This window comes from Lissotriton vulgaris, chromosome 6, assembly GCF_964263255.1.
Source record: "Lissotriton vulgaris chromosome 6, aLisVul1.2, whole genome shotgun sequence".
Classification (NCBI taxonomy): domain Eukaryota; kingdom Metazoa; phylum Chordata; class Amphibia; order Caudata; family Salamandridae; genus Lissotriton; species Lissotriton vulgaris.
Window position 1 is genome coordinate 17,518,234 of NC_141694.1, and position 69,975 is coordinate 17,588,208.

The window sequence follows — 69,975 nt, forward strand, 5'->3', positions numbered from 1 at the left end:
GGGGGTGCTGAAGAGAGAGAAGAGTGCTGGAGGGAGAGGAGAGTGCTGGATGGAGAGAAGAGTGCTGGAGGGAGAGGAGAGTGTTAGAGGGAGACAGGGGTGCTGGAGAGAGAGAAGAGTGCTGGAGGGAGAGGAGAGTGCTGGAGGGAGAGGAGAGTGTTAGAGGGAGACAGGGGTGCTGGAGAGAGAGGAGAGTGCTGGAGGGAGAGGAGAGTGCTGGAGGGAGAGGAGAGTGCTGGAGGGAGAGAAGAGTGTTAGAGGGAGACAGGGGTGCTGGAGGGAGAGAAGAGTGTTAGAGGGAGACAGGGGTGCTGGAGAGAGAGGAGAGTGCTGGAGGGAGAGGAGAGTGCTGGAGGGAGAGGCGAGTGCTGGAGGGAGACAAGAGTGTTAGAGGGAGACAGGGGTGCTGGAGGGAGAGAAGAGTGTTAGAGGGAGGCAGGGGTGCTGGAGGGAGAGAAGAGTGCTGGAGGGAGAGGAGAGTGCTGGAGGGAGAGGAGAGTGTTAGAGGGAGACAGGGGTGCTGGAGGGAGAGAAGAGTGCTGGAGGGAGAGGGGAGTGCTGGAGTGAGAGAAGAGTGTTAGAGGGAGACAGGGGTGCTGGAGGGAGAGAAGAGTGCTGGAGGGAGAGGAGAGTGCTGGAGGGAGAGGAGAGTGCTGGAGGGAGAGGAGAGTGCTGGAGGGAGGGAAGAGTGTTAGAGGGAGACAGGGGTGCTGGAGGGAGAGGAGAGTGCTGGAGAGAGAGAAGAGTGCTGGAGGGAGAGGAGAGTGCTGAAGGGAGAGGGGTACTGGAGGGAGAGAAGAGTGCTAGAGGGAGAGGGGTACTGGAGGGAGAGAAGAGTGCTGGAGGGAGAGAAGATTGTTAGAGGGAGACAGGGGTGCTGGAGGGAGAGAAGAGTGCTGGAGGGAGAGGAGAGTGCTGGAGTGAGAGAAGAGTGTTAGAGGGAGACAGGGGTGCTGGAGGGAGAGGAGAGTGCTGGAGGGAGAGGAGAGTGCTGGAGGGAGAGAAGAGTGTTAGAGGGAGAACGGGGTGCTGGAGGGAGAGAAGAGTGCTGGAGGGAGAGGAGAGTGCTGGAGGGAGAGGAGAGTGTTAGAGGGAGACAGGGGTGCTGGAGGGAGAGGAGAGTGCTGGAGTGAGAGAAGAGTGTTAGAGGGAGACAGGGGTGCTGGAGGGAGAGGAGAGTGCTGGAGGGAGAGGAGAGTGCTTGCTGGAGAGAAGAGTGCTGGAGGGAGAGAAGAGTGCTGGAGGGAGAGAACAGTGCTGGAGGGAGAGAACAGTGCTGGAGGGAGTGAAGAGTGTTAGAAGGAGAAAAGAGTGCTGGGGGAGAGAAGGGTGCTGGAGGGAGAGAAGAGAGCTGGAGGGAGAGAAGAGAGCTGGAGGGAGAGAAGAGAGCTGGAGGGAGAGAAGATTGCTGGAGGGAGAGGAGAGTGTTAGAGGGAGAGAGGGGTGCTGGAGGGAGAGAAGAGTGTTAGAGGGAGACAGGGGTGCTGGAGGGGGAGAAGAGTGTTAGAGGGAGACAGGGGTGCTGGAGGGAGAGAAGAGTGCTGGAGGGAGGGGAGAGTGTTAGAGGGAGACAGGGGTGCTGGAGAGAGAGAAGAGTGCTGGAGGGAGAGGAGAGTGCTGGAGGGAGAGGAGAGTGTTAGAGGGAGACAGGGGTGCTGGAGAGAGAGGAGAGTGCTGGAGGGAGAGGAGAGTGCTGGAGGGAGAGGAGAGTGCTGGAGGGAGAGAAGAGTGTTAGAGGGAGACAGGGGTGCTGGAGGGAGAGAAGAGTGTTAGAGGGAGACAGGGGTGCTGGAGGGAGAGAAGAGTGCTGGAGGGAGAGGAGAGTGCTGGAGGGAGAGGAGAGTGTTAGAGGGAGACGGGGGTGCTGAAGAGAGAGAAGAGTGCTGGAGGGAGAGGAGAGTGCTGGATGGAGAGAAGAGTGCTGGAGGGAGAGGAGAGTGTTAGAGGGAGACAGGGGTGCTGGAGAGAGAGAAGAGTGCTGGAGGGAGAGGAGAGTGCTGGAGGGAGAGGAGAGTGTTAGAGGGAGACAGGGGTGCTGGAGGGGGAGAAGAGTGTTAGAGGGAGACAGGGGTGCTGGAGGGAGAGAAGAGTGCTGGAGGGAGAGGAGAATGCTGGAGTGAGAGAACAGTGCTGGAGGGAGTAAAGAGTGTTAGAGTAAGAAAAGAGTGCTGGAGGAAGAGAAGAGTGTTAGAGGGAGACAGGGGTGCTGGAGGGAGAGAAGAGTGTTAGAGGGAGACAGGGGTGCTGGAGGGAGAGAAGAGTGCTGGAGGGAGAGGAGAGTGCTGGAGGGAGAGGAGAGTGTTAGAGGGAGACAGGGGTGCTGGAGGGAGAGAAGAGTGTTAGAGGGAGACAGGGGTGCTGGAAGGAGAGAAGAGTGTTAGAGGGAGAAAGGGGTGCTGGAGGGAGAGAAGAGTGCTGGAGGGAGAGGAGAGTGCTGGAGGGAGATGAGAGTGCTGGATGGAGAGAAGAGTGCTGGAGGGAGGGGAGAGTGTTAGAGGGAGACAGGGGTGCTGGAGAGAGAGAAGAGTGCTGGAGGGAGAGGAGAGTGCTCGCTGGAGAGAAGAGTGCTGGAGGGAGAGGAGAGTGTTAGAGGGAGACAGGGGTGCTGGAGAGAGAGAAGAGTGCCTGAGGGAGAGGAGAGTGCTGGAGGGAGAGGGGAGTGTTAGAGGGAGACAGGGGTGCTGGAGAGAGAGAAGAGTGCCTGAGGGAGAGGAGAGTGCTGGAGGGAGAGGAGAGTGTTAGAGGGAGACAGGGGTGCTGGAGGGAGAGGAGAGTGTTAGAGGGAGACAGGGGTGCTGGAGAGAGAGGAGAGTGCTGGAGGGAGAGGAGAGTGCTGGAGGGAGAGAAGAGTGTTAGAGGGAGACAGGGGTGCTGGAGGGAGAGAAGAGTGTTAGAGGGAGACAGGGGTGCTGGAGGGAGAGAAGAGTGTTAGAGGGAGACAGGGGTGCTGGAGAGAGAGGAGAGTGCTGGAGGGAGAGGAGAGTGCTGGAGGGAGAGAAGAGTGTTAGAGGGAGACAGGGGTGCTGGAGGGAGAGAAGAGTGTTAGAGGGAGACAGGGGTGCTGGAGGGAGAGAAGAGTGCTGGAGGGAGAGGAGAGTGCTGCAGGGAGAGGAGAGTGTTAGAGGGAGACGGGGGTGCTGAAGAGAGAGAAGAGTGCTGGAGGGAGAGGAGAGTGCTGGATGGAGAGAAGAGTGCTGGAGGGAGAGGAGAGTGTTAGAGGGAGACAGGGGTGCTGGAGAGAGAGAAGAGTGCTGGAGGGAGAGGAGAGTGCTGGAGGGAGAGTAGAGTGTTAGAGGGAGACAGGGGTGCTGGAGAGAGAGGAGAGTGCTGGAGGGAGAGGAGAGTGCTGGAGGGAGAGGAGAGTGCTGGAGGGAGAGAAGAGTGTTAGAGGGAGACAGGGGTGCTGGAGGGAGAGAAGAGTGTTAGAGGGAGACAGGGGTGCTGGAGAGAGAGGAGAGTGCTGGAGGGAGAGGAGAGTGCTGGAGGGAGAGGAGAGTGCTGGAGGGAGAGAAGAGTGTTAGAGGGAGACAGGGGTGCTGGAGGGAGAGAAGAGTGTTAGAGGGAGACAGGGGTGCTGGAGGGAGAGAAGAGTGCTGGAGGGAGAGGAGAGTGCTGGAGGGAGAGGAGAGTGTTAGAGGGAGACAGGGGTGCTGGAGAGAGAGAAGAGTGCTGGAGGGAGAGGAGAGTGCTGGATGGAGAGAAGAGTGCTGGAGGGAGAGGAGAGTGTTAGAGGGAGACAGGGGTGCTGGAGGGAGAGAAGAGTGCTGGAGGGAGAGGAGAGTGCTGGAGTGAGAGAAGAGTGTTAGAGGAAGACAGGGGTGCTGGAGGGAGAGAAGAGTGCTGGAGGGAGAGGAGAGTGCTGGAGGGAGAGGAGAGTGCTGGAGGGAGGGAAGAGTGTTAGAGGGAGACAGGGGTGCTGGAGGGAGAGGAGAGTGCTGGAGGGAGAGAAGAGTGCTGGAGGGAGAGGAGAGTGCTGAAGGGAGAGGGGTACTGGAGGGAGAGAAGAGTGCTAGAGGGAGAGGGGTACTGGAGGGAGAGAAGAGTGCTGGAGGGAGAGAAGATTGTTAGAGGGAGACAGGGGTGCTGGAGGGAGAGAAGAGTGCTGGAGGGAGAGGAGAGTGCTGGAGTGAGAGAAGAGTGTTAGAGGGAGACAGGGGTGCTGGAGGGAGAGGAGAGTGCTGGAGGGAGAGGAGAGTGCTGGAGGGAGAGAAGAGTGTTAGAGGGAGAACGGGGTGCTGGAGGGAGAGAAGGGTGCTGGAGGGAGGGGAGAGTGCTGGAGTGAGAGAAGAGTGTTAGAGGGAGACAGGGGTGCTGGAGGGAGAGGAGAGTGCTGGATGGAGAGAAGAGTGCTGGAGGGAGAGGAGAGTGTTAGAGGGAGACAGGGGTGCTGGAGAGAGAGAAGAGTGCTGGAGGGAGAGGAGAGTGCTTGCTGGAGAGAAGAGTGCTGGAGGGAGAGAAGAGTTTTAGAGGGAGAGGGGGTGCTGGAGGGGGAGAAGAGTGCTGGAGGGAGAGAAGAGTGCTGGAGGGAGAGAACAGTGCTGGAGGGAGAGAACAGTGCTGGAGGGAGTGAAGAGTGTTAGAGGGAGAAAAGAGTGCTGGGGGAGAGAAGGGTGCTGGAGGGAGAGAAGAGAGCTGGAGGGAGAGAAGAGAGCTGGAGGGAGAGAAGAGAGCTGGAGGGAGAGAAGATTGCTGGAGGGAGAGGAGAGTGTTAGAGGGAGAGAGGGGTGCTGGAGGGAGAGAAGAGTGCTTGAGGGAGAGAAGAGTGCTTGAGGGAGAGAAGAGTGCAGGATGGAGAGGAGAGTGCTGGAGGGAGAGAAGAGTGCTGGAGTGAGAGGAGAGTGTTGGAGGGAGAGAAGAGTGCTGAAGGGAGAGAAGAGTGTTAGAGGGAGACAGGGGTGCTGGAGGGGGAGAAGAGTGTTAGAGGGAGAAAGGGGTGCTGGAGGGAGAGAAGAGTGCTGGAGGGAGGGGAGAGTGTTAGAGGGAGACAGGGGTGCTGGAGAGAGAGAAGAGTGCTGGAGGGAGAGGAGAGTGCTCGCTGGAGAGAAGAGTGCTGGAGGGAGAGGAGAGTGTTAGAGGGAGACAGGGGTGCTGGAGAGAGAGAAGAGTGCTGGAGGGAGAGGAGAGTGCTGGAGGGAGAGGAGAGTGTTAGAGGGAGACAGGGGTGCTGGAGAGAGGAGAGTGCTGGAGGGAGAGGAGAGTGCTGGAGGGAGAGGAGAGTGCTGGAGGGAGAGAAGAGTGTTAGAGGGAGACAGGGGTGCTGGAGGGAGGGAAGAGTGTTAGAGGGAGACAGGGGTGCTGGAGAGAGAGGAGAGTGCTGGAGGGAGAGGGGAGTGCTGGAGGGAGAGGAGAGTGCTGGAGGGAGAGAAGAGTGTTAGAGGGAGACAGGGGTGCTGGAGGGAGAGAAGAGTGTTAGAGGGAGACAGGGGTGCTGGAGGGAGAGAAGAGTGCTGGAGGGAGAGGAGAGTGCTGGAGGGAGAGGAGAGTGTTAGAGGGAGACGGGGGTGCTGAAGAGAGAGAAGAGTGCTGGAGGGAGAGGAGAGTGCTGGATGGAGAGAAGAGTGCTGGAGGGAGAGGAGAGTGTTAGAAGGAGACAGGGGTGCTGGAGAGAGAGAAGAGTGCTGGAGGGAGAGGAGAGTGCTGGAGGGAGAGGAGAGTGTTAGAGGGAGACAGGGGTGCTGGAGAGAGAGGAGAGTGCTGGAGGGAGAGGAGAGTGCTGGAGGGAGAGGAGAGTGCTGGAGGGAGAGAAGAGTGTTAGAGGGAGACAGGGGTGCTGGAGGGAGAGAAGAGTGTTAGAGGGAGACAGGGGTGCTGGAGAGAGAGGAGAGTGCTGGAGGGAGAGGAGAGTGCTGGAGGGAGAGGAGAGTGCTGGAGGGAGAGAAGAGTGTTAGAGGGAGACAGGGGTGCTGGAGGGAGAGAAGAGTGTTAGAGGGAGACAGGGGTGCTGGAGGGAGAGAAGAGTGCTGGAGGGAGAGGAGAGTGCTGGAGGGAGAGGAGAGTGTTAGAGGGAGACAGGGGTGATGGAGAGAGAGAAGAGTGCTGGAGGGAGAGGAGAGTGCTGGATGGAGAGAAGAGTGCTGGAGGGAGAGGAGAGTGTTAGAGGGAGACAGGGGTGCTGGAGGGAGAGACGAGTGCTGGAGGGAGAGGAGAGTGCTGGAGTGAGAGAAGAGTGTTAGAGGGAGACAGGGGTGCTGGAGGGAGAGAAGAGTGCTGGAGGGAGAGGAGAGTGCTGGAGGGAGAGGAGAGTGCTGGAGGGAGGGAAGAGTGTTAGAGGGAGACAGGGGTGCTGGAGGGAGAGGAGAGTGCTGGAGGGAGAGAAGAGTGCTGGAGGGAGAGGAGAGTGCTGAAGGGAGAGGGGTACTGGAGGGAGAGAAGAGTGCTGGAGGGAGAGGGGTACTGGAGGGAGAGAAGAGTGCTGGAGGGAGAGAAGAGTGTTAGAGGGAGACAGGGGTGCTGGAGGGAGAGAAGAGTGCTGGAGTGAGAGGAGAGTGCTGGAAAGAGAGAAGAGTGTTAGAGGGAGACAGGGGTGCTGGAGGGAGAGGAGAGTGCTGGAGGGAGAGGAGAGTGCTGGAGGGAGAGAAGAGTGTTAGAGGGAGAACGGGGTGCTGGAGGGAGAGAAGAGTGCTGGAGGGAGAGGAGAGTGCTGGAGTGAGAGAAGAGTGTTAGAGGGAGACAGGGGTGCTGGAGGGAGAGGAGAGTGCTGGATGGAGAGAAGAGTGCTGGAGGGAGAGGAGAGTGTTAGAGGGAGACAGGGGTGCTGGAGAGAGAGAAGATTGCTTGCTGGAGAGAAGAGTGCTGGAGGGAGAGAAGAGTTTTAGAGGGAGAGGGGGTGCTGGAGGGGGAGAAGAGTGCTGGAGGGAGAGAACAGTGCTGGAGGGAGAGAACAGTGCTGGAGGAAGAGAACAGTGCTGGAGGGAGTGAAGAGTGTTAGAGGGAGAAAAGAGTGCTGGGGGTGAGGTTCCGTGACAATTGTAAGTGGTGTTTTCGACTCGCACGAATATGGTCGAGTCTGGTATCTATGAACCGCAAATGACAAGTTTAGTAAGTGTGCGCAGTTTCGCTGTGCTAACTTAAACCGTTCGTTTGTTATGTGGGTTTTTCATCTGTACCCACGGGTTCCATCTTAGATACAGCATCCATTTTGTCTCTTGCCCTCAAGTAGCCAGCGAACGGACGCTGTCCGCTTCGTGACCCTGGGACTCCCACGATATTTGCGGAAGATGCATGTTCTTTGTAAGTGTCTTTATGATGAGGGGGATGATACTGTAAGGCAGATGGCCCCGCTCGAGGCTCATCTTGCCGTGCCGGTTTATTGTCTCAGCCGTGCATCTCATTAGGCACGTCCCTTTGATGCCCGTATCTCGTGTTTCCCGATACCTCCCCTTTTACACCCTTTCCGATCTCCCCACTGTCTCCATCTTCCTCTGCACCTGTTTTTGTTCCTATTTCGATCTGTTTTACTGCCGATTGGAATGCACTAATGTTGGGAAGATGGGTTTTTACAGTTGGGAACCGCCAAATGTTTCCGCACTTATGTTCCGGACCTTGTGTGTATCCAAGTGACCAAAGCGACCCCTCTGGGGGATAATTGTGGGAACCGGGTTGTAAACCTTTGTGTATCATGTTGTCTTATGGGTAAATTCTGTATAAAAGGAGCGATCCACAGAACCAATTTGAAGCAGTCTCCCCAAGTTGCACGTGTTGTACTTGTCGTGACTTCTGTGTTCCCTGCAGTAAATAAACCTTGAATCTTTGACGCCGAAGGAAGTGTCCCGTGTCTCTGTCATTCGTACGCCGGAGCAGGTTACCCACGAAGGTTTCAGGTGTTGTGCCCTGGCACCGCTGGGTCTTAAAGAACCCAGTCCTTCAGTTGGCGCCCAATGTAGGGCTGCATCAGTGGTACCGGTCCAAGCCCGACGATCGTGAGGAACTTCGTGTGAAATCTCCGAGGGAAGGTGCACTCCGCTTCATCGATCCTGTTGTCGAAATAAGTGGCCCGAAGACTTTTCCCGCGAAGATTCCCGCCTCCTGACGGCTGCGACAGACTGCTGCCCTGACTGTAGACCTGTTTTGGCGCCTGGCGTAGACCTTGGTATAGCGAGACGATTGACGGGCCTTCCTGGTGACGCCATCGATCTTTGAGTTAAGTATTTGTGGGTCGCTCCCAGAGTTCTTGGTTGTTGACACTTTAGTGAGTGTTTTTGTTGTTGACGCTGTGTGAGTGTTTTTGTCGGTGACACTTTGCTAGCGTGCTTTGTTGTGTTATTTGACGACTGCAGCCGCCAAAAACCGAGGGTTTTTGCTCTTTGCTGGGACTTGGTAAATCCCGTAACCCTTGAAGTTTGTGAAACTCGGCTAGTGTGCAAGATGCCTGGTCGTAGTACTTTGTTTAGTTGTTTCAGACCTTGCGGTGCGGATTCCCGACTGGAGGACTCGTGTCCGATACCTCCGGTTGGAACTCCGACTTATGAACTGTACAGTAAACATGGGCTAGGCCCGATTACCTTTAATGATTATTGGATTCGCTACACAAAGAAGGATGGTGTCCTTAGTTGGCCACCTCATGGTAGCTTTGAGACCCCGATTTTAGATAACCTAGAGGCTAAATTGTTCGAGAAAAAGTCAAGGCCGGCCATGTTTGATGCCTTTCGGTTGTGGCGTAAAGAAGCCCGACAGAAAGAAATCAGACAGACTAAACGAAATCAGAGAGATGGTGTAGCTACTCTTGTAAAGAAAGCAGAGCAGTTTCAGCATGATAAGGAGGTTAAGGAAAAGGAAGTGTTTGATAGATTACAGCGTATGACTATAGATAAATGCTATCCTACTTTGCCTACGGAATCGGAAAAGAAGGAAGAAGCAGTTGAGGATCCTTTAATGTCCTATCTTATGAAATCGCCACCTCCGTATGTGCAGGGTGTCGCAGCTCCTGTGATTCCCCCTGTACCTGTTCCTGCACCTATTCTTCCTTTGCCTGTTCCTCAACCTGCACCCATTCTTCCGACTGTTCCTGCTCCTTTGCCTGTTGCTATCCCTACTGCTCCTCCGCTTCCACATACTCCTGCTCCCGCTACTGCTCCTGCTCTGTTAACTCCTGCTGTTGCTTCTGTTTCTACTCCTTCACTTGTTAGTCCTGTGTCCTATACTTCTCCCTCTACTCGTAGTCGTAATTCTCCTCTTGCGGCTAGTTTCTTCCATTCGCTCGGACCTGTTCTTGGGTCCGCTGGTTCTGATGGTCCTCAGAGACGTAGTCAGCTTCCTGGTAACAGGGAACGCGCTTCGCTATACAATATGGCGATGGGTTGGATGACGCATCCACTTAGAAATCCACCGCGTATTGTACTCAACACGTTCTGTCAATTCAATATACCTACACAAAGATTTGTGTTCGAGGAAATGTGTAAGGTTCTTCGTGATCAGATATCGGCCGACGCACCTGACGAGGTGCTGACCGCTTTGTCTGATCTACAGCTTCAGTTCTCGACTGGACTGATAGTGGATACCAATGTCCGACGTGCTGTTGAACGGTTGCTATCTTTTCGTCCCACTCCAATACCTCAAGCCTTGTTTGTTGAGGATATTGAAAGACAGCCAGATGAGTCTGGTCAGTTTCCTATGCGGGAAGTTCCACCAGTATGGATGCCTGGTAACCCTGGGGCAAACCCCCCGATTTTGCCCTTCTTCCAGAGAGTATGGATACATCTCCCCTGGAAACGCTCAGAAGTGTTGCAGGTGAAGCAATCCTTGCCTGACCCTCGCAAAAATCCTGCAGGGTATTATAAAGAATTATCGCAGCTCGTAGACGCTACGGTAATGAATCTTGCCGATATTGACATGCTGTTTGGCAATGTCGTACCGCAACCGGTATGGGCTAAGATTCGTCAGGAAAACCATCCGAATGAATTAGGTGGTGCTTGGGCTGCCATAGTAGCGGCGGATGCCCGACAGACTGGTGGTGCTAAACCCGACCAACTGATTACTGATCTTCCTCAAAGAATAATAACGTTAATGAAAACTCTTATGCCAGCTATGAGAGTAAATTGGGACAAATTGTCAGCTTGTAAACAGAAAAAGGACGAGAGTGTCTCCGACTTCTTTACGAGGTTCGAGGAGGCATTCATTGATCATAGTGGTCAGGATATGGGCACTGAGGGTGGTCAAAGGTTGTTCGTGGATAAATTTGTTTCGAACTTATTGCCCGATTTGAGCAATAAATTGAAGAATTCAGAAAGTGCGTGAGCCGTTTCTACCTCGGCTCAAATATTGGCTACGGCACAATATTATGAGAATAGAGAGAAAGAAGAAAACGACCGTGCTGATAAAAAGACGAAAGAGCTTAAAACTAAGGTGTTGCTTCAGCAAGCGTATCCTCCACGTTCGAATCAGAATGCTTCGCAACAAAATAGATCGCAGCCGCAATCGAACCGATCACAATCTCGTAATGACTCTTCTTCCCAAAGATCCTCGTTAGGGTACAATCAATGTGCTTATTGTAGACAGGAGGGACATATCAAATTCAATTGTCCTGTTCTAAACGAACGTAATAGTGGTAATTCATCTAGAGGAGGTCGTGGTGGTTCACAGCAGGCAGCACGTGGTAGAGGTCGTGGTGCTCAGAACGATCGTTCAGATAACTCATCAAATTCCGATAATTGTTTTGATCAACATGGATCGTCGCAAGGACGATCTGCGCAGTACAATGTAGACGACTATTACGTCGATCAGGGAACTGACGACGGTAATTACTAGGACAGCCATAGACAAGGAGAGGGAGTAGTATCAGTTCCGGTTGATCAGAGAGGGCCTTACGTCGCAGTTGCTACATCGGGCGTCGTTGAGCCTTTTCTGTTGGACACTGGTGCAGCGAAAAGTTCCATAAAGCATTCGAAACTCCCTGGCGCACCTTTGTCTGGCTTAACAAATGTTTCCGTTGGATTCTCTGGCGCCCCCGTTAGCAATCCAGTTTCGCGACCTTTGCCCCTTACAATTGGGCCTCGTGAGCTAGAAGCTCCGTTGATTTTGACCACCGGTTGTGGTGAAAATCTTTTGGGCCTGGATTTGCTTAAACGTTTGTATGCAACTTTGTATTGTTCCCCTGCGGGTGTAAAGCTTACGCTGGGAGAGAGGGTTGTCTCTCCCATGTACTTGTCTCTCGATAAGCTTCCACCGGAATTGAGTTCTCTTCCTGGATCTTTGTGGGCAACAGGTCCCAATGATGTGGGCCTGCTTGACATCTCCCCTTATGTTGTTCAGTTGAAATCCAATGTGCGATTGCCACGTATTCCCCAGTATCGTATCTCTCTTGATGGTGAACGAGCATTGTTAGCGATCATCTATGATTTGATCGGGAAAGACGTTATTGAGGAAACACAGGGAAACGTGTGCAACAGCCCTGTACTGCCCATTCTAAAACGTACTGATCCTTCGAAACCACCTGTTTATCGTTTTGTTATCGATTTACGGGAGGTAAATAAAATTGTGATTCCTCAATTCCCCGTTGTGCCTGACATCACGGCACTACTGACTCTGATTCCAGCTTCTGCATCATGGTTTTCGGTGATTGATTTGAAGAATGCGTTCTTCAGCATCCCGATTGCAGAGGAGAGCAGAGACCTTTTTGGTTTCTCTCTTGGTGGACGCAGCTTCCGGTTTAAACGCGCTCCTCAGGGCTACTGTGAAAGTCCATCGATTTACAGTCAAGCCTTGAAGGGTCAACTGGATGCGTTTAGGTTGCCGGCTGGTGCGGCCTTAATCCAATACGTCGATGACCTATTGGTGGCTGCAGATACTCAGAACATTTGCAAAATCGCTACGGTGTCGCTGCTGCAGCATCTCTGCGAGTTAAATCACAAGGTGTCACCTTCTAAACTCCAATATTGTTGTCAAGAAGTAACCTATCTAGGTCACTTATTGTCAAAGGAGGGAAGACGGTTGACCCCAGAGAGAATTGCAGCAATTGCGCGAATGGCTGTGCCAACAACCCAAAGAGATGTGCGTGCCTTTCTAGGTATCACGTCATACTGCAGGCAATGGATTCCAAATTTTTCATTGCTAGCGAAACCATTGGTGGCTCTTACGTGCAAGGATGTTTCAACTCCTTTACCATGGACGGAAGAATGTCAGAAAAGTTTTTCTGAATTACGTGACTCATTGTGTTCGGCTCCTGTGTTAGGTACTCCTGACTATAGCAAGCCGTTTACATTATATGTTCACGAGAGGGAAGGTTGTGCGTTGAGTGTCTTAACGCAACCTTTTGGTGGTAAGCAACGTCCATGTGCATATTTTTCCTCGACCTTGGACCCGGTAGCTAGAGCATTGCCGAGTTGTCTGAGAGCAATAGCGGCAGCTGCGGTCTCCATCCGACAATCAGCAGGATTGGTCATGGATAATATGCTTACGGTGATGGTTCCGCATGCAGTCGACACTCTTTTGAATCGTACGAAAACTCAGCACTTGACGAGTGCGAGGTTGTCTGGGTACGAATTGACGCTGTTGGCAAGGCACATTCAAATAAAACGTTGTAATGTTCTGAACCCGGCAACTTTGTTACCAATTAGCTCAGAGTCAGATGAAATAACAGAACACGACTGTTATTTGAGGACAGAGGAGGAAACAAAAGGTCGAGTGGACCTTAAAAACACCCCATTGGAAGACCCAGATGGAACACTGTATGTGGATGGGTCATGTTTCAAGTTGCCGAATGGCGATGTGACTACTGCTTATGCTGTTGTAACATTGAATACTGTTGTTGAGACTGCGAGATTAAATCAGAATTCTGCCCAAGCTGCAGAGCTGATCGCTCTTACTAGAGCGTGTGTGTTAGCGAAAGGGAAACGTGTGAATGTGTTTACCGACAGCCAATATGCCTTTGGCGTCGCACATAGTTTTGGACGGTTGTGGAGAGAGAGAGGTTTTCTAACATCGCATGGTACGAAGATTCAGCATGGTCAGCTTGTGAATGATCTTTTGGATGCACTTACGTTGCCTAAGCAAGTGGCGATTGTTAAATGTAGTGCGCATCGTAAGGTGACGGATGATGTTGGTCGTGGTAATGCTTTTGCGGATGAGACTGCTAAGGAGACTGCGCGAAACCTTAGCACTCGAATGTATGTGACAAGTTCGGTTAGGTGGCCTACAGAATCGAGTATGTGTGAGGACACTATCGAGAGTGTGAAAGCAATTCAGAATGAGGCCACCGAGACTGAAAAGATGAAGTGGAAAGAAAGTACGGGAAAGTTGTATGCGAATGGTTGTTGGATTGACTTATCGGATCAGAAAAGATGAATGTTGCCTGATGCGTATGTGCTAGCCGTTGTGACTATGGCGCATGCGTTAGCACATATTAGTGCGAAAGGTATTTGTAAATTGTTGTCTCCTGTGTGGAAGAATGATGGTATTACGAAATGTGCTGAACGCTTGGTTAAGAATTGTATGGTGTGTATGTTGTACAATCCTGGCAAGGGAACCCCAACTCCTCCTGGCAGTTTTGCTCCCCCTTCATGTCCCTTTGAGGTGATCCAATTGGACTTCATCCACATGGAGAGATGCAATAACCTGAAATACGTTTTAGTTGTGGTTTGCGCATTCTCCCGATGGATCGAGGCCTACCCTCTCAAAGACAATACTGCTTTGTCCACTGCGAAAATCCTACTGAAGGAATATTTTCCTCGGTACGGAATGCCTAGAGTTGTGTGGTCAGATAACGGAAGTGAGTTTGTGGGGAGTGTGATGAAGAGTGTGTGTAAGGGCCTTGGAATTAATCAGAAATTCCATAGCGCCAATCATCCCCAGTCAGCTGGTTTGGTTGAAGGGTACAATGGCACCCTTAAACTAAAACTAGCAAAGATTCAGGCTACGACTGGTCTCTCGTGGCCTGACGCTTTACCCTTAGCATTACTGTCAACAAGGGCAACTGTACACTCCCGAGTAGGGCTCAGTCCCTATGAAATAGTGTTCGGTCGTCCTGCCAATGTTTGGGGGGTCCCTAGACCGGGTGCTTTTTGTGATCTTGAGTATCCAATGTTGATCGATTATCTTCATGACTTGACTGCTAAACTGAGGTTAATTCACCAACAGGTTCACGAAGCATTGCCGACGCAGACGGAGGGTCCAGGCCACCAGCTCCAGCCCGGAGATTGGGTGGTAACGCGAAACTTTTCGCGCAAGAACAATTTGGATCCCAGGTTCACTGGACCCTACCAGGTCCTCCTTGCCACGAGAACTGCAGTTCGTCTTGAGGGGCGGAAGAATTGGGTGCATGCCACCCATACCAAGAAAGTCCCTATCCCGTTGCCAGCAGACTCGTGGGTGAGGAGAGGCATTGCATCAACTGAAACCGAAGGATTGCCGGCGTGTGTACCTTTCAGTGACGCACAACCTGTCGGAGAATCCTCAGTGCAGCAAAAGGACACTGTTGAACATTTGTCATCAAAAGACTCAAGACCAGAACATTCAGCTGATCAACAGGGCGCTGTCCCTTCGACGGATCCTTTGTTTGACGAACAGACACGTCCTGGGAAAACCCGATACTTTTGCGATCCAGCACTAAAGACTAATAAAAGATCCCGTTCTGTCCCTTGACAAGTGCATTATCCCGTTTTCCACGATCAGTTTGAACACTCATATCATTGTGATTATTTTTGTATATATTCATTGAGTTTCGTTCCTTATACTTTTTGCTTCCACAGCTGAGAAACATTGTTTTCGTATATATATATATTTGTGAGATAAAGACCGTAGGGCCGCGCGCGTACTTCCTTCTGGTTAGTAGGTCTTGACACTAGGTTAAAGACTGTCGGTTCCTGGGAACTCCTAGGGATTGACTACTGCTACACAGAACGAAGTGCGTCAAGAAACGTTGCGGACGGTCGTAGGGAATGGCATTTTCGAAGCTGACGGACTTGGAAGGAGCTCAAGCACAAAGATTCAAGCTGCAGCGACTCAGTCGTACCAAATGTTTTATGTTCCAAATATTCGTATTGTTTGTGACTGTTTCTGCATTATTGGCGGGTGGGGTGTATTACACGATGTTTTACTTCTTACCTTCTGCTACACCTACTCCTACCCCTGACCCTAAACTCACCTCCACTGTTTCTCCTCATTCTTTTCATATCTTACCTGAACACGAGCAGGCTAGACGTGCAGAATTCCGCAATAATTCCTTTATTCAGCTCCTTCATCAGCATCAGTTAGTGGTTAACACTACTAATTGTTGGGTGTGCGGGTTGATGCCACATACTACGGATAAGGGAATTCCATATCTGGTGTTACCGTATAGTTCCCAAGGGTCTGCTCGAGCATTTCAAACAATGTTTCGAAGCGCACTTGGTTTCCACCCCATTCGAGAACCACGTTCCCCCTACTCTGGTCCTACTTCGTACCAGAAACCTTTGTCTATAGCAATAGAGGATTTAGATAGCGATATCTATGATCCCTCGCTTATTCCTGAAGAAGAGGTACAAGCCTATAGGGTCCTAAGTAGAGGCGAATATAGTGTGTTCACTAGTGAAAAAAAGCTTAAAAGCTCGCCTCCGATATGGGTCGTACCCCACATTGGTAATTTTTGTTTAATAGGCCGTGGTCGTAGATCGAAAGCCCGACTTGGAGAGAGTGCTTGCACTGAAAATTACATTCTGCCGATGGTCTCGTCCCCTGTGTTCCTGGCTGCCAAGGGTACATACTTCATCTGTCATGATCGTGCGTATGCATGGTTGCCCTCTGACTTCATGGGCTCATGTTTTATCGCAAACTTGTTGCCTCCGACGTTTACTGTAGATGCAGATTATCACAAGACTAGAGTTGTGAGAGGCGTAATTAGCGAAGAGGATACTGCCGGTCAAGAGGCAGGAGACTTTTTCAAGGGTTTCCTCCCGTTTTGGGGACCTATGGTTAATAGTAGGAACCTGAGACAGTTGACTCGAGTGGTAGAATCGACAGCTAATATTACTGCCAGTGCCCTTGGTAATATCACCACAGAACTTCAGGCGGATAGACTTATGACGTTACAAAACCGTATGGTTTTAGACGTGATCTTAGCGGATCGAGGTGGGGTATGTAGGGTGATCCATTCGAGCTGCTGTATTTTCATTCCTGATAACGCTCCGACTGTCTATCAAGCCATCTCGAGGTTGCATAAGATCTCCGAATCCATACACGTGGATGTAGGGGATTGGACGCTACTTGGATGGTTTTGGGGCCTGATGTCGACTTGGGGTTGGAAGATTCTGATGATCATCGGAGTCGTTGTGGCGTTCCTGTTCACGTGTTGCCTTTGTGTGCAGTGCGGTCCTGCCTTATGTGGCCTCTGTGCTACAACGTGTATGAGACAGCCACCTGTTACCAAGGGGACTCGGTTGGACAGAGCTATGCTACAGCAACATCTAGATGGTCTGATGAATATCGAGTATGATTCCGACTAGTGCTTGCCTACATGAGGGCAAAAGGAGCGTCTGAGGTTCCGTGACAATTGTAAGTGGTGTTTTCGACTCGCACGAATATGGTCGAGTCTGGTATCTATGAACCGCAAATGACAAGTTTAGTAAGTGTGCGCAGTTTCGCTGTGCTAACTTAAACCGTTCGTTTGTTATGTGGGTTTTTCATCTGTACCCACGGGTTCCATCTTAGATACGGCATCCATTTTGTCTCTTGCCCTCAAGTAGCCAGCGAACGGACGCTGTCCGCTTCGTGACCCTGGGACTCCCACGATATTTGCGGAAGATGCATGTTCTTTGTAAGTGTCTTTATGATGAGGGGGATGATACTGTAAGGCAGATGGCCCCGCTCGAGGCTCATCTTGCCGTGCCGGTTTATTGTCTCAGCCGTGCATCTCATTAGGCATGTCCCTTTGATGCCCGTATCTCGTGTTTCCCGATACCTCCCCTTTTACACCCTTTCCGATCTCCCCACTGTCTCCATCTTCCTCTGCACCTGTTTTTGTTCCTATTTCGATCTGTTTTACTGCCGATTGGAATGCACTAATGTTGGGAAGATGGGTTTTTACAGTTGGGAACCGCCAAATGTTTCCGCACTTATGTTCCGGACCTTGTGTGTATCCAAGTGACCAAAGCGACCCCTCTGGGGGATAATTGTGGGAACCGGGTTGTAAACCTTTGTGTATCATGTTGTCTTATGGGTAAATTCTGTATAAAAGGAGCGATCCACAGAACCAATTTGAAGCAGTCTCCCCAAGTTGCACGTGTTGTACTTGTCGTGACTTCTGTGTTCCCTGCAGTAAATAAACCTTGAATCTTTGACGCCGAAGGAAGTGTCCCGTGTCTCTGTCATTCGTACGCCGGAGCAGGTTACCCACGAAGGTTTCAGGTGTTGTGCCCTGGCACCGCTGGGTCTTAAAGAACCCAGTCCTTCAGGGGAGAGAAGGGTGCTGGAGGGAGAGAAGAGAGCTGGAGGGAGAGAAGAGAGCTGGAGGGAGAGAAGAGAGCTGGAGGGAGAGAAGATTGCTGGAGGGAGAGGAGAGTGTTAGAGGGAGAGAGGGGTGCTGGAGGGAGAGAAGAGTGCTTGAGGGAGAGAAGATTGCTGGAGGGAGAGGAGAGTGTTAGAGGGAGAGAGGGGTGCTGGAGGGAGAGAAGAGTGCTTGAGGGAGAGAAGAGTGCAGGATGGAGAGGAGAGTGCTGAAGGGAGAGAAGAGTGTTAGAGGGAGACAGGGGTGCTGGAGGGGGAGAAGAGTGTTAGAGGGAGACAGGGGTGCTGGAGGGAGAGAAGAGTGCTGGAGGGAGAGGAGAATGCTGGAGTGAGAGAACAGTGCTGGAGGGAGAGAAGAGTGTTAGAGGAAGAAAAGAGTGCTGGAGGAAGAGAAGAGTGCTGGATGGAGAGGAGAGTGCTGGAGGGAGAGGAGAGTGTTAGAGGGAGACAGGGGTGCTGGAGGGAGAGAAGAGTGTTAGAGGGAGACAGGGGTGCTGGAGGGAGAGAAGAGTGTTAGAGGGAGACAGGGGTGCTGGAGGGAGAGAAGAGTGCTGGAGGGAGAGGAGAGTGCTGGAGGGAGAGGAGAGTGTTAGAGGGAGACAGGGGTGCTGGAGGGAGAGAAGAGTGTTAGAGGGAGACAGGGGTGCTGGAGGGAGAGAAGAGTGCTGGAGGGAGAGGAGAGTGCTGGAGGGAGAGGAGAGTGTTAGAGGGAGATAGGGGTGCTGGAGAGAGAGAAGAGTGCTGGAGGGAGAGGAGAGTGCTGGATGGAGAGAAGAGTGCTGGAGGGAGAGGAGAGTGTTAGAGGGAGACAGGGGTGCTGGAGGGAGAGAAGAGTGCTGGAGGGAGAGGAGAGTGTTAGAGGGAGACAGGGGTGCTGGAGAGAGAGAAGAGTGCTGGAGGGAGAGGAGAGTGCTCGCTGGAGAGAAGAGTGCTGGAGGGAGATGAGAGTGCTGGATGGAGAGAAGAGTGCTGGAGGGAGGGGAGAGTGTTAGAGGGAGACAGGGGTGCTGGAGAGAGAGAAGAGTGCTGGAGGGAGAGGAGAGTGCTCGCTGGAGAGAAGAGTGCTGGAGGGAGAGAAGAGTGTTAGAGGGAGACAGGGGTGCTGGAGGGAGAGAAGAGTGCTGGAGGGAGAGGAGAGTGCTGGAGGGAGAGGAGAGTGCTGGAGGGAGAGGTGAGTGCTGGGGGGAGAGGAGAGTGCTGGATGGAGAGAAGAGTGTTAGAGGGAGACAGGGGTGCTGGAGGGAGAGGAGAGTGCTGGAGGGAGAGGAGAGTGCTGGAGGGAGAGGAGAGTGCTGGAGGGAGAGGGGTACTGGAGGGAGAGAAGAGTGCTGGAGGGAGAGAAGAGTGTTAGAGGGAGACAGGGGTGCTGGAGGGAGAGAAGAGTGCTGGAGGGAGAGGAGAGTGCTGGAGTGAGAGAAGAGTGTTAGAGGGAGACAGGGGTGCTGGAGGGAGATAAGAGTGCTGGAGGGAGAGGAGAGTGCTGGAGGGAGAGGTGAGTGCTGGGGGGAGAGGAGAGTGCTGGATGGAGAGAAGAGTGTTAGAGGGAGACAGGGGTGCTGGAGGGAGAGGAGAGTGCTGGAGGGAGAGGAGAGTGCTGGAGGGAGAGGAGAGTGCTGGAGGGAGAGGGGTACTGGAGGGAGAGAAGAGTGCTGGAGGGAGAGGGGTACTGGAGGGAGAGAAGAGTGCTGGAGGGAGAGAAGAGTGTTAGAGGGAGAAAGGGGTGCTGGAGGGAGAGAAGAGTGCTGGAGGGAGAGGAGAGTGCTGGAGGGAGAGGAGAGTGTTAGAGGGAGACGGGGGTGCTGAAGAGAGAGAAGAGTGCTGGAGGGAGAGGAGAGTGCTGGATGGAGAGAAGAGTGCTGGAGGGAGAGGAGAGTGTTAGAGGGAGACAGGGGTGCTGGAGAGAGAGAAGAGTGCTGGAGGGAGAGGAGAGTGCTGGAGGGAGAGGAGAGTGTTAGAGGGAGACAGGGGTGCTGGAGAGAGAGGAGAGTGCTGGAGGGAGAGGAGAGTGCTGGAGGGAGAGGAGAGTGTTAGAGGGAGACAGGGGTGCTGGAGGGAGAGAAGAGTGTTAGAGGGAGACAGGGGTGCTGGAGGGAGAGAAGAGTGCTGGAGGGAGAGGAGAGTGCTGGAGGGAGAGGAGAGTGTTAGAGGGAGACAGGGGTGCTGGAGGGAGAGAAGAGTGTTAGAGGGAGACAGGGGTGCTGGAGGGAGAGAAGAGTGCTGGAGGGAGAGGAGAGTGCTGGAGGGAGAGGAGAGTGTTAGAGGGAGACAGGGGTGCTGGAGAGAGAGAAGAGTGCTGGAGGGAGAGAAGAGTGTTAGAGGGAGACAGGGGTGCTGGAGTGAGGGAAGAGTGCTGGAGGGAGAGGGGAGTGCTGGAGGGAGAGGAGAGTGTTGAAGGGAGAGAAGAGTGCTGGAGGGAGAGAAGAGTGTAAGAGGGAGACAGGGGTGCTGGAGGGGGAGAAGAGAGCTGGAGGGAGAGAAGAGAGCTGGAGGGAGAGAAGATTGCTGGAGGGAGAGGAGAGTGTTAGAGGGATAGAGGGGTGCTGGAGGGAGAGAAGAGTGCTTGAGGGAGAGAAGAGTGCAGGATGGAGAGGAGAGTGCTGAAGGGAGAGAAGAGTATTAGAGAGAGAGAGGGGTGCTGGAGGGAGAGAAGAGTGCTGGAGGGAGAGGAGAATGCTGGAGTAAGAGGAGAGTGTTGGAGGGAGAGAAGAGTGCTGGAGGGAGAGAAGAGTGTTAGAGGGAGAGAAGAGAGCTGGAGGGAGAGAAGATTGCTGGAGGGAGAGGAGAGTGTTAGAGGGAGAGAGGGGTGCTGGAGGGAGAGAAGAGTGCTTGAGGGAGAGAAGAGTGCAGGATGGAGAGGAGAGTGCTAAAGGGAGAGAAGAGTGTTAGAGAGAGAGAGGGGTGCTGGAGGGAGAGAAGAGTGTTAGAGAGAGAGAGGGGTGCTGGAGGGACAGAAGAGTGCTGGAGGGAGAGAAGAATGTTAGAGAGAGAGAGGGGTGCTGGAGGGAGAGAAGAGTGCTGGAGGGAGAGGAGAATGCTGGAGTAAGAGGAGAGTGTTGGAGGGAGAGAAGAGTGCTGGAGGGAGAGAAGAGTGTTAGAGGGAGACAGGGGTGCTGGAGGGAGAGAAGAGTGCTGGAGGGAGAGGAGAATGCTCGAGTAAGAGGAGAGTGTTGGAGGGAGAGAAGAGTGTTAGAGGGAGACAGGGGTGCTGGAGGGGGAGAAGAGAGCTGGAGGGAGAGAAGAGAGCTGGAGGGAGAGAAGAGAGCTGGAGGGAGAGAAGATTGCTGGAGGGAGAGGAGAGTGCAGGATCGAGAGGAGAGTGCTGAAGGGAGAGAAGAGTGTTAGAGAGAGAGAGGGGTGCTGGAGGGAGAGAAGAGTGTTAGAGGGAGACAGGGGTGCTGGAGGGAGAGAAGAGTGTTAGAGGGAGACAGGGGTGCTGGAGGGAGAGAAGAGTGTTAGAGGGAGACAGGGGTGCTGGAGGGAGAGAAGAGTGTTAGAGGGAGACAGGGGTGCTGGAGGGAGAGAAGAGTGCTGGAGGGAGAGGAGAGTGCTGGAGGGAGAGGAGAGTGTTAGAGGGAGACAGGGGTGCTGGAGGGAGAGAAGAGTGTTAGAGGGAGACAGGGGTGCTGGAAGGAGAGAAGAGTGTTAGAGGGAGAAAGGGGTGCTGGAGGGAGATGAGAGTGCTGGATGGAGAGAAGAGTGCTGGAGGGAGGGGAGAGTGTTAGAGGGAGACAGGGGTGCTGGAGAGAGAGACGAGTGCTGGAGGGAGAGGAGAGTGCTCGCTGGAGAGAAGAGTGCTGGAGGGAGAGGAGAGTGTTAGAGGGAGACAGGGGTGCTGGAGAGAGAGAAGAGTGCTGGAGGGAGAGGAGAGTGCTGGAGGGAGAGGAGAGTGCTGGAGGGAGAGGGGAGTGCTGGAGGGAGAGAAGAGTGTTAGAGGGAGACAGGGGTGCTGGAGGGAGAGAAGAGTGTTAGAGGGAGACAGGGGTGCTGGAGAGAGAGGAGAGTGCTGGAGGGAGAGGAGAGTGCTGGAGGGAGAGGAGAGTGCTGGAGGGAGAGAAGAGTGTTAGAGGGAGACAGGGGTGCTGGAGGGAGAGAAGAGTGTTAGAGGGAGACAGGGGTGCTGGAGGGAGAGAAGAGTGCTGGAGGGAGAGGAGAGTGCTGGATGGGGAGAAGAGTGCTGGAGGAAGAGGAGAGTGTTAGAGGGAGACAGGGGTGCTGGAGAGAGAGAAGAGTGCTGGAGGGAGAGGAGAGTGCTGGAGGGAGAGGAGAGTTTTAGAGGGAGACAGGGGTGCTGGAGAGAGAGGAGAGTGCTGGAGGGAGAGGAGAGTGCTGGATGGGGAGAAGAGTGCTGGAGGAAGAAGAGAGTGTTAGAGGGAGACAGGGGTGCTGGAGAGAGAGAAGAGTGCTGGAGGGAGAGGAGAGTGCTGGAGGGAGAGGAGAGTTTTAGAGGGAGACAGGGGTGCTGGAGAGAGAGGAGAGTGCTGGAGGGAGAGGAGGGTGCTGGAGGGAGAGGAGAGTGCTGGAGGGAGAGAAGAGTGTTAGAGGGAGACAGGGGTGCTGGAGGGAGAGAAGAGTGTTAGAGGGAGACAGGGGTGCTGGAGAGAGAGGAGAGTGCTGGAGGGAGAGGAGAGTGCTGGAGGGAGAGGCGAGTGCTGGAGGGAGAGAAGAGTGTTAGAGGGAGACAGGGGTGCTGGAGGGAGAGAAGAGTGTTAGAGGGAGACAGGGGTGCTGGAGGGAGAGAAGAGTGCTGGAGGGAGAGGAGAGTGCTGGAGGGAGAGGAGAGTGTTAGAGGGAGACAGGGGTGCTGGAGAGAGAGAAGAGTGCTGGAGGGAGAGGAGAGTGCTGGCTGGAGAGAAGAGTGCTGGAGGGAGAGGAGAGTGTTAGAGGGAGACAGGGGTGCTGGAGGGAGAGAAGAGTGCTGGAGGGAGAGGGGAGTGCTGGAGTGGGAGAAGAGTGTTAGAGGGAGACAGGGGTGCTGGAGGGAGAGAAGAGTGCTGGAGGGAGAGGAGAGTGCTGGAGGGAGAGGAGAGTGCTGGAGGGAGAGGAGAGTGCTGGAGGGAGGGAAGAGTGTTAGAGGGAGACAGGGGTGCTGGAGGGAGAGGAGAGTGCTGGAGGGAGAGAAGAGTGCTGGAGGGAGAGGAGAGTGCTGAAGGGAGAGGGGTACTGGAGGGAGAGAAGAGTGCTAGAGGGAGAGGGGTACTGGAGGGAGAGAAGAGTGCTGGAGGGAGAGAAGATTGTTAGAGGGAGACAGGGGTGCTGGAGGGAGAGAAGAGTGCTGGAGGGAGAGGAGAGTGCTGGAGTGAGAGAAGAGTGTTAGAGGGAGACAGGGGTGCTGGAGGGAGAGGAGAGTGCTGGAGGGAGAGGAGAGTGCTGGAGGGAGAGAAGAGTGTTAGAGGGAGAACGGGGTGCTGGAGGGAGAGAAGAGAGCTGGAGGGAGAGGAGAGTGCTGGAGTGAGAGAAGAGTGTTAGAGGGAGACAGCGGTGCTGGAGGGAGAGGAGAGTGCTGGATGGAGAGAAGAGTGCTGGAGGGAGAGGAGAGTGTTAGAGGGAGACAGGGGTGCTGGAGAGAGAGAAGAGTGCTGGAGGGAGAGGAGAGTGCTTGCTGGAGAGAAGAGTGCTGGAGGGAGAGAAGAGTTTTAGAGGGAGAGGGGGTGCTGGAGGGGGAGAAGAGTGCTGGAGGGAGAGAAGAGTGCTGGAGGGAGAGAACAGTGTTGGAGGGAGAGAACAGTGCTGGAGGGAGTGAAGAGTGTTAGAGGGAGACAGGGGTGCTGGAGGGAGAGAAGAGTGCTGGAGGGAGAGGAGAGTGCTGGAGGGAGAGGAGAGTGTTAGAGGGAGACAGGGGTGCTGGAGAGAGAGAAGAGTGCTGGAGGGAGAGGAGAGTGCTGGATGGAGAGAAGAGTGCTGGAGGGAGAGGAGAGTGTTAGAGGGAGACAGGGGTGCTGGAGGGAGAGAAGAGTGCTGGAGGGAGAGGGGAGTGCTGGAGTGGGAGAAGAGTGTTAGAGGGAGACAGGGGTGCTGGAGGGAGAGAAGAGTGCTGGAGGGAGAGGAGAGTGCTGGAGGGAGAGGAGAGTGCTGGAGGGAGAGGAGAGTGCTGGAGGGAGGGAAGAGTGTTAGAGGGAGACAGGGGTGCTGGAGGGAGAGGAGAGTGCTGGAGGGAGAGAAGAGTGCTGAAGGGAGAGGGGTACTGGAGGGAGAGAAGAGTGCTAGAGGGAGAGGGGTACTGGAGGGAGAGAAGAGTGCTGGAGGGAGAGAAGATTGTTAGAGGGAGACAGGGGTGCTGGAGGGAGAGAAGAGTGCTGGAGTGAGAGAAGAGTGTTAGAGGGAGACAGGGGTGCTGGAGGGAGAGGAGAGTGCTGGAGGGAGAGGAGAGTGCTGGAGGGAGAGAAGAGTGTTAGAGGGAGAACGGGGTGCTGGAGGGAGAGAAGAGTGCTGGAGGGAGAGGAGAGTGCTGGAGGGAGAGGAGAGTGTTAGAGGGAGACAGGGGTGCTGGAGAGAGAGAAGAGTGCTGGAGGGAGAGGAGAGTGCTGGAGTGAGAGAAGAGTGTTAGAGGGAGACAGGGGTGCTGGAGGGAGAGGAGAGTGCTGGATGGAGAGAAGAGTGCTGGAGGGAGAGGAGAGTGTTAGAGGGAGACAGGGGTGCTGGAGAGAGAGAAGAGTGCTGGAGGGAGAGGAGAGTGCTTGCTGGAGAGAAGAGTGCTGGAGGGAGAGAACAGTGCTGGAGGGAGAGAACAGTGCTGGAGGGAGTGAAGAGTTTTAGAGGGAGAGGGGGTGCTGGAGGGGGAGAAGAGTGCTGGAGGGAGAGAACAGTGCTGGAGGGAGAGAACAGTGCTGGAGGGAGAGAACAGTGCTGGAGGGAGTGAAGAGTGTTAGAGGGAGAAAAGAGTGCTGGGGGAGAGAAGGGTGCTGGAGGGAGAGAAGAGAGCTGGAGGGAGAGAAGAGAGCTGGAGGGAGAGAAGAGAGCTGGAGGGAGAGAAGATTGCTGGAGGGAGAGGAGAGTGTTAGAGGGAGAGAGGGGTGCTGGAGGGAGAGAAGAGTGCTTGAGGGAGAGAAGAGTGCAGGATGGAGAGGAGAGTGCTGGAGGGAGAGAAGAGTGCTGGAGTGAGAGGAGAGTGTTGGAGGGAGAGAAGAGTGCTGGAGGGAGAGAAGAGTGTTCGAGGGAGACAGGGGTGCTGGAGGGGGAGAAGAGTGTTAGAGGGAGACAGGGGTGCTGGAGGGAGAGAAGAGTGCTGGAGGGAGGGGAGAGTGTTAGAGGGAGACAGGGGTGCTGGAGAGAGAGAAGAGTGCTGGAGGGAGAGGAGAGTGCTCGCTGGAGAGAAGAGTGCTGGAGGGAGAGGAGAGTGTTAGAGGGAGACAGGGGTGCTGGAGAGAGAGAAGAGTGCTGGAGGGAGAGGAGAGTGCTCGCTGGAGAGAAGAGTGCTGGAGGGAGAGGAGAGTGTTAGAGGGAGACAGGGGTGCTGGAGAGAGAGAAGAGTGCCTGAGGGAGAGGAGAGTGCTGGAGGGAGAGGAGAGTGTTAGAGGGAGACAGTGGTGCTGGAGAGAGAGGAGAGTGCTGGAGGGAGAGGAGAGTGCTGGAGGGAGAGGAGAGTGCTGGAGGGAGAGAAGAGTGTTAGAGGGAGACAGGGGTGCTGGAGGGAGAGAAGAGTGTTAGAGGGAGACAGGGGTGCTGGAGAGAGAGGAGAGTGCTGGAGGGAGAGGAGAGTGCTGGAGGGAGAGGAGAGTGCTGGAGGGAGAGAAGAGTGCTGGAGGGAGAGGAGAGTGTTAGAGGGAGACAGGGGTGCTGGAGAGAGAGAATAGTGCTGGAGGGAGAGGAGAGTGCTGGAGGGAGAGGAGAGTGTTAGAGGGAGACAGGGGTGCTGGAGAGAGAGGAGAGTGCTGGAGGGAGAGGAGAGTGCTGGAGGGAGAGGAGAGTGCTGGAGGGAGAGAAGAGTGTTAGAGGGAGACAGGGGTGCTGGAGGGAGAGAAGAGTGTTAGAGGGAGACAGGGGTGCTGGAGGGAGAGAAGAGTGCTGGAGGGAGAGGAGAGTGCTGGAGGGAGAGGAGAGTGTTAGAGGGAGACAGGGGTGCTGGAGGGGGAGAAGAGTGTTAAAGGGAGACAGGGGTGCTGGAGGGAGAGAAGAGTGCTGGAGGGAGAGGAGAATGCTGGAGTGAGAGAACAGTGCTGGAGGGAGTGAAGAGTGTTAGAGGAAGAAAAGAGTGCTGGAGGAAGAGAAGAGTGTTAGAGGGAGACAGGGGTGCTGGAGGGAGAGAAGAGTGTTAGAGGGAGACAGGGGTGCTGGAGGGAGAGAAGAGTGCTGAAGGGAGAGGAGAGTGCTGGAGGGAGAGGAGAGTGTTAGAGGGAGACAGGGGTGCTGGAGGGAGAGAAGAGTGTTAGAGGGAGACAGGGGTGCTGGAGGGAGAGAAGAGAGCTGAAGGGAGAGGAGAGTGCTGGAGGGAGAGGAGAGTGTTAGAGGGAGACAGGGGTGCTGGAGGGAGAGAAGAGTGTTAGAGGGAGACAGGGGTGCTGGAAGGAGAGAAGAGTGCTGGAGGGAGATGAGAGTGCTGGATGGAGAGAAGAGTGCTGGAGGGAGGGGAGAGTGTTAGAGGGAGACAGGGGTGCTGGAGAGAGAGAAGAGTGCTGGAGGGAGAGGAGAGTGCTCGCTGGATAGAAGAGTGCTGGAGGGAGAGGAGAGTGTTAGAGGGAGACAGGGGTGCTGGAGAGAGAGAAGAGTGCCTGAGGGAGAGGAGAGTGCTGGAGGGAGAGGAGAGTGTTAGAGGGAGACAGGGGTGCTGGAGAGAGAGGAGAGTGCTGGAGGGAGAGGAGAGTGCTGGAGGGAGAGGAGAGTGCTGGAGGGAGAGAAGAGTGTTAGAGGGAGACATGGGTGCTGGAGGGAGAGAAGAGTGTTAGAGGGAGACAGGGGTGCTGGAGAGAGAGGAGAGTGCTGGAGGGAGAGGAGAGTGCTGGAGGGAGAGGAGAGTGCTGGAGGGAGAGAAGAGTGTTAGAGGGAGACAGGGGTGCTGGAGAGAGAGAAGAGTGCTGGAGAGAGAGGAGAGTGTTAGAGGGAGACAGGGGTGCTGGAGGGAGAGAAGAGTGTTAGAGGGAGACAGGGGTGCTGGAGAGAGAGGAGAGTGCTGGAGGGAGAGGAGAGTGCTGGAGGGAGAGGAGGGTGCTGGAGGGAGAGAAGAGTGTTAGAGGGAGACAGGGGTGCTGGAGGGAGAGGAGAGTGCTGGAGGGAGAGGAGAGTGCTGGAGGGAGAGGAGGGTGCTGGAGGGAGAGGAGAGTGCTGGAGGGAGAGGAGAGTGTTAGAGGGAGACAGGGGTGCTGGAGAGAGAGAAGAGTGCTGGAGGGAGAGGAGAGTGCTGGATGGAGAGAAGAGTGCTGGAGGGAGAGGAGAGTGTTAGAGGGAGACAGGGGTGCTGGAGGGAGAGAAGAGTGCTGGAGGGAGAGGAGAGTGCTGGAGTGAGAGAAGAGTGTTAGAGGAAGACAGGGGTGCTGGAGGGAGAGAAGAGTGCTGGAGGGAGAGGAGAGTGCTGGAGGGAGAGGAGAGTGCTGGAGGGAGAGGAGAGTGCTGGAAGGAGGGAAGAGTGTTAGAGGGAGACAGGGGTGCTGGAGGGAGAGGAGAGTGCTGGAGGGAGAGAAGAGTGCTGGAGGGAGAGGAGAGTGCTGAAGGGAGAGGGGTACTGGAGGGAGAGAAGAGTGCTAGAGGGAGAGGGGTACTGGAGGGAGAGAAGAGTGCTGGAGGGAGACAAGATTGTTAGAGGGAGACAGGGGTGCTGGAGGGAGAGGAGAGTGCTGGAGGGAGAGGAGAGTGCTGGAGGGAGAGAAGAGTGTTAGAGGGAGAACGGGGTGCTGGAGGGAGAGAAGAGTGCTGGAGGGAGAGGAGAGTGCTGGAGGGAGAGGAGAGTGTTAGAGGGAGACAGGGGTGCTGGAGAGAGAGAAGAGTGCTGGAGGGAGAGGAGAGTGCTGGAGTGAGAGAAGAGTGTTAGAGGGAGACAGGGGTGCTGGATGGAGAGAAGAGTGCTGGAGGGAGAGGAGAGTGTTAGAGGGAGACAGGGGTGCTGGAGAGAGAGAAGAGTGCTGGAGGGAGAGGAGAGTGCTTGCTGGAGAGAAGAGTGCTGGAGGGAGAGAAGAGTTTTAGAGGGAGAGGGGGTGCTGGAGGGGGAGAAGAGTGCTGGAGGGAGAGAAGAGTGCTGGAGGGAGAGAACAGTGCTGGAGGGAGAGAACAGTGCTGGAGGGAGTGAAGAGTGTTAGAGGGAGAAAAGAGTGCTGGGGGAGAGAAGGGTGCTGGAGGGAGAGAAGAGAGCTGGAGGGAGAGAAGAGAGCTGGAGGGAGAGAAGGGAGCTGGAGGGAGAGAAGATTGCTGGAGGGAGAGGAGAGTGTTAGAGGGAGACAGGGGTGCTGGAGGGAGAGAAGAGTGCTGGAGGGAGAGGAGAGTGCTGGAGTGAGAGAAGAGTGTTAGAGGGAGACAGGGGTGCTGGAGGGAGAGGAGAGTGCTGGAGGGAGAGGAGAGTGCTGGAGGGAGAGATGAGTGTTAGAGGGAGAACGGGGTGCTGGAGGGAGAGAAGAGTGCTGGAGGGAGAGGAGAGTGCTGGAGGGAGAGGAGAGTGTTAGAGGGAGACAGGGGTGCTGGAGAGAGAGAAGAGTGCTGGAGGGAGAGGAGAGTGCTGGAGTGAGAGAAGAGTGTTAGAGGGAGACAGGGGTGCTGGAGGGAGAGGAGAGTGCTGGATGGAGAGAAGAGTGCTGGAGGGAGAGGAGAGTGTTAGAGGGAGACAGGGGTGCTGGAGAGAGAGAAGAGTGCTGGAGGGAGAGGAGAGTGCTTGCTGGAGAGAAGAGTGCTGGAGGGAGAGAAGAGTTTTAGAGGGAGAGGGGGTGCTGGAGGGGGAGAAGAGTGCTGGAGGGAGAGAAGAGTGCTGGAGGGAGAGAACAGTGCTGGAGGGAGAGAACAGTGCTGGAGGGAGTGAAGAGTGTTAGAGGGAGAAAAGAGTGCTGGGGGGGAGAAGGGTGCTGGAGGGAGAGAAGAGAGCTGGAGGGAGAGAAGAGAGCTGGAGGGAGAGAAGAGAGCTGGAGGGAGAGAAGATTGCTGGAGGGAGAGGAGAGTGTTAGAGGGAGAAAAGAGTGCTGGGGGAGAGAAGGGTACTGGAGGGAGAGAAGAATGCTTGAGGGAGAGAAGAGTGCAGGATGGAGAGGAGAGTGCTGGAGGGAGAGAAGAGTGCTGGAGTGAGAGGAGAGTGTTGGAGGGAGAGAAGAGTGTTAGAGGGAGACAGGGGTGCTGGAGGGGGAGAAGAGTGTTAGAGGGAGACAGGGGTGCTGGAGGGAGAGAAGAGTGCTGGAGGGAGGGGAGAGTGTTAGAGGGAGACAGGGGTGCTGGAGAGAGAGAAGAGTGCTGGAGGGAGAGGAGAGTGCTCGCTGGAGAGAAGAGTGCTGGAGGGAGAGGAGAGTGTTAGAGGGAGACAGGGGTGCTGGAGAGAGAGAAGAGTGCTGGAGGGAGAGGAGAGTGCTGGAGGGAGAGGAGAGTGTTAGAGGGAGACAGGGGTGCTGGAGAGAGAGGAGAGTGCTGGAGGGAGAGGAGAGTGCTGGAGGGAGAGGAGAGTGCTGGAGGGAGAGAAGAGTGTTAGAGGGAGACAGGGGTGCTGGAGGGAGAGAAGAGTGTTAGAGGGAGACAGGGGTGCTGGAGAGAGAGGAGAGTGCTGGAGGGAGAGGAGAGTGCTGGAGGGAGAGGAGAGTGCTGGAGGGAGAGAAGAGTGTTAGAGGGAGACAGGGGTGCTGGAGGGAGAGAAGAGTGTTAGAGGGAGACAGGGGTGCTGGAGGGAGAGAAGAGTGCTGGAGGGAGAGGAGAGTGCTGGAGGGAGAGAAGAGTGTTAGAGGGAGACAGGGGTGCTGGAGGGAGAGAAGAGTGTTAGAGGGAGACAGGGGTGCTGGAGGGAGAGAAGAGTGCTGGAGGGAGAGGAGAGTGCTGGAGGGAGAGGAGAGTGTTAGAGGGAGACAGGGGTGCTGGAGAGAGAGAAGAGTGCTGGAGGGAGAGGAGAGTGCTGGATGGAGAGAAGAGTGCTGGAGGGAGAGGAGAGTGTTAGAGGGAGACAGGGGTGCTGGAGGGAGAGAAGAGTGCTGGAGGGAGAGGAGAGTGCTGGAGTGAGAGAAGAGTGTTAGAGGGAGACAGGGGTGCTGGAGGGAGAGAAGAGTGCTGGAGGGAGAGGAGGGTGCTGGAGGGAGAGGAGAGTGCTGGAGGGAGAGGAGAGTGCTGGAGGGAGGGAAGAGTGTTAGAGGGAGACAGGGGTGCTGGAGGGAGAGGAGAGTGCTGGAGGGAGAGAAGAGTGCTGGAGGGAGAGGAGAGTGCTGAAGGGAGAGGGGTACTGGAGGGAGAGAAGAGTGCTGGAGGGAGAGGGGTACTGGAGGGAGAGAAGAGTGCTGGAGGGAGAGAAGAGTGTTAGAGGGAGACAGGGGTGCTGGAGGGAGAGAAGAGTGCTGGAGGGAGAGGAGAGTGCTGGAAAGAGAGAACAGTGTTAGAGGGAGACAGGGGTGCTGGAGGGAGAGGAGAGTGCTGGAGGGAGAGGAGAGTGCTGGAGGGAGAGAAGAGTGTTAGAGGGAGAACGGGGTGCTGGAGGGAGAGAAGAGTGCTGGAGGGAGAGGAGAGTGCTGGAGTGAGAGAAGAGTGTTAGAGGGAGACAGGGGTGCTGGAGGGAGAGGAGAGTGCTGGATGGAGAGAAGAGTGCTGGAGGGAGAGGAGAGTGTTAGAGGGAGACAGGGGTGCTGGAGAGAGAGAAGAGTGCTTGCTGGAGAGAAGAGTGCTGGAGGGAGAGAAGAGTTTTAGAGGGAGAGGGGGTGCTGGAGGGGGAGAAGAGTGCTGGAGGGAGAGAACAGTGCTGGAGGGAGAGAACAGTGCTGGAGGAAGAGAACAGTGCTGGAGGGAGTGAAGAGTGTTAGAGGGAGAAAAGAGTGCTGGGGGAGAGAAGGGTGCTGGAGGGAGAGAAGAGAGCTGGAGGGAGAGAAGAGAGCTGGAGGGAGAGAAGAGAGCTGGAGGGAGAGAAGATTGCTGGAGGGAGAGGAGAGTGTTAGAGGGAGAGAGGGGTGCTGGAGGGAGAGAAGATTGCTGGAGGGAGAGGAGAGTGTTAGAGGGAGAGAGGGGTGCTGGAGGGAGAGAAGAGTGCTTGAGGGAGAGAAGAGTGCAGGATGGAGAGGAGAGTGCTGAAGGGAGAGAAGAGTGTTAGAGGGAGACAGGGGTGCTGGAGGGGGAGAAGAGTGTTAGAGGGAGACAGGGGTGCTGGAGGGAGAGAAGAGTGCTGGAGGGAGAGGAGAATGCTGGAGTGAGAGAACAGTGCTGGAGGGAGAGAAGAGTGTTAGAGGAAGAAAAGAGTGCTGGAGGAAGAGAAGAGTGCTGGATGGAGAGGAGAGTGCTGGAGGGAGAGGAGAGTGTTAGAGGGAGACAGGGGTGCTGGAGGGAGAGAAGAGTGTTAGAGGGAGACAGGGGTGCTGGAGGGAGAGAAGAGTGTTAGAGGGAGACAGGGGTGCTGGAGGGAGAGAAGAGTGCTGGAGGGAGAGGAGAGTGCTGGAGGGAGAGGAGAGTGCTGGAGGGAGAGGAGAGTGCTGGAGGGAGAGGAGAGTGTTAGAGGGAGACAGGGGTGCTGGAGGGAGAGAAGAGTGTTAGAGGGAGACAGGGGTGCTGGAGGGAGAGAAGAGTGCTGGAGGGAGAGGAGAGTGCTGGAGGGAGAGGAGGGTGTTAGAGGGAGACAGGGGTGCTGGAGAGAGAGAAGAGTGCTGGAGGGAGAGGAGAGTGCTGGATGGAGAGAAGAGTGCTGGAGGGAGAGGAGAGTGTTAGAGGGAGACAGGGGTGCTGGAGGGAGAGAAGAGTGCTGGAGGGAGAGGAGAGTGTTAGAGGGAGACAGGGGTGCTGGAGAGAGAGAAGAGTGCTGGAGGGAGAGGAGAGTGCTCGCTGGAGAGAAGAGTGCTGGAGGGAGATGAGAGTGCTGGATGGAGAGAAGAGTGCTGGAGGGAGGGGAGAGTGTTAGAGGGAGACAGGGGTGCTGGAGAGAGAGAAGAGTGCTGGAGGGAGAGGAGAGTGCTCGCTGGAGAGAAGAGTGCTGGAGGGAGAGAAGAGTGCTGGAGGGAGAGAAGAGTGCTGGAGGGAGAGAAGAGTGTTAGAGGGAGACAGGGGTGCTGGAGGGAGAGAAGAGTGCTGGAGGGAGAGGAGAGTGCTGGAGTGAGAGAACAAAGCTGGAGGGATAGAAGAGTGTTAGAGGGAGAAAAGAGTGCTGGAGGGAGAGAAGAGTGTTAGAGGGAGACAGGGGTGCTGGAGGGAGAGAAGACTGCTGGAGGGAGAGGAGAGTGCTGGAGTGAGAGAAGAGTGTTTGAGGGAGACAGGGGTGCTGGAGGGAGAGAAGAGTGCTGGAGGGAGAGGAGAGTGCTGGAGGGAGAGGTGAGTGCTGGGGGGAGAGGAGAGTGCTGGATGGAGAGAAGAGTGTTAGAGGGAGACAGGGGTGCTGGAGGGAGAGGAGAGTGCTGGAGGGAGAGGAGAGTGCTGGAGGGAGAGGAGAGTGCTGGAGGGAGAGGGGTACTGGAGGGAGAGAAGAGTGCTGGAGGGAGAGGGGTACTGGAGGGAGAGAAGAGTGCTGGAGGGAGAGAAGAGTGCTAGAGGGAGACAGGGGTGCTGGAGGGAGAGAAGAGTGCTGGAGGGAGAGGAGAGTGCTGGAGGGAGAGGAGAGTGTTAGAGGGAGACGGGGGTGCTGAAGAGAGAGAAGAGTGCTGGAGGGAGAGGAGATGTTAGACGGACCGGGAGGGTCGGCCGAGGATAGGGGGAGAGGTCTCCGGGGAGAACCGTCTCCAGCGATCGTACAGACAAGTAACTTCCCCCCCACAGACGTACACCACACAAGGATAAGGTTCAACGATACTTTATAAGCAATTCTTTAAGTACGGTAAAATGGTACAGGGAGGTCTGGACTCAGGGGTCCCCTCGGTTCTGGTCTCTGGATGGGGAAAGGGGTAGCGGGACAGTCTTGTTACCAATTGGTTAGATGAAATAGCTCTCAATCCTCGAGCTCGGCGTTCTAGATGATCGGGCCGCGGCGGAGCCAGCAGGTCCCGAGATGGTTGAAGGCGACGGTCCGCGGCGAAGCCAGCTGGTCCCGATGAAGGTGGTAGTTACAAACGGTCCGCGGCCACGCCAGCAGGTCCCGACGACGATGAAGGTTTCAGAAGGTTGCGGCAGCGCCAGCAGGCAGGACGATAGTTCGCAAGGTAGGGCTACGGCAGCGCCAGTAGTCCGTCAAGGATGAGTTCTTCACTGCGTCTCTCGACTCCAGGATACAACTGCCTTCCTGCTCTGGAGCTGCCCCAGTTATAGGTCTGGCGCCCTTTGATGTCCGGACCCTCGCACTTGGAGGTCGGGAGGTCCGGGATGAGGGAGTCCAGACACCCAGCAGGGGGGTGGAGCCAGCGCCTGGGGGAGCTGGGGTTGATCGGCCCTTGGCGGGGGAGAGCCATCGACACCTCTTTCTCCCATTGACCTGCCAAGTAGTCCGCTCACCTCCTGGGTGGATGGTGGTGCCGGGATGTCGGGGCCTGGCCAGGCCCAGGGTTAGGGTCGATCGGAGGCACGCGGCCTCGTGGTGCTGTGTCCAAGATGGCGCCCAGGTCGGGCGAGCAGGCCGGTAGGGGATCGGGCCCATGAGGTCGAGATATTCAGAGGCAAGGGTCCCAGAGGGGACGGAAAACGGGTAGTGGTGGCGTGTAACACTTGAGGAGCCGGGCTCGGGCCTGGTCATGCGGGGAGGGAGCGAGCCCTTCATGTGGCCTGTCCAACATGCGTCCCCGCCAGCTGAAGGCGGGGAGAGTCACCCATCCTCTTGGGGACTCTCCTCGTCGAGGCGGAAAAAGCGTGACAGGCCATCTGCGTTGGCGTGGTCTTGCCCAGGTCGATGTTCCACAGTGAAGTCCATCCCCTGCAGGGAGATGGACCAACGTAGTAGTTTCGGGTTCTCCCCCCGCATCTGCATTAGCCACTGCAGGGGCCGATGATCGGTCTGTACCCGGAAGTGGGTGCCGAAGAGGTAGGGCCGGAGCTTTTTGAGGGCCCATACCACGGCGAAGGCCTCCCTCTCGATGGTGCTCCAGCGTTGTTCTCGGGCCAGGAGTCGCCTGCTGATGAAAGCCACTGGCTGGTCAAGTCCTTCGGTGTTCAACTGGGAAAGGACTGCCCCAATGCCATGGTCGGAGGCATCCGTCTGGACGATAAATTCCCGACTGTAGTCGGGGGCCTGGAGCACCGGGGCGGAGCACATGGCGGCCTTCAGCTTCTCGAAGGCCGCTTGACAGTCTGGGGTCCAGTTGACCTTCTTTGGGTGGTTTTTGGATGTGAGTTCCGTGAGGGGCCCCACAATACTGCCATAGTCTCTCACGAACCGCCGGTAATAGCCTGTGAGTCCCAAAAAGGCGCGTACCTCGGTCTGGGTGATGGGGGGCTGCCAAGACTGGATGGCAGCGATCTTGAGTTGCAGAGGGGCCACCAGACCGCTTCCCACCTGGTGTCCGAGATAGGTCACGGACCCCTGGCCAATTTGGCATTTGCTGGCCTTGATCGTGAGGCCAGCTCGTTGAAGGGCCTGTAGTACCTCTCGGAGGTGGTGGAGGTGGTCGGACCAGTGGTGGCTGTATACAGCGATATCGTCCAGGTAGGCGGCGCTGAATTCTTCAAGCCCCGCCAGAACCTGATTAACTAGCCGCTGAAACGTTGCTGGGGCATTCTTCATGCCGAATGGCATGACCTTGAAGTGATAGTGTCCATCAGGAGTGGAAAATGCAGATTGTTCTTGGGCCCGGGGTGCGAGGCCGATCTGCCAGTAGCCCGCCGTCAGGTCGAAGATACTGAGGTAGCGGGCAGCTCCCATGCGGTCAATTAGTTCATCTGCCCGGGGAATGGGATGTGCGTCTGTTCTGGTGACCGCATTCAAGCCCCGGTAGTCGACGCAGAACCGGAGTTCTGGTGTGGCGCCGGGGGCGGCTGCTTTGGGGACCAGTACTACTGGGCTGGCCCAGGGGCTGTCGGAGGGCTCGATGACCCCGAGCGTGAGCATCCTGGCCACCTCCTCTTGGATGCAGGCCCGTACCCGATCTGGTACGCGGTAGGCCCGGTGGCGGATAGGGGGACTGTCCCCAGTGTCCACGTCGTGTACGCACCAGGGGGTGACCCCTGGGGTGAGGGAGAACAGGCTGGCGAACTGCAGCAGGAGGTCTCGGCATCCCTGGTGTTGTTCCAGGGTGAGGGCCTCCGAGAGCCGGACCCCGTCCACGGAGCCGTCCTTCTCCCGAGTCCGTAGGAGGTCAGGGAGGGGTTGGGAGTCCTCCTCGGCTCCATTGTCTGTTGCCATCAGGAGGCTGAGTTCTGAACGCACAAAATGGGGTTTCAGTCTATTAGCGTGGAGAACCCGGAGAGGGTTCCGTGAAGATTCCATATCGATGAGATAGGTGACAGGGCCCTTGCGCTCGATTACTTTGAAGGGCCCCGTCCATTTGTCTTGCAGGGCGCATGGTTCGGTGGGGGACATTACCCATACTTGTTGGCCGGGTTCAAATTCAATGGAGGAGGCATTTTGGTCGTACCACCTTTTCATGTCCTCCTGACTGGCCTCCAAGTTTGCTTTTGCCATCTCTCTGAATCGTCGGGTCTGGTTGCGGAGGGTTAGGAGGTACTTGAAGACATCTGGAGGGTTCTTTAGAGGGGACATTTCCCAGCCTTCTTTGACTAGGCTGAGCGGCCCTCGTTCCGGGTGTCCATACAAGAGTTCAAACGGGCTGAAGCCGAGGGACTTCTGGGGGACTTCTCGGTAGGCAAAGAGAAGGCACGGTAGTAGCACATCCCACTGGCGACGGAGGGGCTCTTCCAACCCCCCAATCATCCCTTTGAGCATGCGGTTGAACCGCTCAACGAGTCCGTTTCCTTGAGGGTGATAGGGGGTCGTGAATCGGTAGGTGACCCCACACTGTTGCCAGAGGGACTTCATGTATTTTGAAATAAAGTTTGTGCCCCGGTCACTGACGACTTCTCGGGGGAAGCCCACACGGGAGAAGATCCCCATCAGGGCCCGGCCGACTACCGGGGCTGTCACAGTTCGCAGGGGAACAGCCTCAGGGTAGCGGGTGGCGTGGTCCACCAGTACCAGGATGAACCGATGTCCTTGTGCTGTACGGGGGTCGAGGGGCCCCACAATGTCTATCCCCACCCTCTCGAACGGGGTGGTGATCACTGGAAATGGTTGCAGGGGGGCTTTCAGCTTGCGGCCGCTCTTCCCACTGGCTTGGCACGTGGGGCAAGACCGGCAGTGCTGGAGTACATCGTTCCTCATCTTAGGCCAGAAAAAGTGGGTCACCAGGCGACTGTAGGTTTTATCCTGACCCAGGTGGCCAGCCAGGGGGACATCGTGGGCCAGGTTTAGCAAGAAGTCTCGAAAGCGGAGGGGCACCACTAGCACTCGACTGGCCCCTAACTCCGCGATTCTCTGTTCGCTGTACAACAGGTCATTGTCCCAATAGACCCAATGTGTTCCGGAAGTATCCCCTGCGCTCTGAGCGAGGGCTTGTTGGCGGAGTCCCTCAAGGGAGGGACAGGTCTTCTGTTCTTGGCGAAACTGTTCCTGGGTGGGCCCCCCCCCCTGATGCCACTGATCCAGGCCGGAAAGGTCCTGCGGCTGAACGGGCCCCTCGGGAGTTTGTTCTGGGGGGACGGCCCGGTCGGCGTCTTCTACTGGAGCAACCGGGGGAGGAGGTGCCGGCCATTCAGGTTCTTCGGGTCGGGGGATGGCACGGGCGGCCATGGACCGGGTGGTGACGCACGCCCAGTCCGGGATGCCCAACATCCCCAGGTGCTCTCTCCTTTCGACGGCGGCCCACGGGGAGCTTTCAAGGTCATTCCCCAGGAGACAGTCTACGGGGGCGTCATCTCGGACCGTCACTTTCAACATGCCGGAGACTCCTCCCCACTCGAAGGGGACGCAAGCCATCCGACATAGACTCTCCGAATTGTCGGCTGAACGGACAGGGCAGAGAATGTTCGGCAGGATCTGTTCTGGGGTCACCAGGTGACAGCGGACGGCTGTCACACTGGCCCCGGTGTCACGTAGGGCTTCGGCCCGGCGTCCATTAATGCTCACCCATTGACTGTACTTCCGGGTGTTGGCGGGTAGGGGGACCCGCGGGACCATGTCTCTTCCCCCGAAGCATGCTAGAGTCATGGCGGCTGGCTCCCATTCTTGGTGTTCTTGCTCATAGTCTTCATGTTCCTCGGAGATTTGTTCTTCCCCCAGGGCGGCGGCAGCCATCTGGCGGGGTCTCGGAGTCTGGCTCTGTGGACAATTTGGGTCGTTTGCGTAGTGGCCGACCCGCTGGCATCGGTGACACGTGACATTGGCTCTGTATCCCGGCCGTGCCGGGGTGTTGCCCCGGTTGGCCGGGGGTGGGGTGCTGGTAGCGGGGGCGGCCGGAGCGTTGTCCTTTCCTCGTCCTTGGCCCCCTCCTCCTCCTCGGGGACGGTGCTGACCGTGGTGGTTCCGGTTCTGTTCATAGGACCCATTTCGGCCCACTCGGGTGATTTCCCACCGGTCAGCCTCGGCGGCGAGCTGCCGTGGATCAGTCAATTTGCTGTCGAGGAGGTGCTGCCTGAGCTCGATGAAGCAGTTGTTTGACAGATGCTCCCATACCATGAGATTGAAGAGTTGTTCGTAAGTTGTGACATTGCTTCCTTTGATCCAACCCTCGAAGGCCCGGCTGAAATAGTTCACGTATTCCACCCAAGTCGTACCCGGGATTCGGGTGCAGTCTCGGAACCTCTGGCGGTACATTTCGGGTGTGAGCCCATAGCGGGTGAGGAGGGCAGCTTTCATGTGGTCATAGGAGGTCATCAGATGGTCTGGGAGCTGTAGCAGGGCATCGCGGCCCTCATTGAGGAACCTCCCCCATAGTCCGGCTCCCCAGTCGCTTCGATCGATCCGGTGGGAGGTCATAGCGATCTCGTAGGCCTTGAACCATTGCTGGATGTCGTCCTCTCGGAAATATTCTCGAATGTTAGACGGACCGGCACGGCAGCAGCACGTCCCACTGGCGACGGAGGGGTTCTTCCAATCCCCCGATCATCCCTTTTAGAGTGCGATTGAACCGCTCAACAAGTCCGTTTCCTTGGGGGTGATAGGGGGTCGTGAAGCGGTAGGTGACCCCACACTGTTGCCAGAGGGACTTCATGTATCTGGAAATAAAGTTCGTGCCTCTGTCACTGACGACTTCTCGGGGGAACCCCACACGGGAGAAGATCCCCATCAGGGCCCTGCCGACCACTGGGGCTGTGACGGTCCGGAGAGGAATAGCCTCAGGGTAGCGGGTGGCGTGGTCCACTAGTACTAGGATGAAGCGATGGCCTTGTCTTGTACGTGGGTCTAGGGGTCCCACAATGTCTATTCCGACCCTCTCAAATGGGGTCGTGACTACGGGAAAGGGTTGCAGGGGGGCCTTTAATTTGCGGCCGCTCTTCCCACTGGCTTGGCACGTGGGGCAAGATCGGCAATGCTGGTGCACATCGTTTCTCATTTTTGGCCAGAAGAAGTGGGTCACTAGGCGGCTGTAGGTTTTATCTTGTCCCAGGTGCCCTGCCAGGGGGACATCGTGGGCCAGATTTAGCAGGAAGTCTCTAAAGCGGAGTGGCACCACTAGTACTCGGTTGGCCCCCAGCTCGGCGATTCGTTGCTCGCTGTACAGTAGGTCATTGTCCCAGTAGACCCAATGAGTTCCGGAGGTATCCCCTGCGCTTTGGGCGAGCGCTTGTTGTCGGAGTCCCTCAAGGGAGGGACAGGTCTTCTGCTCCTGACGAAATTGTTCTTGTGTGGGCCCCCCTTCTTGAGCCCACTGGTCGAGATTAGCAAGGTCGGAAGGTTGAGCAGGTTCGAGGGGGATGCCCTGGTCGGGGGTCTCGGCGGGGGCGACCGGAGGCGGAGGCGCCGGCCATTCTGGTTCTTCCGGGTGATGGTTGGCACGGGCGGCCATAGACCGGGTGGTGACGCACGCCCAGTCTGGGACGCCCAACATCCCCAAGTGTTCTTTTCGCTCCACGGCTGCCCACGGGGAGCTTTCCAGGTCATTTCCGAGGAGGCAGTCCACGGGGGCGTCGTCTCGGACCGTTACTTTCAACATGCCGGAGACCCCTCCCCACTCAAAGGGGACGCAGGCCATCCGACACAGACTCTCCGAGTTGTCGGCTGATCGTACAGGGCAGAGAATGTTCGGTAGATATTGTTCTGGGGTCACCAGATGACAGCGGACGGCTGTCACACTGGCCCCGGTGTCTCGAAGGGCTTCGGCCCGTTGTCCATTGATGCTCACCCATTGGCTGTACTTCTGGGTGTTAGCGGGTAGGGGGACCCGCGGGACCATGTCTCTTCCCCCTAAGCACGCGAGAGTCATGGCGGCTGGCTCCCACCCTTGATACTCTTGCTCGTCTGTTTCTGGTTCCTCGGAGATCTGTTCTTCCCCTAGTGCCGCGGCGGCCACCTGGCGGGGTCTTGGGCTCGGATACTGCGGGCAGCTTGGGTCATTTGCATAGTGGCCTACTCGTTGGCATCGGTGACATGTAACATTGGCTCTGTATCCCGGTCGCGCCGGGGTGCTGCCCCGGTTGGCCGGGGGGGTGGTGCTGGTAGTGGGGGCGGCCGGAGTGTTGTCTCTTCCTCGTCCTTGGCCCCCTCCTCCTCCTCTGGATCGGTGGTGACCATTGTTGTTCCTGTTCTGCTCGTAGGACCCATTCCGGCCCACTCGGGTGATCTCCCACCGGTCAGCTTCGGCTGCGAGCTGCCGGGGATCGGTTAACTTGCTGTCGAGGAGGTGTTGGCGTAGTTCAATGAAGCAGTTGTTGGACAGATGCTCCCATACCAACAGATTGAACAACTGCTCGTAGGTCGTGACGTTGTTCCCTCTGATCCAGCCTTCGAAGGCTCGGCTGAAGTACGTTACATAGTCCACCCAAGTTGTACCTGGAATGCGTGTGCAGTCTCGGAACCTCTGACGGTACATCTCGGGCGTGAGGCCATAGCGAGTGAGGAGGGCCGCTTTCATATGGTCGTAGGAGGTCATCTGGTGGTCTGGGAGCTGTAACAGAGTATCGCGGCCCTCATTGAGGAATTTGCCCCATAGGCCGGCTCCCCAGTCGGCTCTATCGATCCGGTGCGCAGTCATCGCGATTTCATATGCCTTAAACCATTGCTGGATGTCGTCTTCTCGAAAATATTCTCGGACCACATCCTTGGGGATGTGCACTTTTTTGTCCGTGGTCCCGGGGGTGGACGGTCTGTCGGGCACCCCTAATTCTTTATTCTGTTTGCGCAGGTTGATCTCGGCTAGGTTCCGTTCGTGCTCGTACGTTAGTCTTTTTTCCTCGAGCTCCCTTTGCCTCTGTTTCTCCTCTCTTTCTTCTCGGAGGCGAAGGTGCTCTAAGTTTATTTTTTGCTCGGCCAATTTGAGTTCTATGTCCATCTTGAGTCGGGCCATTTCAAGTTCGTGTAGTCGGGCTTTTTCTCTTTCTTGGATCTCGTCTTGCGAGAGACCCGTTCTTTGCTCTTCAGGGGCCGTGTTGGTTTTTTTCGCGGTGCTTTGCTCCGGGGCTTCGACATCCCCGGTCTCTGCCCAAGATTCTAGGGCATGCTTAAAATCGTCCTTGGTACTTAGTCCGGTGGTAGCGATACCTAGTTCGATGCAGAACTGCTTTAGTTCACGATGGCTGTATTCCTCTAGCTTTTCCATTTGGAACTTCTCAGTTGATCCGCTCTCTTTAGTCGACATTGTTGTTCGTTGTGGGGTGAGCTACTCTCTGTACGTTATGCGGTGATTCGGATCGCGCCGCTGGCCACCAATGTTAGACGGACCGGGAGGGTCGGCCGAGATTACGGGGAGAGGTCTCCAGGGAGAGCCGTCTCCAACGACTGTACAGATAAGTAACTTCCCCCCCACAGACGGACACCACACAAGATTGAAGGTTAACGAGACTTTATATGCACTTCTTAGGTTACGTTGATATAATACAAGGAGGTCTGGACTCAGGGGTCCCCTCGGTTCTGATCTCTGGTTGAGGAAAAGGGTAGCGGGACAGTCTTAGTTACCAATGAGTTCAATAGCTCTCAATCCTCGAGCTCGGCGTGGTTGCTGATCGGGCCGTGGAGGAGCCAAGCAGGTCCCGAGATGGATGAAGGGTGGTCGGCGGGCCGTGGAGAAGCCAAGCAGGTCCCGATATGGATGAAGGATGGTCGACGGGCCGTGGAGAAGCCAAGCAGGTCCCGATGCAGATGACAGTTACAACGGTCCGCGGCCTCGCCAGCAGATCCGGACGACGGTGAAGGATGAAGGTTACGACGGCTGTGGCAGCGCCAACAGGCAGGATGATGGTGCACAGGACAGAGCTACGGCAGCGCCAGTAGTCCGTCCAGGATGAGTTCTTCTTTCGTCTCTCGACTCCAAGATACAACTGCCTTCCTGTTCTGGAGCTGCCCCAGTTATAGGGCTGGCGTGCTTTGATGTCCGGACCCTCGCACTTGGAGGTCGGGAGGTCCGGGATGAGGGAGTCCAGACACCCAGCAGGGGGGTGGAGCCAGCGCCCGGGGAGGCGATGGGCGAGCGGCACTGGCCGGGGGAGAACCATCGACACCTCTTTCTCCCATTGACTGGCCAAGTAGCTCGCTCGCCTCCTGGGTGGAGGGTGGTGCCGGAATGTCTGAGGCCGGGCTAGGCCCAGGGTTGAGGTCGATCGGGGGCCAGGCGGCCTCGTGGCGAGTGTCCAAGATGGCGGCCCGGGCTGGGCGCGTGGGTCGGCCGTGGATCGGACCCACGAGGTTATCATGCTCGAGGGCAGGTGTCCCTGAGGGGACGTAGGACGTGCAATGGTGGTGTGTGGTGCTTGTATGACTGGCTCGGGCTTGGTCGAGCCGGGGGAGAGCGGCCCGTCATGTGGCCTGTCCAACATCGAACGACATCCTTGGGGATGTGTACCTTTTTCTCTGTTGCCCCTGGGGTGCGAGGTTGCTCGGGCACCCCTAATTCTTTGTTCTGCTTGCGTAAGTCTATCTCAGCTAATTTGCGCTCATGTTCATATGCCAGTCTCTTTTCCTCGAGCTCTCTTTGTCTTTGTTTCTCTTCCCGTTCTTCTCGGAGCCGCAGATGTTCTAGGTTTAGTTTCTGTTCGGCTAACTTGAGTTCACCGTCCATTTTGAGCCGGGCCATTTCTAGTTCATGTAGTCGGGTTCTTTCTCGTTCTTGGATCTCGTCTTGCGAGAGACCCGTTCTTCGCTCCTCGGGAGCCGTGGTGTCTTTTTCTGCTGCTGCGACATTTTGGTCCGGGGGTCTAACGGCCCCGGTTTCTGCCCAGGACTCAAGGGCGTGCTTGAAATCGTCTTTAGTACTTAGACCGGTGGTAGTGATACCTAGTTCAATGCAGAATTGTTTCAACTCACGATGGCTATATTCTTCCAATTTCTCCATCTGGAATTTCTTGGTGGATCCGCTTTCTTTGGTTGTCATTGTGATTTCGTCGTGGGGTGAGCTACTCTCTGTACGATTATGCGGTGATTCGGATCGCGCCGCTGGCCACCAATGTTAGACGGACCGGGAGGGTCGGCCGAGGATAGGGGGAGAGGTCTCCGGGGAGAACCGTCTCCAGCGATCGTACAGACAAGTAACTTCCCCCCCACAGACGTACACCACACAAGGATAAGGTTCAACGATACTTTATAAGCAATTCTTTAAGTACGGTAAAATGGTACAGGGAGGTCTGGACTCAGGGGTCCCCTCGGTTCTGGTCTCTGGATGGGGAAAGGGGTAGCGGGACAGTCTTGTTACCAATTGGTTAGATGAAATAGCTCTCAATCCTCGAGCTCGGCGTTCTAGATGATCGGGCCGCGGCGGAGCCAGCAGGTCCCGAGATGGTTGAAGGCGACGGTCCGCGGCGAAGCCAGCTGGTCCCGATGAAGGTGGTAGTTACAAACGGTCCGCGGCCACGCCAGCAGGTCCCGACGACGATGAAGGTTTCAGAAGGTTGCGGCAGCGCCAGCAGGCAGGACGATAGTTCGCAAGGTAGGGCTACGGCAGCGCCAGTAGTCCGTCAAGGATGAGTTCTTCACTGCGTCTCTCGACTCCAGGATACAACTGCCTTCCTGCTCTGGAGCTGCCCCAGTTATAGGTCTGGCGCCCTTTGATGTCCGGACCCTCGCACTTGGAGGTCGGGAGGTCCGGGATGAGGGAGTCCAGACACCCAGCAGGGGGGTGGAGCCAGCGCCTGGGGGAGCTGGGGTTGATCAGCCCTTGGCGGGGGAGAGCCATCGACACCTCTTTCTCCCATTGACCTGCCAAGTAGTCCGCTCACCTCCTGGGTGGATGGTGGTGCCGGGATGTCGGGGCCTGGCCAGGCCCAGGGTTAGGGTCGATCGGAGGCCACGCGGCCTCGTGGTGCTGTGTCCAAGATGGCGCCCAGGTCGGGCGAGCAGGCCGGTAGGGGATCGGGCCCATGAGGTCGAGATATTCAGAGGCAAGGGTCCCAGAGGGGACGGAAAACGGGTAGTGGTGGCGTGTAACACTTGAGGAGCCGGGCTCGGGCCTGGTCGTGCGGGGAGGGAGCGAGCCCTTCATGTGGCCTGTCCAACAGGAGAGTGCTGGATGGAGAGAAGAGTGCTGGAGGGAGAGGAGAGTGTTAGAGGGAGACAGGGGTGCTGGAGAGAGAGAAGAGTGCTGGAGGGAGAGGAGAGTGCTGGAGGGAGAGGAGAGTGTTAGAGGGAGACAGGGGTGCTGGAGAGAGAGGAGAGTGCTGGAGGGAGAGGAGAGTGCTGGAGGGAGAGGAGGGTGTTAGAGGGAGACAGGGGTGCTGGAGGGAGAGAAGAGTGTTAGAGGGAGACAGGGGTGCTGGAGGGAGAGAAGAGTGCTGGAGGGAGAGGAGAGTGCTGGAGGGAGAGGAGAGTGTTAGAGGGAGACAGGGGTGCTGGAGGGAGAGAAGAGTGTTAGAGGGAGACAGGGGTGCTGGAGGGAGAGAAGAGTGCTGGAGGGAGAGGAGAGTGCTGGAGGGAGAGGAGAGTGTTAGAGGGAGACAGGGGTGCTGGAGAGAGAGAACAGTGCTGGAGGGAGAGGAGAGTGCTGGATGGAGAGAAGAGTGCTGGAGGGAGAGGAGAGTGTTAGAGGGAGACAGGGGTGCTGGAGGGAGAGAAGAGTGCTGGAGGGAGAGGAGAGTGTTAGAGGGAGACAGGGGTGCTGGAGAGAGAGAAGAGTGCTGGAGGGAGATGAGAGTGGTGGATGGAGAGAAGAGTGCTGGAGGGAGGGGAGAGTGTTAGAGGGAGACAGGGGTGCTGGAGAGAGAGAAGAGTGCTGGAGGGAGAGGAGAGTGCTCGCTGGAGAGAAGAGTGCTGGAGGGAGAGAAGAGTGCTGGAGGGAGAGAAGAGTGTTAGAGGGAGACAGGGGTGCTGGAGGGAGAGAAGAGTGCTGGAGGGAGAGGAGAGTGCTGGAGTGAGAGAACAAAGCTGGAGGGATAGAAGAGTGTTAGAGGGAGAAAAGAGTGCTGGAGGGAGAGAAGAGTGTTAGAGGGAGACAGGGGTGCTGGAGGGAGAGAAGAGTGCTGGAGGGAGAGGAGAGTGCTGGAGTGAGAGAAGAGTGTTAGAGGGAGACAGGGGTGCTGGAGGGAGAGAAGAGTGCTGGAGGGAGAGGAGAGTGCTGGACGGAGAGGTGAGTGCTGGAGGGAGAGGAGAGTGCTGGATGGAGAGAAGAGTGTTAGAGGGAGACAGGGGTGCTGGAGGGAGAGGAGAGTGCTGGAGAGAGAGGAGAGTGCTGGAGGGAGAGGAGAGTGCTGGAGGGAGAGGGGTACTGGAGGGAGAGAAGAGTGCTGGAGGGAGAGGGGTACTGGAGGGAGAGAAGAGTGCTGGAGGGAGAGAAGAGTGTTAGAGGGAGACAGGGGTGCTGGAGGGAGAGAAGAGTGCTGGAGGGAGAGGAGAGTGCTGGAGGGAGAGGTGAGTGCTGGAGGGAGAGGAGAGTGCCGGAGGGAGAGAAGAGTGTTAGAGGGAGACAGGGGTGCTGGAGGGAGAGAAGAGTGCTGGAGGGAGAGGAGAGTGCTGGAGGGAGAGGAGAGTGTTAGAGGGAGACGGGGGTGCTGAAGAGAGAGAAGAGTGCTGGAGGGAGAGGAGAGTGCTGGATGGAGAGAAGAGTGCTGGAGGGAGAGGAGAGTGTTAGAGGGAGACAGGGGTGCTGGAGAGAGAGAAGAGTGCTGGAGGGAGAGGAGAGTGCTGGAGGGAGAGGAGAGTGTTAGAGGGAGACAGGGGTGCTGGAGAGAGAGGAGAGTGCTGGAGGGAGAGGAGAGTGCTGGAGGGAGAGAAGAGTGTTAGAGGGAGACAGGGGTGCTGGAGGGAGAGAAGAGTGTTAGAGGGAGACAGGGGTGCTGGAGAGAGAGGAGAGTGCTGGAGGGAGAGGAGAGTGCTGGAGGGAGAGGAGAGTGCTGGAGGGAGAGAAGAGTGTTAGAGGGAGACAGGGGTGCTGGAGGGAGAGAAGAGTGTTAGAGGGAGACAGGGGTGCTGGAGGGAGAGAAGAGTGTTGGAGGGAGAGGAGAGTGCAGGAGGGAGAGGAGAGTGTTAGAGGGAGACAGGGGTGCTGGAGAGAGAGAAGAGTGCTGGAGGGAGAGGAGAGTGCTGGATGGAGAGAAGAGTGCTGGAGGGAGAGGAGAGTGTTAGAGGGAGACAGGGGTGCTGGAGGGAGAGAACAGTGCCGGAGGGAGAGGGGAGTGCTGGAGGGAGAGGAGAGTGCTGGAGGGAGAGGAGAGTGCTGGAGGGAGAGAAGAGTGTTAGAGGGAGACAGGGGTGCTGGAGGGAGAGGAGAGTGCTGGAGGGAGAGAAGAGTGCTGGAGGGAGAGGAGAGTGCTGAAGGGAGAGGGGTACTGGAGGGAGAGAAGAGTGCTGGAGGGAGAGGGGTACTGGAGGGAGAGAAGAGTGCTGGAGGGAGAGAAGAGTGTTAGAGGGAGACAGGGGTGCTGGAGGGAGAGAAGAGTGCTGGAGGGAGTGAAGAGTGTTAGAGGGAGACAGGGGTGCTGGAGGGAGAGGAGAGTGCTGGAGGGAGAGGAGAGTGCTGGAGGAAGAGAAGAGTGTTAGAGGGAGACAGGGGTGCTGGAGGGAGAGAAGAGTGCTGGAGGGAGAGGAGAGTGCTGGAGGGAGAGGAGAGTGTTAGAGGGAGACAGGGGTGCTGGAGAGAGAGAAGAGTGCTGGAGGGAGAGGAGAGTGCTGGATGGAAAGAAGAGTGCTAGAGGGAGAGGAGAGTGTTAGAGGGAGACAGGGGTGCTGGAGAGAGAGAAGAGTGCTGGAGGGAGGGGAGAGTGCTTGCTGGAGAGAAGAGTGCTGGAGGGAGAGAAGAGTTTTAGAGGGAGAGGGGGTGCTGGAGGGGGAGAAGAGTGCTGGAGGGAGAGAAGAGTGCTGGAGGGAGAGAACAGTGCTGGAGGGAGAGGACAGTGCTGGAGGGAGTGAAGAGTGTTAGAGGGAGAAAAGAGTGCTGGAGGGAGAGAAGAGTGTTAGAGGGAGACAGGGGTGCTGGAGGGAGAGAACAGTGCTGGAGGGAGTGAAGAGTGTTAGAGGGAGAAAAGAGTGCTGGAGGGAGAGAAGAGTGTTAGAGGGAGACAGGGGTGCTGGAGGGAGAGAAGAGTGTTAGAGGGAGACAGGGGTGCTGGAGGGAGAGAAGAGTGCTGGAGGGAGAGGAGAGTGCTGGAGGGAGAGAAGAGTGTTAGAGGGAGACAGGGGTTCTGGAGGGGGAGAAGAGTGTTAGAGGGAGACAGGGGCGCTGGAGGGAGAGAAGAGTGCTGGAGGGAGAGGAGAGTGTTGGAGGGAGAGGAGAGTGTTAGAGGGAGAGAAGAGTGCTGTAGGGAGATAGGGGAGATGGAGGGAGAGAAGAGTGCTGGAGGGAGAGAAGAGTGTTAGAGGGAGACAGGGGTGCTGGAGGGGGAGAAGAGTGCTGGAGGGAGGGAAGAGTGCTGGAGGGAGAGGAGCATGCTGGAGTGAGAGAACAGTGTGGAGGGATAGAAGAGTGTTAGAGGGAGAAAAGAGTGCTGGAGGGAGAGAAGACTGTTAGAGGGAGACAGTGGTGCTGGAGGGAGAGAAGAGTGCTGGAGGGAGAGGAGAGTACTGGAGGGAGAGGAGAGTGCTGGAGGGAGATAAGAGTGCTGGAGGGAGAGGAGAGTGCTGGAGGGAGAGAAGAGTGTTAGAGGGAGAGAAGAGTGTTAGAGGGAGACAGGGGTGCTAGAAGGAGAGAAGAGTGTTAGAGGGAGACAGGGGTGCTGGAGGGAGAGAAGAGTGCTGGAGGGAGAGGAGAGTGCTGGAGGGAGAGAGGAGTGCTGGAGAGAAAGAAGAGTGTTAGAGGGAGAGGAGAGTGCTGGAGGGAGAGGAGAGTGCTGGAGGGAGAGAAGAGTGCTGGAGGGAAGGAAGAGTGCTGGAGGGAGAGAAGAGTGTTAGAGGGAGAGAGTGGTGCTGGAGGGAGAGAAGTGTGCTGGAGGGAGAGGAGAGTGTTGGAGGGAGAGAAGAGTGTTGGAGGGAGAGAAGAGTGCTGGAGGGAGAGGAGAGTGTTGGAGGGAGAGAAGAGTGCTGGAGGGAGAGGAGAGTGTTGAAGGGAGAGGGTGGCGGTAGAGTGAGTGAAAGGTGGAACGGGAGTTGTATCTTTCAATCTTTAGTACATTTGTGCAGAACTGTTAAGCACAGGGAGGGAGTATGTCTGAGATCACTGCTTGGATTCTGAACGCAGAGCACAGCTATTGGAGTTTTTTCTAATTTACTCCTAACTCAAAGTAAAGGTCAGACAGAGGTGAGGTTACTTTTCGTTCTTTACAGGGCAAGAAGTGCTGAGAAGAGAAGTTAATTGATTGATTGATTGAACTAACCTGGAGGGATCCAGCTGGGATCTGGTGTCACCTGGAAGAGTTTAATCTCGCAGGGCCCGATTCGCAGAACAAACTTAAGACAAAATCGTAAACTTACTACCATTTTGGTATTCACAGGAGGCACTTACTCATTTCGGTATTCACAGAAGTTAGGACTCCTAAAGTCTTAAAGTTATGATTTTTCTCAGTTTAGGAGTAAAAATCCTAACTTGGTATTCACAGAAGGCATTTAGGAGTCCTAAAGTTAAAAGTCGTAATGGTAGTAAGTTTAGGATTTTGTCTTAAATTAGTTCTGTGAATCGGGCCCGTAGTGATTTAATCTCGTTGTAAAACACAGATATGGACTCTCTTGCTTCTCACTATTTGAAAAGCTCCTAGACACTTGTTGTCTTCCCCTCTGCGCTTAATCACTTATAACCGTAGAGCACAGACAGCCCTTTACCTCTTTTTTATTTACATCTATTTGTAAAGCAGACGTAAAACACAGCCTGCATCTTCACCCCTCTTAAAATACAGATCTAGGTAATGGTCCATCTAATTTACTCCTCTATCAATGTAAATAACAAGTGTATGTAGAGTGATTTAAATTAACATATTATGATGTAATGCAGAGGTAAATGTGATGTTGCATCTAATGTAATCCTCTCACAATTGTATGCAATGCTCCTTTTAATGTACACATGTTATGAGCTAAAGCACAGGTACATATGTTGCATCAAATGTACTCCTTTATTAATGTAAATCACCGGATATGTAATGTTTTTCATTAGCATGTATTATGATGTAAAACAGAGATACATATGATGTTGTATTTAATTTACTCCTTTATTAATGTAAATCACAAGGATATGTAATGTTTTAATGAACACATATGATGAAGTAAAGCAGAGGTACATGTGATGTTGCTTCTAATTTCCTCTTCTCTTGGTGTACGGAGCAGACATAGCTGATCCTGTTTCATTAAAAGGTACATACATATACTCATATGTCATTGTAAAGCACAGGCGTAGGTCATGATAAAAGCAGTTCTCTAATCTACTCCTATATTCACTCAAAGCAGTTACAATTGATGCCAGGTCTGATTTAGTCCTTCCTCGGTGTAAAGCACGGGTGTAGGGATACAACAGAGTCAGTGTTAATACCGGCTAAGGAGGGGTCCCTGGCTGCAGACATGACACACACATGTGCTGTTAGCACACTCTTACCACACAGAAGAACCCTCAAAACCCAAAGAGCATGGCTGGGATGGGGGGCACTGGGGGGGCATCAGGGGGGCATTGGGGTTGCATGGCACAGGCTTGGGATAGGCATGAGCGAGACATGTTGTAGGCATGTGCTAGGCATGAACGAGGCATGTTGTAGGCATGGGCTAGGCATGAGCGTGGCATGTTGTAGGCATGGGCTAGGCATGAGCGAGGCATGTTGTAGGCATGTACTGGGACAAAGGACACAGATATGGCATTGGTAAGGCACAGATATAATTAGGCCCAGGTTAGGCATGTTGGGCATGAGATGGGCAGACCTCAGTTACGAAGGTAGGCATTGGGACATACAGAAGGCATGGGGGAATCATGAAGCCATATGGGGACCCATGTAGTATCCACAAGATAAGCATGGGGGTGGCATTGGGACAGTGTGAGATGGGCATGAGATGGGCGTAGGGGTGTCTTAGAGCCATTATGAGGTGGGCATGGAGTAGAGCCAGTATGAGGTGGGCATGGGGTAGAGCCAGTATGAGGAGGGCATGGGGTAGAACCAGTATGAGGTGGGCATGGGGTAGAGCCAGTATGAGGTGGACATGGGATAGGGCCAGTATGAGGTGGGCATGGGGTAGAGCCAGTATGAGGTGGGCATGGGATAGGGCCAGTATGAGGTGGCCATGGGATAGGGCCAGTATGAGGTGGGCATGGGATAGGGCCAGTATGAGGTGGGCATGGGGTAGAGCCAGTATGAGGTGGGCATGGGATAGGGCCAGTATGAGGTGGGCATGGGATAGGGCCAGTATGAGGTGGGCATGTGATAGAACCAGTATGAGGTGGGCATGGGATAGGGCCAGTATGAGGAGGGCATGGGGTAGAACCAGTATGAGGTGGGCATGGGGTAGAGCCAGTATGAGGTGGGCATGGGATAGAGCCAGTATGAGGAGGGCATGGGGTAGAACCAGTATGAGGTGGGCATGGGGTGGAGCCAGTATGAGGTGGGCATGGGGTAGAGCCAGTATGAGGTGGGCATGGGATAGGGCCAGTATGAGGTGGGCATGGGATAGGGCCAGTATGAGGTGGGCATGTGATAGAACCAGTATGAGGTGGTCATGGGGTAGAACCAGTATGAGGTGGGCATGGGGTAGAGCCAGTATGAGGTAGGCATGGGATAGGGCCAGTATGAGGTGGGCATGAGATAGGGCCAGTATGAGGTGGGCATGAGATAGGGCTAGTATGAGGTGGGCATGGGATAGGACCAGTATGAGGTGGGCATGGGGTAGAGCCAGTATGAGGTAGGCATGGGATAGGGCCAGTATGAGGTGGGCATGGGGTAGAGCCAGTATGAGGTGGGCATGGGATAGGGCCAGTATGAGGTGGGCATGGGATAGGGCCATTATGAGGTGGGCATGGAGTAGAGCCAGTATGAGGTGAGCATGGGGTAGAGCCAGTATGAGGTGGGCATGGGATAGGGCCAGTATGAGGTGGGCATGGGGTAGAGCCAGTATGAGGTGGGCATGGGATAGGGCCAGTATGAGGTGAGCATGGGATAGGGCCAGTATGAGGTGGGCATGAGATAGGGCTAGTATGAGGTGGGCATGGGATAGGACCAGTATGAGGTGGGCATGGGGTAGAGCCAGTATGAGGTAGGCATGGGATAGGGCCAGTATGAGGTGGGCATGGGGTAGAGCCAGTATGAGGTGGGCATGGGATAGGGCCAGTATGAGGTGGGCATGGGATAGGGCCATTATGAGGTGGGCATGGAGTAGAGCCAGTATGAGGTGAGCATGGGGTAGAGCCAGTATGAGGTGGGCATGGGATAGGGCCAGTATGAGGTAGGCATGGGGTAGAGCCAGTATGAGGTGGGCATGGGATAGGGCCAGTATGAGGTGGTCATGGGATAGGGCCAGTATGAGGTGGGCATGGGGTAGAGCCAGTATGAGGTGGGCATGGGATAGGGCCAGTATGAGGTGGGCATGGGATAGGGCCAGAATGAGGTGGGCATGTGATAGAACCAGTATGAGGTGGGCATGGGATAGGGCCAGTATGAGGTGGGCATGGGGTAGGGCCAGTATGAGGTGGGCATGGGGTAGGGCCAGTATGAGGTGGGCATGGGGTAGGGCCAGTATGAGGTGGGCATGGGAGAGGGCCAGTATGAGGTGGGCATGGGGTAGGGCCAGTATGAGGTGGGCATGGGAGAGGGACAGTATGAGGTGGGCATGATTTAGGGCCAGTATGTGGTGGTCATGTGATAGGGCCAGTATAAGGTGGGAATGGGATAGGGCCAGTATCAGGTGGGCATGGGATAGGGCCAGTATGAGGTGGGCATGTGATAGGACCAGTATGAGGTGGGCATGGGATAGGGCCAGTATGAGGTGGGCATGAGATAGAGCCAGTATTAGGTTGGCATGGGATAGGGCCAGTATGAGGTGGGCATGGGATAGGGCCAGTATGAGGTGGGCATGGGATATGGCCAGTATGAGGTGGGCATTGGATAGAGCCAGTATGAGGTGAGCATGGGATAGGGCCAGTATGAGGTGGGCATGAGATAGAGCCAGTATGAGGTGGACATGCAGTGGGCATGGGGAGGCTGCACTCACTGAATCCGGAACGTTCCTCTGTCCCGCACAAGTGTATTCAGGTTGGACTGGGTGCGGCGGAGGTAGTTGATAAATGTTCGAGGCACGGGGCAGTTTGCGCGCATCTTCTGCACGAAGGCAACCTCGATTTCTGATCTGCAAGGATACTCGAGCTTTGACCCCTTTGCACCTTTTATGGCCTGTTCATACTCGCTTGACCATATATAGTCTATGTAGTGTGTGCACTGGACGGCGTAATAGCTAGGTGTACAAATGTTCCGTGTATGGAGGCTGGTCTGGTCTCTCTGGAAGGGCTGGTACTTGTCCAGGAGGACCTCACCATCCCTGATGTACCCAACAATGTGTGCTGAGATGGGCCTTGTGGCCCCGGGCCCCGTCAGCCCCTGCAGGGCAGCCAGGTAGATGTTCATGTGCACGTGCATCGTGGCCCCGTGCATCCAGATCTTGAGGGCCCTGGTGTTGAGTTGGCCATCTTTGAGCATGGAGTTGCGCACTCTCACCAGCTGCTCGTGAAGCTTCCTCTCGTACTCAGCAGTCTCTGCCAACAGCTTCTGGGTGTCGTTTACGCTCGCCTCCCATCGCCTTGTATAGACTTCCATCAGATCCCGGATCTCAGACACCTTCTCCTGAGCAAAGACCTTCTTCAGGACACTCTCAACGTCGGGGCCCCTCTTCACGTTGTTCAAGGCCAAGTCCAAGATTAAGGACAGGAAAAAGGCACCGATACCAAAGGCGTGGGGGATGGCAGTCAGGCCCCCGAAGAGGGTGATCACCTGTTTGGTGTAATCTGGGACCTTGTTCAAGGAGGCGGCCATCAACTCCTGGTTGTAGGTGGTGAGGGCACCGGTGGAGCCCACGTCCAAGAACTTCACGAAGTGCTCTTCTAGGTACATCTTGTCTCCCCAGAGATGGTCACAGCCCCAGCTGAAGAACTCTTCCTCCACCACACTCTCGGAGGAGCACTTTAACCCCATGGTACCAGAGAGACAGGAGGGGTCTCTGTCCACAAGAGCAGTCTCTGCTGAGTGAGAGCCTCGTCAAATGACTGTGGTCTCTGTTCAGTGACAGTCTGGTCTAACAGAGCGCTCTCTGCTCCACGAGTCTTCTTAGAGTGGTGTCTGCTCACCGACAGTCTCTGCCCACAAGAGCGGTCTCTGCTCACTGACAGTCTCTGCCCACAAGAGCGGTCTCTGCTGAGAGACAGTATGATCCAACAGAGCGCTCTCTGCTCAGTGAGTCTTCTTAGAGTGGTCTCTGCTCACCGACAGTCTCTGCCACAAGAGCGGTCTCTGCTCAATGAGTCTTCTTAGAGTGGTCTCTGCTTACTGACAGTCTCTGCCCAAAAGAGCAGTCTCTGCTGAGAGACAGTATGATCCAACAGAGCGCTCTCTGCTCAGTGAGTCTTCTTAGAGTGGTCTCTGCTCACCGACAGTCTCTGCCACAAGAGCGGTCTCTGCTCAGTGAGTCTTCTTAGAGTGGTCTCTGCTCACCAACAGTCTCTGCCACAAGAGCGGTCTCTGCTCAGTGAGTCTTCTTAGAGTGGTCTCTGCTCACCGACAGTCTCTGCCACAAGAGCGGTCTCTGCTCAGTGAATCTTCTTAGAGTGGTCTCTGCTCAGCGACAGTCTCTGCCACAAGAGCGGTCTCTGCTCAGTGAATCTTCTTAGAGTGGTCTCTGCTCAGCGACAGTCTCTGCCCTCAAGAGCAGTCTCTGATGAGTGAGAGTCTCACCCCAGGAGAGTCGTCTCGGAGAGACTGGTCGCCCTTTCCCCAGCCCGGGCTCACACACCTCGTCAGCGTGCACAGGAGAAGGCGCCGTCTCTGCTGCTGCTCTCAGGGCAGGGCTGCTCTTATACAGCCCCAGCACAGACCTCTGGGCCCCATGCCAAGGGGGTGGGGGAGTGTGTGGGGCGGGGGAGCTGAGCCCATGGGCTGAAACTCTCTAACCTCCCACGCATTAACTTTATTAAAAAAAAACTATTTTCTCCACATGAACCTACTGGTTTTGCTCGACAGAAATATACCTGAGTCAACTGTTTGTCAGTTTAGCCCCCGCCTCACACCCCACCTTTCATCTTCTGCTTATTGGTCACATGGGACTATCAGTACACAGACCCTGTGCTGCAGGGAGCCTGTCTTCAGTACACAGACCCTGGGCGGGAGGGAGCCTGTCTTCAGTACACAGACCCTGGGCGGGAGGGAACCTGTCTTCAGTACACAGACCCTGGGCGGGAGGGAGCCTGTCTTCAGTACACAGACCCTGGGCGGGAGGGAGCCTGTCTTCAGTACACAGACTCTGTGCAGAAGTGAACCTGTCTTCAGTACACAGACCCTTGGCGGGAGGGAACCTGTCTTCAGTACACAGACCCTTGGCGGGAGGGAACCTGTCTTCAGTACACAGACCCTGGGCGGGAGGGAGCCTGTCTTCAGTACACAGACCCTGGGCTGGAGGGAACCTGTCTTCAGTACACAGACCCTGTGCAGAAGTGAACCTGTCTTCAGTACACAGACCCTGGGTGGGAGAGAACCTGTCTTCAGTACACAGACCATGGGTGGGAGAGAACCTGTCTTCAGTACACAGACCCTGTGCAGAAGTGAACCTGTCTTCAGTACACAGACCCTGGGCGGGAGGGAGCCTGTCTTCAGTACACAGACCCTGGGCTGGAGGGAACCTGTCTTCAGTACACAGACCCTGTGCAGAAGTGAACCTGTCTTCAGTACACAGACCCTGGGCGGGAGGGAGCCTGTCTTCAGTACACAGACCCTGGGCTGGAGGGAACCTGTCTTCAGTACACAGACCCTGTGCAGAAGTGAACCTGTCTTCAGTACACAGACCCTGGGTGGGAGAGAACCTGTCTTCAGTACACAGACCATGGGTGGGAGAGAACCTGTCTTCAGTACACAGACCCTGTGCAGAAGTGAACCTGTCTTCAGTACACAGACCCTGGGTGGGAGAGAACCTGTCTTCAGTACACAGACCCTGTGCTGCAGGGAACCTGTCTTCAGTACACAGACCCTGGGCTGGAGGGAGCCTGTCTTCAGTACACAGACCCTGGGCTGGAGGGAGCCTGTCTTCAGTACACAGACCCTGGGCGGGAGGGAGCCTGTCTTCAGTACACAGACCCTGTGCAGAAGTGAACCTGTCTTCAGTACACAGACCCTGGGTGGGAGAGAACCTGTCTTCAGTACACAGACCCTGTGCAGAAGTGAACCTGTCTTCAGTACACAGACCCTGGGCGGGAGGGAGCCTGTCTTCAGTACACAGACCCTGGGTGGGAGAGAACCTGTCTTCAGTACACAGACCCTGTGCAGAAGTGAACCTGTCTTCAGTACACAGACCCTGGACTGGAGGGAACCTGTCTTCAGTACACAGACACTGGGCTAGAGGGAACCTGTCTTCAGTACACAGACCCTGGGCTTGAGGGAACCTGTCTTCAGTGCACAGACCCTGGGCTGGAGGGAACCTGTCTTCAGTACACAGACCATGGGTTGGAGGGAACCTGTCTTCAGTACACAGACCCTGGGCTGGAGGGAACCTGTCTTCAGTACACGGACCCTGGGCTGGAGGGAACCTGTCTTCAGTACACAGACCATGGGTTGGAGGGAACCTGTCTTCAGTGCACAGACCCTGGACGGGAGGGAACCTGTCTTCAGTGCACAGACCCTGGGCTGGAGGGAACCAGTCTTCGGTACACAGACCCTGGGCGGGAGGAAACCTGTCTTCAGTACACAGACCCTGGGCTGTAGGTAACCTGTCTTCAGTACACAGACCCTGGGCTTGAGGTAACCTGTCTTCAGTACACAGACCCTGGGCTGGAGGGAACCTGTCTTCAGTGCACAGACCCTGGGCTGGAGGTAACCTGTCTTCAGTACACAGACCCTGGGCTTGAGGGAACCTGTCTTCAGTACACAGACCCTGGGCTTGAGGGAACCTGTCTTCAGTACACAGACCCTGGGCGGAAAGGTTCCTGTCTTCAGTATACAGACCCTGGGCTTAAGGGAACCTGTCTTCAGTACACAGACACTGGGCTAGAGGGAACCTGTCTTCAGTACACAGACACTGGGATAGAGGGAACCTGTCTTCAGTACACAGACCCTGGGCTTGAGGGAACCTGTCTTCAGTACGGAGACTCTGGGCTTGAGGGAACCTGTCTTCAGTGCACAGACCCTGGGCTGGAGGGAACCTGTCTTCAGTACACGGACCCTGTGCTGGAGGGAACCTGTCTTCAGTACACAGACCATGGGTTGGAGGGAACCTGTCTTCAGTGTACAGACCCTGGACGGGAGGGAACCTGTCTTCAGTGCACAGACCCTGGGCTGGAGGGAACCAGTCTTCGGTACACAGACCCTAGGCGGGAGGAAACCTGTCTTCAGTACACAAACCCTGGGCTGGAGGTAACCTGTCTTCAGTACACAGACCCTGGGCTTGAGGGAACCTGTCTTCAGTACACAGACCCTGGGCTGGAGGGAACCTGTCTTCAGTGCACAGACCCTGGGCTGGAGGTAACCTGTCTTCAGTACACAGACCCTGGGCTTGAGGGAACCTGTCTTCAGTACACAGACCCTGGGCGGAAAGGTTCCTGTCTTCAGTACACAGACCCTGGGCGGAAAGGTTCCTGTCTTCAGTACACAGACCCTGGGCTTGAGGGAACCTGTCTTCAGTACACAGACCCGGGGCGAGAGTGAACCTGTCTTCAGAACAAAGACCCTGGGCTTGAGGGAACCTGTCTTCAGTACACAGACCCTGGGCGGAAAGGTTCCTGTCTTCAGTACACAGACCCTGGGCTGGAAGGAACCTGTCTCCATACACAGACCCTGTGCACCCCTCATTACCAGACATAAGACACAATTGATTTTAGAGCCCGCAGTGAGATTACTGACACTTTGTACTAGCTGGTTTGGTGCTGTAACACTCAGCAGCGTTCCGGGTGCAGCAAGGTTAAACAAATGGACACTCGACGCCACGACGCCCACTCAGTTATCTTAATTTGTCATTACAAGACTGCATTAAACACACAGAAGACAAGGCTGCGGCCACGAGCCCACTGCACATCATTCAAGCGCCAACTCCTGTCACAGGACAACATAAATCCCAATTATCATTTGTTTCAGTTTATTTTTTATATACGTTTGTGTGTTTTTTGTCTTATTTTCAGAAAATTGTCAAGTGTTTAACTTCTTTTCTTTCTCACATATTTATAGATAGCTTTGATGAAAAAAGTATTACCATTTCATTTTAAGGAGAGAGTCCACGTATCTTTTCTCTCCCTGAACTCTGTTTCAAGGTGAAACTTTATTCTAACGAGTATAGCACAAATAAAAGGGGTACATTTATTTAACAACCGTTCACGCACGCATGTTTTTTGCCGCCCTCTCCCTTTTGCCGCCTTAGGCGGCCGCCTAGTCTTGCCTAATGGCAGAAACGGCCCTGTGTCGACACATGCATGTCACCAGTTGTGATTGTGCAACGTCAGGTGGATTATTTTGTGCATGTTTGGGTGTGGCTGATGTGGCATGTCTTTGGTCGGGGGGTGCCAGGGAGGGGTGGTACCGGGGGTGGTGTTGGTGGGTGTTGTGGCCCTCCTTGGTGTCCGGGCAGCGTGATGGATGGCTCCATGTCTTCTGTTGCCCTTAGGGTGTGGCCCTGGGCTGGTCTCCCTTTTGTGGTGCAGGCTGCCGTCCGACTGTACACTATGTCAGAGCAGGTGTAGATTTCCTGGTGCTAACGAATCTTATCACCTGTTTTGTGTTTTTATCGCCGATGTGGCTGGTCGTTGTGAATGTTGTGGTGTGATTTTGTTGCAGATTTTGGCATGGGAACGCCCACTCTGCATCTCATTAGCGATAGTTGCTGGGGTCCTCTGTGGCGATGTTTTTTGTGGCTGCTATTGCGGGTAAACTGGTGCTGTGGGCTGTTTACTCCAGCTTGTGAATGGGGAGGTATTTTTATCGCAACTTTGGCTGCGATAAAGTGCCGTTGACTTGGCGATAGTTTCTTGTGAATATGCCCCTCTGTATTTTCTCGTATGAGGAATGTCTTGTTTGGATCAGAACTCATGGGTGTATTTGGATATGTATTATTTTTTAGAGTGGTAATATTATGTTATGAAACACATTTAATTTGCGTGTACTTAGTAAATCAATAAATTGTCAACTCCTCTTAAGGTCTAGGAGAAACCCTTGTATGGGGTTTTCTCAATGAGATTTTTTAATAGGCAATGTCTTTTGTAAATATTTGCTTGTTGTATTCGGTCATATTACTTGCAACCCTGATGAAGCCTTTTTTAAGGTGAAACGCGTTGGCTACCCATGTGTGAGAGAAAATGAGAAGAAAAGATTATGAATGAAAGAAAAGAAACTAATCCATCAATCAAGTCTTGCGACTGTTTAGTCACTTACCTGTTAATTCTTTGATACTCAGGGCCTCATATATGTAAAGCTGCGCATCACTGCGTGAAAGCAGCGATGGAACACTTCTCAGTACGCCCTCCTTGCGACATCAATGATGTGTCATATTTAAAGTATGACGCTGTAGCGTTCTAATCTAGGACCCTGATCGATACTGTGACCTTATGCCCCTGTACGGCTATAAATCCATTTATTCCCTATATTGGCATAACCGATCAAATGCAATATTCAGAAACTCGTCTCTGGCCTCACACGAACAGAGCCACATTTCAGAATCGCTTCCTATGCCACTTCCTTTGCAGCTAATTAATGCAATGACATAGCAGAAGTTACTATCTAAGATTCCTAGATTAACACTCCGAGTTCTTCAACAAGATAAAAACTCAGCAACCTGGAAAGCCCTGCTTGCTATGTTTTGATTAGTAATAGAACTCTAATGAGCGCTGATAGACGATCACTTCCTAGTGACATCTTTATTGACGTCTTATGTCCAAAAACTTACGTCAAACAAGGCACCTTTCAGGTATAAATATTACCAACGTTGCCTTAAGCAAACGCTGAAGCTGCTGCTGAAGTTGCTGTTATGCTGATGATACCATAGCTGCTATCGCTACTGCTATCGCTGCTAACTAGCGAACGATGGTGTGGTGAACTTAGGAGCTGAACAGCCGTCCCCCTGCAAGAGCCCAGCAGATGCAAGCTGCCCGTGGACGCTGCGCCTCCTCTTCCTCGACGCGCTGAGAGAGACGCTGCCTTTTCTCCTGCAGAGAAATTCAGCCCTGGCGTTTCCAGCCTACCCTTGCGGGTGACTGGGATATCGACCCCCTGAAGGAGATACCAGACCTCCATCATTCTATTCCAGAGGTATGGTGTTGACTAAACCCTTAGAGAGAATTCTTGAAGCAAACCTTGGCAAAACCAACTTAACTTAAAGCTACTTACTTACTCCCCTCCCAAGTATTAGGCTTAGGTCAGGTACACTGGGGTAGGCGTAGTTAGAAGCACCAGTTCAGTATTTTAGCCTAATGTATATATAAATGTATATATGTTTTATTCATTTTAAACCATTGTATGGCTAAGAAACCATATCAATGCTTTTACAGTATTATTTCGCAATACTCATCTTACTGTACGTACTTTTTATAACAAGTCTTGCAATTGTGGCAATTCATTTCTCTTGTACGAGAAGAAAGACTGTTCAATAAATGTTATCCTTTATTGAAAACGCCCGTCTCTCTATTCTCTACATATTGTGAAAGTAATCTGCACAACCACTGACTGAGTAAAATAACTGTCTATTGTTCACACGACTCTAGAGATTGACTCTTATCTGAGGAGCAAAGTTGTCATGTTGCATAGTTGTTGGAAAACTGAATCCCTTCTTGTCTGTACCAGGGAAGCTGATCACTTCCTATTCAGAGAAGAAAGTTTCCAGTGACCTCTGAGCTAGTTGGTAACAAACCCAATTAAGTTTAGCATAGTCAGTGGAGGCCTGGAAGATCCGCACTTCTACGTCGATACTACTGTTTATGTTATTCCAATGCGCAGGGCCTATTGGGAAAATAGGAACTACACTACATGGCGCCCAAACGTTTGGTAAGGCGATAAACTAACGCAAGACGTTAGAGTAACTCAGTCGTGCATTTTTCACACAGACCCCTTTCTCCCATAAATACTCCAATAGACGTCTGGAGTGGGTGAAAGGTTAAAATCCGCCCGAACTCAGTAGGAAGAGATTCCTATGTAAAGCTCTGGTTTATTCAACGTTGAAGGATACAGTGTTCCAAAATATTGTGCACCTAATCTTTGTCTCCTTGGAGACCTGCTCTGCAAACCTTGCATTCATACAATGCCAGGAGAAAACGGAACCACTGGGGCCGCAGCAGATGCGACTCAGCAGGGTCCCGACGGGACTATTGAACCGGATGCAATAATCATCCCTGTCAATTTAAGAAAATCTATAACTTTAAAATTTATAGAAAACGGACTGACACCACAAGGTGGTACAGTGATTTTCGTGATGGAGGCACACGAATATCGACAGACAGAGGTATTCTATTCATGGATAAACTTTCCAGCGGCAAACGCTAGAAAAAAAGAGTTCCAGTATTATAAAATAGAGGAACCACTGGATGAGTACGCTCCTTTCGAGGAGATTGAAATCCCATTAAAATACCAAGAACATTTACTTTGGTTTAAAGGCGCCCTAAAACATAATGATCATATTACCAGGCTCGGTCCACTAGGTAGACCAGGAGCAACGTGGCCGGTTCTAGCCAGCTACACACCACATCCGGACATTGCAAAAATGTCAAAAGAAGAGCTGTTAGTACAGCTAAAAACATTAATTAAAATACATAGGCAATTAGTCCAATATGTAATGTGGACTGCAACAGTCCAACCAGCTGTTAATGTACCACAGCTGACCCCTCATCAGGGGAACACTAATAAAATTGCACCACAGAAAATACAGTCATGTCTTGGTAAAACACCCGTAAAACGGGAACAAATTCCGTTCTGGTTAGCGCAAAAAATCACTCTAATAGAGGCAGTATTTCCGGATACTACCCCTATTGAGAAACACAGAATCTTGACCATCTGCCTTCCTATGAGAATCGCACCACACGTGGAGGACTGTGACACTTGGGGTACAGTCTTTGCTTCCATTTACACAAAAACACATGGTGTTCCGTCTATGGCGGTTAATACCAGATATACTAATACAGATATATGGTCCTGAACCTGCTTTAACTCTTGGTATGAAATTACTGAAAGACTTCAAGCAGGTCTCGGCTATATTATTAGCCAACATAAAAGGAGAAGCAGCATCTGTGGCGATCCGCCGGAAGTTGAAGGAAACAGATATAACAGATCAGCCAATTGAGCTTGCCAGAATCGTAGAAAAATGCTATGAAGAATTAGGTAGAGACAGCTTGGGTGGGAAACCAGTAAAGCCCCAACTGCCCGAAAATCCTGAAAAATTATTTATTGAAAATTATTCAAACACTCCTAAAAAGAGCTGGGATGGAAATAAACAATCCACTCCCAAGGAAAAAGTTTTCCAGTCCAGAGGAAGGTCTCCTCGACGGAGGGAAAGAACTCCGACTCGAGAACACCAGTCTCCCCAGAGGGAGCCCTCTGAGAAAAGATATAACCTTAGAAATAGGGATAATTTGAATAAACCTGATAGATATCAAAGTATTGATACACGTCCCTCTCGATCTTTTTCGCAGAAATCGGAAAGAAGAGGACGGTCAGACCCAGGAGAGCACACCAAGTCCAAAGACAAGGAACCTGCTCAGAGTAAAAAATCTCAATTTCCGAAAAAGAAGGTAGCCAGTATTAGAGTAATCAACCATGCCGAGAATACTGAGGACACAGTTGAAAAACGGGGAGTGGGCACAGACAATGTTAGACAGTGCAGCAGAAATCAGTATAGCCCGCAAGATCTTGATGAGTCATCTGGAGACAGTGGACACGAATGAATACATTCAGGTTGAAACTGCCGACACCAGACTTAGCAAGCCCCATAAAATATACGAAATAACATTGCGTATAGAGGGTGATAAGACTAGGAAAATAAAGGGTCTATTTTGGGATAAACTCTCAAAAGGCTATGATATTCTGTTAGCTGAAAAAGATAGGCCCCCGGAGTTTGTCAGGGAGTGCCCTCGTGGCGAAGAAATGATTATGCCTGCCTTCTCGAATCACATTCCGATTCACAAAAAATATACTTATGCAAGGAAATGGGCAGTAGCCCAGGCACCGGCATTATATAAAAATCATGTAGGATGGGATGAGTACTCACCTCCTCACAAAATCCAATTAAAAAGTGAACCAACTGCCCAACGGCAGTATCCCATTAAGCAAGAAGCTAAAAAACAAGTCAGGGAGATCTTAGATCAACTTGAATACCAGGGGGTGATTGAAACATGCACCTCTCAAATGAACAATCCTTTGTTTCCTGTCTCAAAGCCAGACAATTCATATCGTCTAGTTTTGGACTACAGACACTTTAATGCATGTTGCAAACATTTGCAGTACAAAACTCGCATAGTGCTGCACTAATGAACAACATAGTTAGGAAAAAATATAAAACGACATTAGACATATCGAATGGTTTCTTTTGTCAAAACATTGCACCAGAAAGCAGGTATTTGACCGCTTTCTCCGTAATGGGGTCTCAGAAAAATTTCTGTAGGCTCCCACAGGGGTTCAAGAACAGCCCAGGACTATTCTCAGCTAGAGTAACAGAGTTACTACAAATATATGATGATGAGGCATTATCTTACGTAGATGATATCTATCTCACAGACGACGACTTGGATACTCACTTGAAAAGAGTGAACACCATTATACTTGGGTTCGCAGCAGAGGGTTACAAATTCAACTTTAAAAAGTCTCGAGTTGCCCATCTGACAGTATTATTTTTAGGATACGAATTATCAAGTGAAGGAAAAAGCCTAGCGGACAACTTCTTAGAGAAGTGCGCTGTACTCCAAGCTCCAAAAACGCTGAAGAATTTACAATCCATACTAGGTTTTCTGAATTTCGGAAGAACTTACATTCTAAATTACGCAGAGAGGGTTAAACTTCTCTACGAACTAATAAAACCTGATTGTAAACAAATCAATTGGACTCAAAAACACACAGAAATTTTGAGATCACTGCAAACAGACATGTTAGCAAAAACAAAATTAGATACAGGTGACAACACACGCGATCTTATAATCAAAGTCATCACAGGAGGATGTGGATTCACGTATCTGACCTCTAATGAGGGAGAAAAGGTACCAATTTCAATTAAATCTCACTTGTACACACAAGTAGAAGAAACATTCAGTCCCACAGAAAGAATTGTGAAAGCAGTGCAAATTGCATTAGCCAAGGAACGGGAACTAGCACACGGCAAAAGGATTAATATCCTCACAGCGGAATCCGCCTTCGAGGCGCTATTCAGCCCAGTAAACCTGCCTACAGTGTCACTGGATCCGAAATGGATACAGTATGTAGATTCTCTAGGAGCGGAAGATGTGAAATACTATTTCACCCCGCAATTCGAAGAACTGAATGATTTAGAATATGAAGAAGAATATCCTCTGCCAATCGAACTTCTGCCTCTCCCACAATACGCCTGTATAATCTATACAGATAGATTTGTACAGCATTTCAACGTAGAGAGCAAATCCTACGATGCAGCCTGTGCGATTGTTAAAGGTCGTTGGCTGTGCGGTAAATTCAGACCGAAAATAACAAAAACTGAATCAGTAAGAAACTGTTCGGCTCAGAGAGCTGAAATCAGATATTTAAAGATGGCGCTTGAAAATGCAGAACATGAATTCCCGACCCTAATCGTGTGCGATTCTCATTTATGCGTCAACTCTTACAATAATGCGCTGCAGAGCTGGATTGAAAACGATTACAAAGATGACACAGGTGCCACAATAAAGCATAAATTGCTCTGGAAACAGGTAGCTCTTTTACAGAAAGAACTACAAAAGACTCACGTGATACACGCACAGAGTCTTCAGCGTGATGGCGTTCACGTTGCAGGGAATTCATTGGCTAATACAGCCACAGCGGAAGCAACTAAACCGGCTTCCGTAGCCACAAAAAAGCGTGCAGAAAAATACATAGACGGGGAAACCATGCTGGCAGTAAAAACAACCGTAAAAGGCGACTGTGCAGCACTACCCATGAACTATCCACTCAATTATGCATACATAATCGATGCAAACTCCGTTCCTTTTGCTCGAATCCCTGGAGTGGGGGATAGGGTAATTCCAAACAGGGACCGGAGGGGCTTCCTATTACAGGAAGCACACATGGGGTTGGGTCTGAGACACCAAACAATCAGGGACTCTCTGAGAGAATTAGAATCAGAGTACTGGTGGCCGGAAATGAGTGAAGGCATTCATGAGTTTGCAAAAAACTGTGAAGCCTGCAACAGAGATCGCAGTGAAGAACTGGCCAGTGTAGTGTCAGAAGCCCTAATAGAAAGCATCAGGCAATCTATCCGCGCTATCAAAAAAGAGAAACGCGTCCCATTGTACATCATGAAGGCTAAACACACTTAAAAAATGTGGCCCCCAGCGCTCGGCTGACGCCAGAACGGTTATAAAAGATCTGCGAGTCTTTATCGGCACATACGCAATTGCCATGTTCCATTCTGACCAGGGTCCTGCTTTTAGCTCCCGAGCTTATAAGGAGGCCATGCCCAGCATGGGAGTTGGGTTGCGGTATTCTTGTCCATCACACCCCGAAGGGAACAGTGTGGTAGAAAGAAAAAACCGGGACATAAAGCGATCTATAACAGCGAAGGTATTAGGTTCGGGTGCTGGGTGGGTCAAACATCTAATAAGTGTCCAAATCAGTCTTAATAATTTGCCAAGAAATTCTCTAAAAGGTTTCAGCCCATACGAACTATTGTTCGGAACTAGAATGAGAGTTCAGGACTTAGATAGTCAAGTATCAGTGGTACAAGATAAGAAAACAGACTTTGACATCAAAGATCGTTTGGCTGTTTTACAGGACTTGAATGAAACAAGAAAATCCTTAAGCAACATGAAGTTAAAGCAACAGCCAGCTACCACTGACGAGGCACCACAAGCAACAGCCCCAGCAAGGCCTGTCTGGATTCCAAAGATTGGGGATCTAGTCAGAGAAAAAATAGCTGTGAAGAAGGAATTTGGGCCTTCTTACAGAAAAGCAGTACCTGTCTTGGCAGTCACCGGAACAAGATCAATAGTACTAGCGCCCCTTGCTGGTAAAAAGGAGAACAGAGTTGTATCTATCGACCTGGTAAAACCACAAGCATGTGGCCTATAATCAACAGTAGGCCCAGTTGACTCCCAAGAAACAACAGAATACCCAAACGTGCAACAATCCATGAGGTTCAAACTGAAAGACTAATCACATTCGATCAGCCTGCAGTGCACAGAGAAGGACTATGCAATAATGCCATGGAACTCGTGCCTCTTGAGACACAGATTGAAACAGTTCATCAAGAAACACCAGTCTACAATAATGTGGCATCAGAAAGTGCTACCGAAAGACAAATTGAAAGAACAATTCCAACAATTGACAGAACTGTCTCTGGTTATTTCATCGACTTCGACAACTTTTCCGAGGATCAAAGCAACCCCGAAGTGATGCCAAAAATAAAAAAGACTTTTAAAGAAAAAGCAACGGAACTCTTTCATCAACTAAAGGAAATCTACCTTATTTCCCCTTGGTTAGAGTTCTGGTTCGGTCTAGGTGTATTTTTCCTCCTGCTTTGGCTCATCATGGTACTTTGTTTGGGAAAATTCATTGAGGGAAAATATAGTACAATGGACACAGCAAGTCAGAACATCAACTTAGTCCTCAAACCACACAGATCATCCCACGTGAAGAAAAGAGAACTGTCAACAGTAAATGTCACAGCCATTCCAATACCCGGTGGGGTAGTATGGGAGAAAACTGACTATGAGATCTATGGTCCGGTCGAGATCCTGAAGTATCCTCATCAACTGAAGGTTTCCTTAAGTGACTTTGTAAAACCTAGTACATTCTCTGATGATTGGGACTTTGACAGTATTAATAACATGGTGTCTGATTTAGTAATGTCAGCTAGATTCACAGAACATGATTATTTACAAGGTTCGTCTAGTTATGAACAGATGTTCTGTTTTACACATTATGGCGATCTTTATTTGCATAAATCTGCACAGCCTAGAATTGTTTTTAAGTATAATCAATGGGAACATTGTGCTACACCACCTAAAAGCAGTTCTAAAACATTCTTTGAGAAATTCAAGTACTTCTCAGGGTTTAACACCAGTGATGCAGAAACGTTTTATTACAAACTGTTAGATAAAACAGGATTGAAAACAATGCTGACAAACACTAAATTAATATATTCTGAAGCATTTTATGAAAAAATGATGACATTTGGTTTTGATTATTGGAAAAATAAAATTGAAACAAAAACCATTTGGGGTACGAAAGATTGGCAGGTACAAGGCCTAGAAGCATTATTCAGAACCTGCATGATACCAGAACAAATGATGTTTTTAAATGACACAATTCACCAAATCCTGTCTTGGCCTAGCTAAGATCAAAGACCTAAACAAACCATCTATTCCGAAGCCAATACCTGATAATGCAACAACAGATATTGAGATAGACGTAACTAAAATTTTACATTTTAACAGAACACATCCTGATTGGAAAAAGTGGTTAATCTGGCCTACTGACACAAACAACTGTCAAGATAGATTCCTGAACAAAACACAGGGGTTGAAAATGACCAGACAAGACCCTAGATACTCCCAGAGACAACATCCAGGGATAGTAACAACATACAGTGTAGGGAAACTCTGACTCGAATGGCTAGGATCATCCACACTGGCTGAAATTAAGCTACACTTTCTTTACTTAAAGAGGGTGCTTATTTGCGCGATTTTATTATGGAACCACGCAAACAGCGTCAAAAGCGTTTCATAGCGGACAGCATCTATGCTGCATACAACGAGGCTTGGAAAGTAACACAAATTGAAACAGCTGAAAAAATACGAGAAATTGATCGTATTAATTTGGAAAAATCACTTTCTGTAGTGGACAATGGGTTAATGACTCTGTCCTCCAGAATATATTCGTTGGACAATATTGTATCCTCTGCCTTTGATATAATAGACAGAGACTTGCTAATGTTACAGCATGGCCAGTCACAATTACGTTCTATTGTACAATTAGGCTGGACGCTGCAAAATCTTCGTTGAGGCTATGTGCCTTGGCGTTTAATCAACACAACGTCATTGTTTTCCATTTTTAACCTTACTGATAAACAAATCAGCTTGGCACAGAAAGGAGCAGACTATACAATCCTGAGCATCGAAAAACTTGAGAGATTACCATTGACAATGTCAGAAAGTCCTGTCATTGAATGGATAATACACGGAATTATCACAATTCCGATAACAACTTTCCGATTTAAAAAGTGCCTTGAATACATACCTACTGGCCAGTATGAACGATTGGGTAAAGGTTATGTTAAGTTACCATGGAAATTACCTTACACACATTCATGCTATAGTGACAGCGGCAAAAATGTATTTCTTAGTGGTGAAAACTTTAAACGTTCACTAAGCGGTATACTTTTGTGCCAGGGTATTAATTTACACGGCGCCTGTGAAGGTAATTCTAACAACCTTTCATGCCACCAGCTTGTCACACCTGCAACGCAGATAGAGCCCTTCTTTATGCAACTCGCAAATGGGAGTTACATTCTAAGAACGGATCACAGATGTTGTGGCCTTTTGCCAGGAACAGCGTATCTCGTAAGCGTAACTTCCATGGTCAAATGCTATATGCAAGCATTGTTCCCGAGCGGCCCTGGAGACATAGCGACTCCCATCTGGCCTCGTCTGCATTTCTCTTCTATACGAATTGATACTTTAAGCAAAATGAAGTCTGTGCTTTTGCAGACAACAGTGCCCATCACGTCATCAAAAGAGACGTATGATCTCCTAGTTGCAAGGACAGCTACAGAGGTTCATGACCTTTTATCAACAAATTGCCCCGTGCATTTCGTAGAAATGTTGAGCCAACTCCTTAACATGTCTAGTGCCACAGGCATCCCAGGCATATTTAAGAGAATTTTTACGGGACTGCTAACACCATTTCAAGCAATTCTGGGAATCGTTCCAAATTTTGTCCATTCTGTTTTTGGCGGCATACCCCAATTTTTTGGGACTTGTAGCAGACATTTTAATTTTGACCCTCCTGCTTCGATATGGCAAGCCACAGCTCAGACATGACTCCTATGGGAATGGAAGAAACAATCCTAGCAATCCGCTACCGGGACAGAATAACTAGAGTCCTTGGATTGGCCCGGCTGAGAGATCTAAACATGACCTGGTTCCTTTCATTCAGACCAATATGGCAAAACTGCATCTTACCTGTACTACGATGTATGCTATGCGGAGATGAGTGCGTGTTGGACACGGGAAACATCATTTACTACGAAGGCTTTACCATGCATAACGTTTACCACGGTACACTTACCACGCAAACGTTTTTTCAACTCGGGTGCCTTCCACGACCGTCTTTACCACGTTCTGCGTGGGTTGGGGGAAGACGTGGTATTCCTTCCAGTCGTTCTGCGTGGGGTTGGGGGGTTGGGGGGGGTTTGGGGGGCTGGGGGGGTCTCCCCCCCAAAAATAACAAGCAGGTTACTTAAAAAAAACAAAACATAATTTTAGAAGAAAAAGGAAAGAGCCTCCCCCAAAGACGTGCCGTGTATGTCAAAAAAGCAGTCCTTTTTTTATTTTGGTATACGTGTTTTGACGCTTGTTTCTATGGAGGATGGAAGTAAGGGCTCGTAGAGAAAGACGTGCAGGTAAGACGTTTCTACGCGTAGTAAAATCCTACGTTGTAAATACCAGCGTGGTAAAGCCACTTGCAATGTAAAATTCGCGTGGTAAAGCCATGCGTGGTAATTGAAATCGTGGTATAATCATATATTCGTTGGACACCTGTCTTGCAATTCCATCAGCAGTACCAATGGATATCGATACTTGGCTAAGTCCGATAACGGCTCACGCATTGTGTTGTCCCCAGCGGCTACCAATCCTGATGACGGCATTCGTTGAGACTCCTGTACTACGACTAGGTGGTAACAGTGGAGCGAGTGACAAAACCAACATCACCCAGGTACGACCTTCTGTGAACATTTCTGATCCAGCCTTTGTTGACAGCAATCATTCTCACACCTGCCAAGTTACAGCACTATCGAATTTGGTGGAACTGTCACCTGATTTTGTAGACCAATTCTTTGAGAGCCTGTCTGATATGATGTTCTCACCCGAACAGAAACAATAACTTCAGAGAAGCATTCCGACACACAGCGTTCCCATGAACTCTGAATTCGGCCTTCAGTTTTGAACAACAAAAACTGTTAAAAGCGTTGGAACTCTTTCCCCGTTCAAGCAATAATTCTTTTGAATTGAACACTTTTTTAATATTCACCTTTTTCTGGCACAAAAAATTCTTTGCTTAAAGTAGAACTATTCATAGAGAACAGAAGCTTCTACTTCTATTTTTAAATACATCTAGAGACATAATAATTTTACACCAGCCTCTAGCACATTTTACTGCAATGCATTTATATGTGATGAAATTATCTCGCCCTTCCTTTCTGTATTCAGAGATATTTTCCTGTGTAATTCTTTTTGCAAAATCGTTCATCGATTTCATATGCTATAATTTTTGAATGATTTCTATGCTTCAAAAACGTACAGTACCTATATTTTCACGTATTACAAATACGCCTATTTCAAATGCATATATGTATTTTGGGGTGGGCAATGTTACACATGCATCTTATTGCTCTAGTTTTAGTAATTTGATGGACATGAATTCGTGGAGTGGGTGTAGCGTTCTAATCTAGGACCCTGATCGATACTGTGACCTTATGCCTCTATACGGCTATAAATCCATTTATTCCCTATATTGGCATAACCGATCAAATGCAATATTTAGAAACTCGTCTCTGGCCTCACACGAACAGAGCCACATTTCAGAATCGCTTCCTATGGCACTTCCTTTGCAGCTAATTAGTGCAATGACATAGCAGAAGTTACTATCTAAGATTCCTAGATTAACACTCCGAGTTCTTCAACAAGATAAAAACTCAGCAACCTGGAAAGCCCCGCTTGCTATGTTTTGATTAGTAACAGAACTCTAATGAGCACTGATAGATGATCACTTCCTAGTGACATCTTTATTGACGTCTTATGTCCAAAAACTTACGTCAAACAAGGCACCTTTCAGGTTTAAATATTACCAACGTTGCCATAAGCAAACGCTGAAGCTGCTGCTGAAGTTGCTGTTATGCTGATGATACCATAGCTGCTATCGCTACTGCTATCGCTGCTAACTAGCGAACGATGGTGTGGTGAACTTAGGAGCTGAACAGCCGCCCCCCTGCAAGAGCCCAGCAGATGCAAGCTGCCCGCGGACGCTGCCCCTCCTCTTCCTCGACGCGCTGAGAGAGACGCTGTCTTTTCTCCTGCAGAGAAATCCAGCCCCGGCGTTTCCAGCCTACCCTTGCGGGTGACTGGGATATCGACCCCCTGAAGGAAATACCAGACCCCCATCATTCTATTCCAGAGGTATGGTGTTGACTAAACCATTAGAGAGAATTCTTGAAGCAAACCTTGGCAAAACCAACTTAACGTAAAGCTACTTACTTACTCCCCTCCCAAGTATTAGGCTTAGGTCAGGTACACTGGGGTAGGCGTAGTTAGAAGCACCAGTTGAGTATTTTAGCCTCATGTATATATAAATGTATATATGCTTTATTCATTTTAAACCATTGTATGGCTAAGAAACCATATCAATGCTTTTACAGTATTATATCGCAATACTCATATTACTGTACGTACTTTTTATAATAACAAGTCTTGCAATTGTGGCAATTCATTTCTCTTGTACGAGAAGAAAGAC